The sequence below is a fragment of the Dipodomys spectabilis genome, unplaced genomic scaffold (genome assembly GCF_019054845.1).
Source record: "Dipodomys spectabilis isolate Male_0828 unplaced genomic scaffold, ASM1905484v1 ptg000570l, whole genome shotgun sequence".
Lineage (NCBI taxonomy): Eukaryota > Metazoa > Chordata > Mammalia > Rodentia > Heteromyidae > Dipodomys > Dipodomys spectabilis.
The window spans coordinates 284356-356444 of NW_024871247.1; the positions used below are offsets into that span (position 1 = coordinate 284356).

The following is a 72089-nucleotide window of genomic DNA, read 5'->3' on the forward strand; positions in this document are numbered from 1 at the left end:
TTGCAAAAGCCAGGCTAGGTTCAGAGACCTAGCACTGCAGGATTAGGAGGAAGAATGTACACACTGAACAGGGAAGTGAGCTGCAAAACCACTTCATTTATTCCAGGCATAGCCAGCAATGGGGGGCAAACCTGAAACATTTGTTAGAGGTACACCAGGGTCAGGCTTTTCTCAGACTCTTCAAACAATGACTAATTAACCTTCCTTCCTCAGGTAAAGGGAGCCTCAGGCTATCTTTGGTTACCAATAGAAAGCCAGTTTAATTGGGAGAGGAAAGGAACAGAGTAGAAAAACTCTGCTCTCTGGTCTTAGGGAGTGAGTTTTTGACTCTCCTCTGTCAGATTTGAAGGCCCTTCTATCTCTGCCAGTCCATTCTCCTGCTTTTATTTTCCACATCATTAATGCAAATTCCCAGTCCAAGAAAAGGCAGGGCCCTTTCTCTTCTGTCTCCAAGCACCTGAGTTAGAACCTGGCTCTGCCCTCTTGACTCCGAAGCTCTTGTCTGCCTGAGAAGTGGGACAAAGACACTCTTCCTGCTCTGTGTTTGGGTGAAGGTGATGTTGGTGTCCTGACACACTGCAGAAGGCCTCATGACTGGGAAGTGTTCCTTTCTTTCCTTCTGAGGTCAAAGACCAGATTCATCTATCAACTTTGTTTCTTTGTTTCTTTGTTTCTTTGTTTCTTGGCTTCTTTCTTTCTTCTTTCTTTCTTTCTTTCTTTCTTTCTTTCTTTCTTTCTTTCTTTCTTTCTTTCTTTCTTTCTTTCTTTCTCACTCTCTCTTCCTTCCTTCCTTCCTTCCTTCCTTCCTTCCTTCCTTCCTTCCTTCCCTCCTTCCTTCCTTCCGTCCTTCCTTCCTTTCTTTCTTTCCTTCTTCCCCCTCTCCCTCCCTCCCTCCCTCCGTCCCTTCTTTCTTACTTTCTTTTTTCTTTCTCTCTTTCTTTCTTTCTCTCTCTCTCTCTCTTTCTTTCTCTCTCTCTCTCTCTTTCTTTCTTTCTTTCTTTCTTTCTTTCTTTCTTTCTTTCTTTCTTTCTTCCTTTCTTGCCGTTTCGCTCTTTTGCTCTTTCTTTCCTTCTTTCTCTCTACCTACCTACCTACCTACCTACCTACCTAACTATCTCTTTGCCAGTTGTTGGGTTGAACTCAAGGCCTAGTCACTGCCTCTAGCACACTGCTTCTTGAGCCACAGCACCAATTCTGGCTTTGTCTGTGTACGTGTGCAATTCAAGAACCCAGGGTGTCTTGAATGCTAGGCAAGCACTCTCTCACTAATCCACATTCCCAGCCCCTTCATCTTTTTTAATGGTAGTTTTTACATGAGTATGCTACCATTTTATGTTCTCAAGTTTAATTTTCTGAATAGGAGTTACTTATACGAAACCTGATGTTCTATTCCCCTGCCTGATTATAGACTGTTCCTGCCTTAGCCTCATAATAAAATGTAAATAAAGGCTGCTGAGAGCTTCAGTGTGCATCATATAAGGACACAGGCCTGCAACCCTAGAAGAGAAAAGCTATGGGCCTGAAATGAAGAGAATGATTCAGTATGAGCAACTAGCGTATCTGAAAAATAAACCAGTAAATAAAATCAGAAGCATTGCATAAGTCTGTTTGCACTCGGGGAGGTAATATAAATACACACATAAGTAGGTGGGGCACTGATACATAAACTTGGCCATCTCTTTTTGAAATTTTTTGAAGCCATCCCAGGGATTAAACTCAGGGCCTGATGTGTTCCTGAGTTGTTTTGCACAAGGCTGAGGTTTTACCACCACCACAGCTCCACTTCCAGCTATCTGGTCATTAATTGGACATAAGCAACTCCCAGGATTTCCTGCCTGGTCTGGCTTGCATCTCCTGCTCTGCTTTCTCTCTCAAAGCTGGAGCTCTACCCTCTGGGCCACTGTTCCAATTCTGGTTCTCTGGTGGTTTATTGAAGATAAGAGTCTCACAGACTTTCTTGCTCGGCCAGCTTAAATGACGATCTCCTGAGGAGGCTTCAAGTGGCTTTCCTCAGGGATTCACCGAGGAGCCCTCTCCACACAAACCCTACGTATAAATCTCGAGAGGTACTAGAGAAAAAAGGAAACATGAAGATGCTACTAGTGTGTTCTAGATATTAAGGTTGGAGACTCAAAACACTCATAATTATTAGATCATTTTATAGGGAAAAGGAGCAATGCAGACAGTATGAGGATTGCTCCAGTTTTCAGTCCTCTCATCCTGAGACAGTAAATTCACAGCAGCTCAATGCTAAGTGACAGAACTGGCATGTCCTCTGGATATTTGCTCCCAAATCCTGTGACACTCATTTCTCAATTTTGGCCTCAAACCTGTGACCAGATGGTAAGATGAGGAAAGAAAATAAACATTGGGTACTTTACTTATAAATTCTAACCTTTGGAATGACCCTGTTAAGAAGTTAGATTGTCAAGAGTAAAAAATGAAGAAGAAAAGAAAGAAGGTACCAGTGGCTGCTGACTGTAATCCCAGCTCCTCAGGTGGCTAAGATGTAGAGAATCTTAGTTTGATTCCAGCCAATATAGGAAAGTCCATGGCACAGGTATTTCTAAGAGATCACAGAAAAACCCAAAAGTGAGGCTGTCAAGCTTAATGCACTACCCTTGAGCAAAAGGAGCTCAGGGACAACACCTAAGCTCATAGTTCAACATCAGAACCTGCCCCCTCAAAAAGAGCCTGTACTTCCATGTCTTTGTCTATGTATGGATATATTCCTATAGGTGAAGCTCCCGAGTAACTATGATGAATGGCACCAACCTAGGAAATTTGTATTCAATATAATGAGTTCATAACACAGAGACTTCCTTCAAGACAGTGCATGTTCTGGGGCTCATCTCACTGTTCCCATGTAGCCTGAGGGTTTCTCTGCATCCCAGGCCTGCTGGAAAAAGTCTCTCTCATTGTGTGGACAGGCAGACAAAAGGCTTCACTCTTGTACAGCTAGGTAACAAACAACTCCAACCGGACTAGTTAGTGAGAATGAGTGTAGGTGGGCTCTGAAGGCCAGGAGAAAAAGTCCTCTTTGTACCCCAAGCTATCCCTCTCACCAGTGCTCTGTTTTAACAAGAAGCCTTCATCTGTGCCACCTTCCATGGCAGGCCAAGTTCTGTGCACTTATCCTGCCTTTGTGGACTATATTCCGGTGTTCAGATACAGTGCTCAATATAATTCAGGAGTCCTTCAGGCAGAGAACTAGGGCACTGAACATAATGAAATGTTTCATTGCTGGCAATGATGGGCCTATGATGCCTCTCCTAGGTTTCTGGAAGCTTTGGAAATCCAAACACATGTCTGATATCACAAAGCTTCCTATCATCTAGGGCTGGTGAAGCTCAACAGGTTTTGCAACCTTTGACCTCTCCTAGTTGAAGGCTGGGTGGCTAGGTTTTGGGATTGAACCCAGGGCCTGGGTGCTGACCATGAGCTCAGTGCAGAAGCCCTGTGCTTTACCATTTTGTGTAACAACATCACTTCTGGTCTGTGAATGTGTGTGTATGTGTGTGCGTGCGCGTGTGAATGCTGGTGTGTGTGTATTCATGCACACACATACATGAGTCCTGGAGCTTGGACTCAGGACCTGAGCACTGTACCTAATTTCTCTTGTAGAAAGATATCCCTTTCCCACTTGAGCCACAGAGCCACCTCAGACATTTTCTAGTGATGTGGTCCTAAGAAATCAAGGCCAGGATTTCATATATGTAAAGCACTCTACCCCTAAGGCACATTCCCAGCCCTCTAATTCAGTTTTGTTAGTTTATTTCTGTCTTTTTTATTGTTGTTGTTGTTGTCAGTTGTAAGAGTTGAAGTCTGGGCCTGGGTGTTGTCCCTGAGCTCTTCAGCTCAAGTCTTGCACTCTACCACTTGAGCAAGAGCGCCACTTCAGGTTTTCTGATGGTCCATTGGAGCTAAGTGTCTCAAGGACTTTCCTGCCCAGGCTAGCTTTGAACCATTATCCTCAGATCTCATCCTCCTGAGTAGCTAGGATGACAGGCATGAGCAACAAGCACTCAGCTTCCACTTCAGGTGATTAGTGGTGAATTGGAGATAATAGTCTCATGGGACCTTTCATGTTTGGGATAGTTTAGAACCCAGATCCTCCGATCTCAGCTTCCTGAGAAGGCAGGATGATAGATTTCAGCTACCGACCCCTTGGCCACGACCTTTGCTGGAAGGGTGTCCATGGCTCCACGTTGTGGAGTGCTAGCCATGAGCCCAATAGGTAAGGGTCAGAGCCTAAACCCCACCTTCAAGGTTCATGACCAAGAAAAAACAAAATGAAACAATTGTCTGCAGGAGACAACTCATAGTCTTCAGTAATCCATAATTTTGTCCCTGCCATGGGGGCCTATTGGAGCCCTAATATTCTTGTCTGCATAATCATCGCAGTTGTGGAGCTCTTATAAGGACAAGATGTAAAAATGCACCCGGGGAAGGACACAACACATGGCACTCTTTGCACACAGCATCCTATGAAAGACTCAGCACCCAGCACCCAATGTCGGACTCAGCACACTGCATCTTCTGAAGGACTCAGCACATAGTACCCTGTGCAGGACTCAGAACCGAGTACCCTATGAAGGACTCAGCACATTGCTCTATTCCACAAGGTGTCATTAGAGTTAGGGTGCTTTCATCAGTATCACCATTCTTTCAGGAACATTTCACAAACCACACAATTTCATATCTAATGGTTTAGTAGGGTGTTTTTATTTGGGGAGGGAGGTTACCCCTGGGGGTTGAGCTCAAAGCATTGGGATACTGTTCTAATAACATTTGCTCAAGGCTAGAGCTCTACCACTTGGACCCACATTTTGCAGTGTCTCACAGACTTCTGTCAGGACTGGGTTTTAAAGCCCCCAAGTAGCTAGGATAATAGGCCTAAGCCACGATGCCATGGGTAACCCATGGAGCTGGATTACAGCAGTTTACATGTGGGTAAGTCATGTTAGGTGGCAGCTGTCAGCACCAGACTCCTAGCTTTCTCTATTATGAAATATTTGAAGTTCTGTCCTTCTATAATTACAGTTAGAACATCCTATTTTTTTTTGGCATCAGTCCTGGGGCTTGAGTAAGAGCTTAGACACACTCCCTAAGCGTTTGTGCTTAAAGCTAGCACTCAATTTATTCAAAGGCAACAGAACTCCTGGGTTTTCTGTTTATGTGGCACTGAGGAATCGAACCCAGGGCTTCATGCTTACTAGGTGAGCACTCAACCACTGAGCTCCAGGAGTGAACGAAGTATAAATATTGTTGTATATAAATAGTATATACACAAAAGAGATTGCTGCATATTATTATATTATAGATATTACTACCAATTATTAGGTATTAAATTATATCTCCATTTAATGATGTGTTCCAGTTAACAATTAATAAAGCATTAATTAATAATTACTCAATATCCTATTATTTTATCACATATGTACATATATCCATACATATTTCGTATTTCATAGAATGAGGATGATATATTATTAAATTCTGCATCATGTGCTACTACCAATTATTAGTTATTTAATTATGTCTCCATGTAATATTTGTTTTGTTAATGCTTAATAAAATATTAATTAAACTTAATGCACATCCTATACTTATTGTGTCTAATTTTTATTCTAGAATAATTCACTACTAATTCAATCTGTTTATCATTTATTGTAGAGACAATTCTTCCACCTATGACATTTTTTACCTTTATTACATCCTATTACATAGTATATAGATTTGCACCCTACCTAGTATATAGTATATAGATACTTATATAGTATATAGTATATAGATATGTAGGTATATAGATACCTACATAGTATATAGATTTGTCCTACCTGACACCGAGCACTGTCACAGAAAAGGAAAATTTATGTGTCATGCTCGAGTCCTCCTTCCACGATTACATATTTGGCAATGCTGGGATCTAAACTCAGGGCCTAGAAGGCTCAGTTTATGAATGGGTGACTGTCAGCGCTGCAGCCTCTAGCCAATTCAGCTGCCAGGCAGTGCCCAAGCCCTGAGATGGAGCCCCATATGTTGACTGCAAATTGTGCTTAGTGTAGTTACTCATTTTATTTTTTGTTTTATTCATTAACCATTTATTTTATTGACTGCTATAACACGTGGATTTTTTTTACTATATTTATTACATAGATTATACATTTGTCTATGCATGAAACTTCACACCTGACACCCAGGACTTTCACAGAAAAGGAAACCATGTGTCACCATGGGCTTCTTACTGCATGATTCAATTTTTATAAGTGCTGGCATCGGAACTCACAGCCTACAAGGCCCAATTCATGAATGGGTGAGTGTCAGCATGCCAGCCTGGGGCATATGGAGCTGAAAAGCAATTCCCAGCACCTGAGATCCAGCCCCAAGGATAGACAAAATAACAGATTGACATGTAGGTGATAGTACACAAATACATGTAGATCTTTATAGAGTGTCAGATATTTCTATATATTACTCAGTTATATTGGCTACATTCCTACCAATTCTTGGGTATTTATTATGCCTCCATGTAATTAATATGATTGTTTTCATCCTTAATGAATTATTAATTAAATCAACCATTGTCCCGAAACTATTGTGTCCAGGTAATTAATAGAATTCTTTCAATGTGTCAAAAATGTTCATTAAATCCATTGGCCTCCTAAAATCACTCTCTAATTTTATCATTAGTATCATTCAGGAACAACTAAGTCAACCTTAACATTCATAACCTTCCATCGGTATTCCTATGAATATGAACTAGAATCTTAGGATCTCCCTCTATTGGTAGGGGTCAAGACCCAGCTTCAAACACAGGGCCTATGTTGCTGTGTTGGCCTATGGCTTCCCTGGAAGCCCATCAGTCTTCAGCACTACCAGGTTACTAACACTTTTCAGCCGTGTCATTCAGACCCAGTATGGTCACTTTGAAAAGAAAACAAATGTAAAATCAGCAGCCATCAGCAAGTTGCCGGATTTTTTTTCTGTGTCATTTTATTTATTTTTTCCTGTCAGCCTTTGAAGCCCAGATATCCAGGTTCAGCTGTGGGTCCAGTGGCTGCAACCCAGCCTAGAGTGATCAAAGCTGAGGCAGAGTTGCCATGCCCTGAATTCAAACCCTGTGCTTCACAAAATAAAATTACCTACCTACCTACCTACCTACATATATATATATATATATATATATATATATATATACATATATATATATATACATACATACATACATACATACATACGTACATACATACATTAAAAATATTTTAAAAATTATGAGGCTCCTAGGCTTGGAATTCATGCCTTTTTTCTGCCGGGCCTGCGATTTGAACTCAGAGTCTGGATAAATCTGTAGCACTGTGGGGGAAGGGAAAGCTCACAGTGCTGGAAAACAAAAAAGACAGGCCAGTTCCCAGGAGTTGAATTCAAGCCCTAACACTCAACAAAATAATACTCGTATTCACTTTAAATACATGATTTCTATTTATATGCACATGTTTACTGCATTCATTTTATTTTGTGTTTTATTTAATTATTATATATTTTAGAGAGTAGGATTACATGTATAAATTTTTTGATATCCGATTACATAGGACATAGATTTGCCTATGTATTATACATTATTCCTGAAACCCAGGACTTTCACTTACAAGGAAAACAAGCGGGACAATTGGCTTCTTCCACCAGGATTAAGTTTTTGGCAGTTCTGTGATTTGAACTCCGGGCCTAGAAGGCCCACTTCATGAATGGGTTAATGTTAGTACACCAGTCTGATGCCAGTGGAGTTGTCGGGAAAATTTGAGGACCTGAGATCAAGCCCTAGGAGTGGCCAATATATAAACAGATAGATGTGTAGATTGCAGTGTGTGTGTATGTGTATTTACATATGTATATGCATCTATAAATAAATTTATAGATTATTCCTATAGATAGGAATGAGTAGGTGGCAGTCCCAGGATCGAACTCAGGGCCTAGGTTTCTGGTTTGGGCTCAGGCTTCACTGACAGCACACCATCCTTCTGCTCTGCAAGGTCACATACAATTTTCAAGCCGATTCATTGAGACCCAGGATGGTCACAGTACAAAGGAAACAAAGTAAAACTGTTGTGTAAAACTTCCTGGTTTAGTTTTTCCTCCCCTGTCTTGGTTTTTTTTTTTTTTTTTTGCCAGAGCTGGGAGTTGAACTCAGGTCCTAGGATTCCCGGATAAAAGCTGCACCTCAGCCTAGGGTAACGAAGGCTGAGGCAGAGTTGTGACGACCTGAGTTCAAGCCCTGTGCCTACCCCCGCAAAATGTTAAAGTCCTGGCTAGGAATTTGGGCCATTTTATCAGCCATACCTGGGATTTTAACTCAGGGACTGGATAACTCTATTGTGCTCTGGGTGAAGTGGAAGCTAACCTCCTGGAAGAAAAAAAATTCAGGGTCAATTCCCAGGGCGTGAATTGCAGCCCCAGACCTGGCAAAAATAATATTCATATACATGTATATTATATATCATATATATGTATTTGTATAGATATTACACATTTTACCTAGGACACAATATTTCCACAGAAAGGAAAACAGGTCAACATTGGGTTCTTACTCTACCTATTGCTTTCGGCATTGCTGAGATTTGAACTCTGGGCCTGGAATGCCCAATTCATCAAGGGGTCAGTGTAAGCAAAGCAGCCTCAAACAAATTCACTGCCAGGCAGTTCCCAGGACCTTAATTCTAGCCCCAGGAGTGGCCAATATATAAATAGATAGGTGTGGAAATTGCTACAAATACATATACATCTATATATATATATGTATATTCCACTGTATATATAACTATTTACTTGCACTCTAAATGTTCTTAGAGTTCCTGAGCTATAGAAGAAGGAAAGAAACATCATTGACCCATCCTGGGTTCAAATGAAGTTCACAAGATCCAAGCCCTAGCCCTGTTAGCAGGATGAACTCCAGTGTAACCCTGTATTTGAAGGACAGAAAACAGTTTCAAAAGCCAGGCTAGGTAAGGAGACCAAGGCCTGCAGGATTAGGAGGCAGAATGTACACACTCAACAGGGAAATGAGTTGCAAAACCACTTCATTCATTCCAGGCACAGTCAGCAATGAAGGGAAACCTGAAATATTTGTTAGAGTTACACCAGGGTCAGGCTTTTCTCAGCCTCTTCAAACAATGACTAATTAACCTTCCTTCCTCAGGTGAAGGGAACCTCAGGCTATCTTTAGGTTACCAATAGAGAGCCAGTATAGTGGGGGAGAGGGGAGGAACAGAATAGAAAATCCCTGATCTCTGGTCTTAGGGAGTAGTTTTTTGACTCTCCATCTGTCAGATATGAAGGCTCTTCTTTTAACTTTGCCAGTCTATTCTCCTTCCTTCATTCTCCACATCATTAATGCAAATCCCCAGTTCAAGGAGAGGCACGGTTATTTCTCTTCTGTCTCCAAGCAGCTGAATTAGAGCTTGGCTCTGCCCTCTTGTCTCTGGGGCCTTTGGCTACCTGAAAATTGAGAAAAAGACAGTTTTCCTCCTCTGTGGTTGTGTGAAGGCGATGCTGGTGGTCTGGCACATTGCAGAAGGCCTCGTTACTGGGAATTGGTCCCTTCTTTCCTGCTGATGTCCAAGACCAGATACATCTACCATTTTTCTATCTATCTATCTATCTATCTATCTATCTATCTATCTATCTATCTATCTATCTATCTATCTATCTATCTATCTATCTATCTATCTGTCTGTCTGTCTGTCTGTCTGTCTGTCTGTCTGTCTGTCTGTCTGTCTGTCTGTCTGTCTGTCTGTCTGTCTGTCTGTCTGTCTATCTATGTATCTATGTATCTATGTATGTATGTATCTATCTATCTATCTATCTATCTATCTATCTATCTATCTATCTATCTATCTATCTATCTGTATCTCTCTCTCTCTATCTATCTATGTATCTCTCTCTCTCTATCTATCTATCTAATCTATCTATGCATCTATGTATCTATGTATCTATGTATCTACGTATCTATGTATCTAGGTATCTATGTATCTCTCTCTCTCTCTCTATCTATCTATCTCTCTCTCTCTCTCTCTATCCATCTATCTATCTATTTATCTATCTATCTATCTATCTATCTATCTATCTATCTATCTATCTATCTATCTATCTATCTATCTATCTATCTATCTATCTAATCTATCTATGTATCTATGTATCTATGTTTCTATGTATGTATGTATGTATGTATGTATGTATGTATGTATGTATGTATGTAGGTATGTATGTATGTATGTATGTATGTATGTGTGTATGTATGTATGTATGTATGTATGTATCTATCTATCTATCTATCTATCTATCTATCTATCTATCTATCTATCTATCTATCTATCTATCTATCTATCTATCTATCTATCTATCTATCTATCTATCTATCTATCTATCTATCTACCTACCTATCTATCTATCTGCCTATCTGCCTACCTACCTGCCTAAATAACTACCTACCTACCTACCTACCCACCTACCTACCAACCTACCTACCTACCACCTTAGCTATCTCTTTGACAATTCTTGGGCTGAACTCAAGGCCTGAGCACTGTCTCTAACACTCTACTACTTGAGCCACAGGAACAATTCTGGCCTTTATCTGTGTATGTGCTACTGAGGAATCGAACCCAGGGCTTCTTGCATGCTAGGCAAACACTCTCTCACTAATCCACATTCCCTGCCCCCTCATCTTTTTTCTTAAAGGTAGTTTTACATAAGTATGCTAGCATTTTGCATAACACAGGTTATTCCTATGAACCCTGATCTTCTCTTCCCCTGCCTGATTTGTGAGGGTTCCTGCATTGGCCTCAATAAAATGTAAATAAAGGCTGCTGAGAGCTTTAGTATGCATCATATAAGGACACAGGCCTGGAATCTGGGAAGAGAAAAATGATGAGGTTGAAATGAACAGAATGATGCAGTACGCGCAATGAGTATATCTGAAAAATAAATCAGTAAATAAAAGCAGAAGCATTGCATACAGCCTGTTTGCACTCAGGGAGGTAGTATACACATGTAAGTAGGATATTAATACATAAACTTGGCCTTTGCTTTTTGAAATTTTTTTGGTGGCCATCCCATGGCTTAAACTCAGGGTGTGATACTTTCCTCAGCTATTTTGCTCAAGGCTGAGGCTCTACCACTGCCACAGCTCCATTGCCAGCCATCAGGTCGTTCACTGAACAAAAGCGCCTCCCAGGCTTTCCTGACTGATCTGGCCTGTATCTCTTATTTGGCCTTCTCTTTCAAAGCTGGAGCTCTACCCTCTAGGCCACTGCTCCACTTCTGGTTTTCTGGTGGTTTATTGGAGACAAGAGTCTCACAGACTTTCCTGGTAGGGCTGGCTTTCAATCATGATCTCCTGAGGAGGCTTCAAGTGGTTTTCCTCAGGGATTCACCTAGGAGCCACTCCACACAAATCTTTCATCTAAATCTCGAGAGGTACTAGAAAAAAACGGAAACAGGAAGATGCTTCTAGTGTGTTCTAGATACTTAAGTTTGGAGACACAAAACACTCATAATTATTAGATCACTTTCTAGGCAAAAGGAGCAATGCAGACAGTATGAGGATTGTTCCAGCTTTCGGTCCTCATACCCTGAGACAGTAAATTAAGTGCATCTCAATGCTAAGTGACAGAACTGGTATGTCTAGTGGACATTTTCTCATGAATCTTGTGACACTCAATTCTCACTTTTGGTTTCAAACCTGTGACCAGAGGGGATGATGAGTAGAGAAAATCCTTTTCAGAGAACGTAGCTATAAAGAACATTGGGTAGTTGACTTATAAGTCCAAACCATTGGAATGACCCTATTAAGAAGTCAGATTGTCCAGATTATAAAACAAAGAAGAAAAGAAAGAAGGTGCCAGTGTCTGCTGACTGTAATCCGTGCTCCTCAGGAGGCTAAGATGTAGAGATTCTGAGTTCGAATCCAGCCAGCATAAGAAAGTCCATGGCACTGTTATTTCAAAGAGATCACAGAAAAATCCAGAAGTGGGATTGTGACTCCACCTTAATGCACTACCCTTGAGCAAAAGGAGCTCAGAGACAAGGCCTAGGCTCATAGTTCAACCCTTGGACCTGTCCCCTCAAAAAGAACCTGCACACCTCCATGTCTTTGTGTATGTATAGATACATTCCTATAAGTGAAGCTCCTGAGTAGCTATGATAAATGGCACCCAAGGTAGGAAATTTGTATTCAATACAATGAGTTCATAACACAGAGATTGCTTTTATGACATTACATGTTCCAGGTCTCCCCTCATTGCTCCCAGTGTAGCCTGAGGGTTTCTCTGCATCCCAGGCCAGCTGGGAGAAGTCTCTTTCATTGCCTGGACAGGCACACAAAAGGCCTCACTCCTGTAGAGCTGTGTATCAAACAACTCCATCTGGGCCAATTAGTGAGGAGGAGTGTGGGCGGGCTCTGAAGGTCAGGAGAAAAAGTCCTCTTTGTACAACAAGCTATCTCTCTACCCAGTGCTGTTTTTTGACAGGAAGCCTTCATTTGTGCCAACTCCCATGGCAGGCCAGGTTCTGTGCACTCATCTTGTCTTTGTGAGACTATATTCCAGGGCTCATATACAGTGCTCAATATAATTCAGGAGTATTTCTGGCAGACAACTAGGGCACTGAACCTAATGAAATGTTCCACGGAGGGCAATGATGGGTTTATGATGCCTTTTCTAGTTTTCTGGAAGCTTTGGAAATCCAAGCACATGTTGTATATCACAAAGCTTCCAGTCATCTATGGCTGGTGAAACTCATCTGATTTTGAAACCTTTGACCTCTCCTAGTTGGGCTCTGGATGACTAGGTTTTGGGGTTGAACACAGGGCCTGGGTGCTGGCAATGAGCTCAGAACAGAAGTCTAGTGCTTTACCATTTTGTGTCACAGCTTCACTTCTGCTTTCTCTGTGTGTGTGTGTGTGTGTGTGTGTGTTTGTGTGTGCATATTCTAGGCCTGGCGCTTGAACTCAGGACATGAGCACTGTACCTAGTTTCTCGTCTACAAGGATTGCCCTCTCCTACTTGAACCACAGAGGCACTTTAGGCTTTTTCCTAGTGATGTGGTCCTGAGAAATCATATATGCAAAGCACTCTACCCCTAAGGCACATTCCCAGCCCTCTACTTCAGTTTGTTAGTGTGTATATATATTTTTTTATTATTGTCGGTTGGAGGAGTGGAAAGCTGGGCCTGGGGGCTGTCTCTGAGCTCTTCAGCTCAAATCTTGTTGCTCTACCACTTGAGCCACAGAGCCACTCCTGGTTTTCTTGTGGTTCATTGGAGCTAAGTGTCTCAAGGGCTTTCCTACCCAGGCTAGCGTTGAGCCATGATCCTCAGATCTCATCCTCCTGAGTAGGTAGGATGATCAGCATGAGCCATAAGCACCCAGCTATCACTTCATGTTTCTTAGTGGTGAATTGGATATAATAGTCTCATGGAACCTTTTGTGTCTGAGATAGTTTGGAACCCAGATCCTCAGATCTCAGCTTCCTGAGAAGGCAGGATGACAGACCTGTGCTATAGAACCCTAGGCCGTGACACTCTGTTGCAAGAGGTTCCTTGGCTCCACGTGGTGAAGTGCTATCCATGAGCCCAAGAGGTAAGTGTCAGTGCTTAGGCCCTGAGTTCAAGGTTCATGACTGAGAAAAACAAAACAAAACAAAACAATTGTCTGCAGGAAACAACTCACTAGTCTTCAGTAAAACATAATTTTGCCCCTCCCATGGGGACATATCTGAGTGTCAATATTCTTGTCTGCATAATCATCTCAGTTGTGGAGTTCTTACAAGGACAAGATGAAAGAATACACCCTTTGATGGACAAAACATATAACACTCTTTTTTATTCTGTCGTGAGGCTTGAATTTTTGGCCTGAGCTCTGTCCCTCAGCTCTTCAGCTCAAGGCTAGTGTTCTACCATTTGAGTTACAGCACCACTTCCGGTTTTCTTGTGGTTTATTGGAGATAAGGTTTTCACCGACTTTCCTGCCCGGGCTGGCTTTGAACTGCGATCCTCAGATCTCAGCCTCCTGAGTAGCTAGGATGACATGCATGAGCCACCGGTGCCTGCCTCCACATAACCCTCTTTACAGGGTTCAGCAAAGAGCATCTTGTGAAAGACTCATCATCCAGCACCCAATGCAGGACTCAACACACTGAACTCGGTGAAGGACTCAGCACATATCCTGTGCAGGATTCAGCACCCAGCACCCTGTGAGGGACTCAGAACCCCAGAAAGGACTCATCACATAGCTGTATCCCACAAGCTGTCATTAGTATTAGAGTGCTTTCATCAGCATCACCATTCTTTCAGAAACACATCACAAACTGCACAAAGTTCACATCTAATCATTTAGAGGGGTATTTTTTTGGGGGGGAGTCACCCACAGGGATTGCACTAAAATGTTGGGGGTAATATCCTAAGATCTTTTGCTCAAGGCTAGAGCTCTACCATTTTGAGCCACAGCTCAGATTTTCACAGACATCCTGCCAGGGCTGGGTTTTAAACCCACCAGTGTCAGGTCTCAGCCCCCATGTATCTTGGATGACAGGGGTGAACAAGCCAGCAGAATCTGGTTCCATGGTGCTTGGTTGCAGTGGTATACATCTGGCTATTCAGATTAGATTGCAGTTGTCAGCATCAGACACCCAGCTTGCTCTGTGATGAGGTATTTGAAGTCCTATTCTTATAGAGTTGCAGTCACAACATTCAATCTTTTTTGGTGCCCGTCCTGGGTCTTGAGTAAGACTCTAGACACAGTCCCTAAGATTTTATGCTCAAAGCTAGTGCTCAACTGCTTGAGCGACAGCACAACTTCCGGATTTTTATGTGCATGTGGTAGTGAGGAATCGAATCCAGGGCTTTGTATGTGCTAGCCATCACTATAGCACTGAGCCACAGGAGTGATGTGTATAAACAGATAAATGTGTAGATCGGCATATATATATATGTCTACATATATATGTAGATGTATAAATATATATATATGTATAAAACAAGAGAAAGATAAGTGTATATTATTAAATTACATAAATTATATTATTGCCAATTATTGAAAAATTATTCCTTCCATTTTTAAGTATCATGGTTGAATACATAATAAAGTATTAATTGAAAATTAGTCAATGTAGTGTAGTTGTTGTGTATAATTTTATAGTATACTCATACACTAACTACTAATTTAATTGTTACTTTTATAACATTTGTATGGATGTATTTTGGAATGCGTTTCTTAGAATCTCCCGCCAATCATTAGTGGCAGTCCCAGGATTTGACCTCCAGGCTTAAGTTGAGGTTTCAGCTATGGCTATCATAATAGCCAGCCAAACATCAGCATGTAAGATCATGTACACATTCTGGGCCTTGTCATTTAGACCCAGGATGGTCACAATGCAAAGCAAAAAAATGTAAAACCACCTTCTTGAACTTCTCTGTTTTATCCTTCTCCTTTTTATTTTTTGCTAACGCTGAGATTTGAACTTGGGTCCTAGGATCCCAAGCTCAGCTGTGGCAGAGATGCCAAGACCTGAGTTCAAGCCCCATGTTTGGCCAAAAAACATAATAAAATAAAGCCCTGGATGGAATTTTTTTGGAATTTTTTGGAATTTTTCTGTCTGGCATGGGATTTGAACTCAGGGTCTGGGTAACTCTGTGGCATTGTGGGTGAAGGGGAAGCTCTCGGTCCTTGAAGACAAGAAATTCAGACCAGTTCCCAGGCTCTGAATTGACGCCACAGCACTGGAAAAAATAATATTCATATATGATCACTATTTACATACATGGGTTTAGTAAGTATGACATTTATTACCCTTATTTATTTCTTATTATTACACATATAACATTTCATTTATTACATCCTATCACGAGTATATATTTGCATATGGATTATACATCATACTGAGACCCAGGATTTTTTTTTCAGGAAAAAAATGTGTCAAAAGTGGTTTCTTCCTACATGAATAAATTTTTGGCGATGCTGGGATTTCAACTCACGGCCTATAATGGCTAATCCATAAATGGGGTCACAGTCTTAGCACACCAGCCTCTGGCAATCTGAGCTGCCAGGAAGTTCTAAGGACCTATGATCAAGCCACAGTAGTGCACTATATATATATTGATAGATGTGTAGAAGGCTATGTATATATATATATACATATACACACACATACACACACACATATATATATATACAGAGAGAGAATGTGAGGATATCATTAAATTATATAAATATAGTCACCCATTATTAGTTATTAAATTATGTCTCCATTTAATGAAGTATCATGGTTGAATACTTATAAAAATTTTAATAAAAATTAGTCAATATCCTTCCATTAGGGGAATCATACCATGGTGCTAGAATGGAAGATATAAATCCAATAAATTTTGTGTGGCATTATAAAATAGAATCACGAATTAACTGCAAAATTAATTGTTATTACACATTCCATTAACATTCACATAAATAGGAACTAGTCTTTTAGGATCTCTCTCCATTTGTGGGTGGCAGTCTTGGCATTCGAACTCCAGGATTAGGTAGTTTACTTCCAATGAAAACCATTGGAATAATACTGTGAAGGTTTCAGATGGTCACAATGAAAAAAAGAACAACAAGAAGAAAAGAAAGCCAGCTGTCAGTGGTTCCTGCCTGTAATACTAGCTCCTCAGGAGGCTGAGATGTATAGAATGCCAATTTGAATTCAGCAAAGGCAGGAAAGTCCACGACATTCTTATTTCTAAGAGATCACAGGAAAATATCCCCATGGGTTGGTTCTGTGGCTCAAGGGCAGAGGACTACTCTTGTGCAAGAGGAGATCAGACATAGGGCCTGGGCTCATATTTCAACCTCGGACCTGCCAAAGAAAAAAAAAGAAGGCAATAACTCCATGTCTCTGAGTATGGATGGATGATGCATGGATGTCACAAAGGATTTACAATATAATCATCAGTGTGATGTCACATTGTCATTATGACATCACCTCATTGTGACATCACAAATATGTAATGATATCACACCACTATGATATCACATTGTCATTGTGACATCATATATACATTATGAATGCCAATTATTTGATTTCATTATATTTCAAATGTGGCATGTGGGTTCATATAAAAAACACATTTTGACTTCATAATCATGGTGACATCACAATCCCTTTGTGACATAACATTGCCACTGTGATATCTCTAAACATCTGTGCCAACTCAAACATGTCCTGTCCTCATGTTTTGTGACATGTTGCCACTGTGTTAGGCTCATTGAGAGCTCAATCTATTTTTGACATATTATTTCAGGTATGACATGAAATATTAGCAATATACTGTGACATCATGAACATTGTGACATCACACTACTAGATTTAATGACCATTGTGTCACATTGTCACATCACGAATCTGTTCTGACTTCATCACATTTGTGCCAACAAATGCTTTGGAATCGTCACAAGCCCGTTCTAAATTTATATACTCATTGTGAGTTAATGACAATTGAGGTCTGGAATGCCATTGTCACATCACCAATCTACTGCGACATCACAAAACTAGTTTGAACTCATCTCTATTATGGCATCATCAAATAATTGTGATATAACAACACTATTATGACATTATAATTTGACATCATATTGCAATTGTGATATTACATACTTTCACAAACCTATTATGATCTCATCACATATAAGAAAATTCATGGCCTTTGGGATATCAAGCTCCTTCTGTGAATTGTATCATTGTGAACTTCTAGCAATTCAAATGTGAAATAAGATGTCACATTACAAACTAGTTTGGACATCATTAACTCATTTATTACAAACTAGTTTGGACATCATTAACTCATTTTTATATCAATAATTATATCATTTTTATATCATTAACACTTGAACAAACCAAACCTGTTAGCAACTTTAGCACTTGTAACAAAAAACATGGCCTTTGCATCATCATACTTCATTTGTGTATGTTGTGACTTCAATCTCATATCCTCACCATAAATTAGTGGCAATTAAGATCTGACATGCCATTGTGACATCACAAACCCTTTGTGACATCATTACCAATGTGAAATCCGACTGTTGTTATGACACCATCAGCTCATTGTGACATCACCAAGCTACAGTGACATCATAGCATTATGACATCACATTGCCATTTTGCTGTCATAGACACATTGTGAATGTATATCCTGTGATTTCATTCTTTTTCAAATGTGGCATATCAGTTGATATCAGAAACACATTGTGACCTCATAACCATTGTAACATTACAAACTCTGTGTGACGTCATAACCAGTGTGACATCAAAATGTTGTTATAGCATCTTTAGCTTATGACATTATAGCATTTGCCATTATGACATTATGACATCATAGTCACATTATGAATGCCTAATCATTGTATTTGAAATGTGGGTTGATATCAGAAATTCATTGTGATATCATAACCATTGTCACATCAAAATCCCATTGTGACATCAATTTGGCAATGTGACATCACAATGTCAATGTAAAGCTACTAAGGCATCATGATATCACAATGGTCATGAACTCACAATGGGCTTCTGATATCAACTGACATGCCACATTAAAAATAGAATGAAAAACATAATAGGCAACCACAATGTGTGTATGACATCAGAATGACAATGTGATGTTACAATGCTATGATGTCATTGTAGTTTTACACGTCAAAATGAGCTGATGGTGTCATAATGCCAACATGATGTCACAATTATGATGAAGTCAGAAAGGATTTGTTATGTATCAATGGTATGTCTGTCAGTTGTCATTAGTTCCCCATAAGAATATGGATACAAAAAAGGTTCTCTGATGTCACAGAGGCCATGTGTGTTTTCAAAGGTGGTAAAAGGTCGTAATCTGAATGGCACAATGTGATTCATCATGTCACAATGGAAATGAGATGTCCCATTGTGTTTTTGATGTCACCGTGGTGGGATGAGATCACAACGGTTTTGTGATATCACAATTTGTTTGTAATATCAGAATGATATATCCAATTTCAATTACTTAGAATTCAATATGAGGATACCAGGAGATAGAAGAAGCTTCATAGTATGAGGTCATATTATGAGAAAACCCAATGGGACAGTGATTTCACAAACACAATGTAATGTCTCAATATCTTGTTATAATAATGTTTTGATGTCACAATTGGTGACACCATACTGATGAGGTGGTCGTAATAGATTGGAGATGTCCCAAGGGGTTCATGATGTCACAATGGCATATGGGATCTCAATTGTCATTAACTCACCATGAGTATATGAGTTTGGGAAGGGATTCTGATGTCACTAATGTATATGTAGTCAAAAAGCTGAAGAACTAAAAGATCTGAGATGTCACAAAGTGACACAATGGTTATGATGTCCAGCAGTGTGATATCATTATGTTACACTGGATTTTAGATATCTCATGTCGTATCTGAAATATGAGGTCGAACACAGACTTTCCACTCACAAAGGGCCTAAGACATCACAATAGCATGCCACAAAAGTTGTGAGGAAAGGAGAGGTATTTGATGTCACAGTGAGTTAGTGATATAACAAAGGCAATGTGCTGTGACAAAGAGATTTTGATGTCACAAAAGTTATGAGTTCACAGTGGTTTCCTGATATCAACCCACATGGCACATTTGAAATAGAATGAAATCAAAGAATAGGCATTCACAATGGGTCGATGACATCAAAATGACAAAGTGATGTTAAGACAGCAATGTTTGATAGGATAGGAACTCATTACCTTGCTCATGTAAATGTAATCCCTCTGTACACTGTACTTATAATAAAAAAGACACAGAAGAAAAAAAGAGAAAAATGGTATGGTGTTATTGGGGTTTGGTGATGTCACAATGAGATGATGGTGTTATGATGACAATGTGATTTCACAGTCATAATTATTGCAGAAAGTATTTGTGATGATACAATACTATGTGTGATCACAATTTTCATTAGTTCACTATGAGGATATGGCTACACAAAGGTCTGTGAAGCCACAGAGATTATGTGTTTCTTTAAAGGTGCTAAGAGCTCACAATAGCTTTGTGATGTCACAATGTGATTGTGAAGGCAAAACAGCAATGTGATGTCACAATGGGGTTGTGATGTCACAGTGGTGATGAGGTCACAATGAGTTTGTGTTGTCAATATGAGTTTGTAATATCACCATGACATGTCCAATTTTAATTTCTATTAGTTCACAATGAGGATACAATTTCAAAGAAAGAATCTTAAGCTCCAAAGACCATCTGTTTTTAGTCATAACTTGTGTAATATGCAGCCATTAAGATATTTTAGTCCTTCAGTAGGCTTAGAATCTGTTTTCAAACTCATAATAATTCAGGTAGGACATATGATGTCTATCAGAAATTGACTGACATCATGACCATTGTGACATCATATGGATAGATATTAAGACCATGGTGTCACATTGTGAACTCACAAATCTGTTAGGACTTCAACACATTTGTGCCAACACATGACATTGAAGATAACACGGTCCCTTTGTCAACTCATATCTTCATTGTGAATTAATGACATTTGAGATCCAGCATGCCATTGTGACATTTCCAACCAGTTGTGACACAAACAAGACCACACTAAAGCTACCAGCACGACTATATTTATTTCAGGATTATTTACCATATCTAAGATATGGAACCAACCCAGATGCCCCTCAGTAGATGAATGGATCAAGAAAATGTGGCATATATATATATATACACACGTACATACAATGGAATTCTATGCCTCCATCAGAAAGAATGATATTGCCCCATTTGTTAGGAATTAGAAAGACTTAGAAAAAATTATATTCAGTGAAGTAATCCAGCCCCAAAGAAACATAGGTTCCAGGTTTCCCTTATTTGCAATCACTAGTATTTGTCTGAGTCAAGCAGAAAAGGTCAGATAAGTTGATGTTACTGGAATGAACCCTAAGATAAGTATTCCAATTTTTTTTGTTTATTTTCCTTTCATGCAATTTTTTCTATCATATTTATAAGATGATTTCTATGTTGCTTTGTATGTCCCTCCCCCACAGTATAACCCATACTTTCACTGTATTTGATGTTGGTATAGTTTGTGGAGGGGAAGGGAAAAAAATAACAAATCATTTAACTAGGGATACAGGAGGACCCATTGCAACAATGAGATGTACAAGTCGTTTTGTCGAAAAACAAACTTAAAAACTTTGGTGGGGGGTGGGAGGAGGATTGAGTGGGGAGAGAGGAGGAGTATGGGAAGAGTTTGGAAGGGGAAACGAGGAGGCATTAATGCTTGATAAGATATGTACTCGTTATCTTGCCCATGTAATTGTAACTTTTCTGTACGGTATTCTCACAATAAAAAAAACCACAAGACATTACAAACCCCCTCCCAAAAAAATTGTGACAGCACAAACCTATTATAGTAGAAACACATTATTATCTAATAGCCATTGTGGTAGCACAATACCTTTGTGATCCCACATTTCCATAGTGATATCACTAACCCACTGTGAAATTCCAATCTTCTCACACCCAATCCAGGTATGAAATGTGATACCCGAATCCAGTGTGACATTTAGATCATAGTGACATCACACTGATAGATGTTAAGAGCATTTTGTCACATTCTGACAACACACACCTGTTAGGACTTCATCACTTTTGTGACAACACATGCCTTTGGAGATACCACAGTCCCTTTATGAGCTCATATACTCATTGTGAGTTAATGACAATTGAGATCACATGTGTCATTTTGATATCACCAACCCATTTTGACATCACACACCTCTTGTAAACATCACTAGTGTGGCATCACCAATTGTGATATGAAAACCTTATTAAGTTATCATATTGCAACATCACATTGCCATTATTATATCACTGTTCCATTGTGTTTTCTAAAACCTAGTATGTCTTCATAGCATTTTAGAAAATTCATGGTCTTTTATACTTCATTCTTCTTCTGTGAACTCATATCCTCATTGTGAAATAGTAGCAACTGAAATTGGACATGTGATTTTGAGGTATGACTTCACAAAACTATTTGATTTCATTACCAATTTGACATCCAAACCCATTGAGAACTTTCATTACCATTTGACATCACTATCACATTTTGACATCCCAAACCGATTAAGACCTCTTAGCACATTTGATAAAAACACAGGACCTTTGTGACATCACAGTCGCTTTGTGTAACTATAACCTCATTATGAACTTCCAATTGGTATCAGACATGCCATTGTAATATCACGAACCCTTTGTGGCATCACCAGTGTGACATAACATTTTCATTATGACAGCGTCAACTACTTTTGATATCACAAAAGTACAATGACAAGATAGCATTATGAGATCACATTGTCATTGTGAAGTTACAGATAGATTGTGAATGTTTATTTTTAATTGTTTTTTTTTCCGGTTGTGGGGCTTGAACTCTGGGCTTGGTTGCTGTTCCTGCTCTTCTGCTCTAGGTGAGCACTCTATCGCTTGAGCCACAGCACCACTTCTGGTTTTCTAGTTGTTTTTATTGGAGATGAGTCTTATGAACTTTCCTGCCTGAGCTGGCTTTGAACTGCGATCCTCAGATCTCAGCCTCCTGAGTAGCTAGGATTACAGGTGTGAGCCACCAGTGCAAAGCTATTTCATTCTATTGCAAATTTGACATATGTGTTGATATCAGAAACATAATGTGACATCATAACCATTGTAACATCATAAATCAGCAGTGACATCAAATTGTCATTATGACACCATCAACTCATTGTGACATCACCAAACAACAATGGCATCATAGCAGTATAAATCACAGTGACATTGTTACATCATAGACGTAACATTGTAAAGGCTTATTGTATGAATTCATTCTATTTCAGAAACCCATTTTGACAATATATAACCATTCTGATATCACAATACATTGTGACATCACATTGCCATTGTGATATCATTAATCTGCTGTGCCATCACAAACCAGTCTGTACTTACAAGTTTTGTGCCATGCTGCCCTCGTTATATATTAGGTCCTTGTGAGCTCATAATCTGTTTTCAATCTCATATTTCTGGTATGACATGTGATATCAGAAATCCCCTGTGACATCATATTGCCAGATTTCATGAATATTGTGTCACATTGTGACATCACAAAACTGTTAGAACAGCATTACGTTTGTGACAACACATGCTTTTGGAGACATTACAGTCACTTTTTGAACTCATATATTCATTCCCAATTAATGACAATTGAGATCTGCCATGCCACTCTGACATCATGAACTCATTGTGACATCACAAATTTATTGTGCTCATCACGAGAATGGCATCAACAACTAATTGTGGTATGAAATCATTATTTTGACATTATATTGTGGTATTGCCGTCGTGACATCATTGTTCCATTGTGTTTTTACAAACCTACTATGGCGACATCACATCTTAGAAAATTCATGGTCTTTGAGATTTCAAGCTTTTTTCTGTGAACTCATGTACTTATGACCCCTAAAGCAAGGACACAAGCCATTGAGTCAAATTTAATATAATAAAACAATTTACAATAGAAAGAGGATTGTGATTACCTTATCCTGGACTGGATACCCAGGTCCAAGAGCATCCTTGACCAACAAACCTCAGAACTTCAATGGGCATCACCACCCTTTTTAATTGGTCTGCAAACCACCATCCAAAAAATTATGATCTCCAAAGCTCCAAACCTCAATGGGCAAGGCTTTTTACTTTTCCATTCCTCCCTCCTTCACTACAGAGCTGTCCTTCCTTCCTGGTCTTTCCCTTTATCCCTTCCACCACTTCCTTCTTCTCTTCCACTCTCCTCCACTCTCCACAGGCCTGCCCTACTCTGCCCCCGTGACCACTTGCCAACCTTCTGCTCTCCATCAACTTCCTCTCTTCTCAGATTTTTCTCTTTATTCCATCCTGGTAGCACCAATTTTTATTTCCCCTTCCAATGCTCTGAAAATGCAACCTATATATAGGTTTACCTCTCTTTACTCTAACGGGTCTTCTGCCTAACAGTTTTCAACAATCACTTCCCAAACTGCCCAATGCTCAATAACTCCTTGACAGCTCACCATGTGAGGCTTGACACTTCACCTTTGGCGGCATTCCCCACACTCTCTGGTGGGCCAGACCAAGAATTTACAATGATTATCAGCTCAGACAGATAATTCTGGCCCCACTGGTTATTACATTATCCTCATAGTGAATTAGAAGAAATTGAAATTGTATACGTCATTGTTATATTACAAACTTGATGAGACATCACTAAACCATTGTGACCTAATCACCGTGGTGACATCACAAACTCATTGGGATATCACACTGACATTGTGCTACCATGATCACATTGTGACATCCCAAACCTATTATGACCTCAGAAGCTTTGAAAGAAAGCATGGCCTTTGCGAAATCACAGGCCTTTTGGTATCCATACCCTTATTTTGAGCTAATGACAATTGAGATGAGACATGTCATTTTAACATCGCAAAACCTTTATGACATCATCACCAGTGTAATATCACATTGTCATTATGACAACATCAGCCCATCATGACATCATAAAACAATGACATCATAGCATTATTATATCACATGGTCATTGTGATGCCACAGACACATTGGAATGCCTATTCTGTGATTTCATTCTATTTCAAAAGTGCCAGGTTTGTTGATATCAGAAATACATTGTGACCACATAATGTTTATGACATCACAATACCTTGATGACACCATATTGCAATTATGATATCACTAACCCACTGTGACATCACAAACTTTCTTATTCTCATAAATTTTTGACATGCTTCCAGTGTGATCCCTTTGGCCTCTCTGAGTTCATAAATTGTTTAACTCATGATACTTCAGGTATGACATGTGATATCAGAAATCCACTGTGACATCATGACCACTGTGACACACTGCCAGATATCATGACCATTGAGTCACATTGTGACATCACAAACCTGTTAAGACTCATGACACTTGTGCCAACATATGCCTTTGGATACATCATTAACCCTCCTGAACTTATATATTCATTGTCAATTAGAGATCTGGCATAAGATTTTGACATCACCATCTCATTGGGAAATCACAAACCTATGTGACCTCATCACCTGTATGGCATCACCAACAATTTGTGACTTCAAAACAATACTATCCCATGTAATGGTAACATCACATTACCAATGGGATTTTCACCATTGCATTTTCACCAACCAATTATTTCCTCATAATATTTTACAAAATTTATGGCCTTTCTGACTTGTAGCTCCTTATGTGAACTAGTATCTTCATCGTGATCTAGTAGAATGAAATTGGACATGTAATGGTGATATTACAAATTCATTGTGACACCATTATCCAAGTGTGACCTTATCACCACTGTGACATCACAAACCCATTGTGACATCACATTGCCACAGTGATATCTCGGTCCCCTTGTGACATCCCAAATCTGTTGTGAACTCTTAGCACTTTTGAAAAAGCACATGGTACTTGTGACATCACAGTCCCTTTGGGTAACCATATCCTCATTGTGAACAAAGGACAACTGACATCAGACATGCCATTGTAACATTACAAACACTTTGTCACATCATCTCCAGAGTGAGATCACATTGTTGTTATGATACCATCAAATCATTGTGACATCCCAAAATGACAATGACGTCATAGCATTATGACATCACATTTTCATTGTTAGGTCATAGAGACAATGTGATTGCCTATTCTGTGGTTTCATTATATCTCTAATGTGACATATAGGTTGATTTCAGAAACCCATTGTGACCACATCACCATTGTGATATTACAATCCCTTTGTGACCTCATATTGACATTGTGATATTATTAATGCAATGTAACATCACAAACCTCTCGTCCTCATAAATTTTGTAACAAGTGTCTACCTTGACCTGGGCTAGATGCCCACAGCTAAATGCAGCTTCAACCATGAACCCTCAGACCTCCAAAGAGCAGCCCAACCATTTGTTATCTGGCCTGTAAATAAGCAACCCCAAAAATAATGATCTCCAAAGCTCCAAACTTCAAAGGACAAGGTTTTTTTCTTTCTATACATCCTCCTTCTCTACAGACCTGTCCTACCTTTCAGGTCTTTTCATTTTTTTCCTTTCACCATTCCCTTCTTTTCTTCAGGCTTCTCTACTCTTGACAGGCCTGCCCTGCCCTGTCCAGGTGGCCAGTTGCCATCCTTCACCTCTTGGTCTCCCTCAATTTCCTCTCCCAGGTTTTTACCCTCCTGCAGTCTCTTTACTTCTTTCCTTCCAGGCCTTTCCCTCTTTTCTCTCCCCTTCTGTTGCTCTGAACATGCAGCCTATGTATAGGCTGTACCCTTCCCCCACTGCACTATGTTTCCTGCATAACAGTTTTCAATCATCACTTCCCAAAAGTCCATGCCCAATCACTTCATGGCAGCTCACAATGTGGGGCTTGACAACCTATCTCCTTCAGCAGCATGTGCTGCTCCCTTCAGCTGCATGCACCCGCCTCTCCTGTGGTCCAGACCAGGAGGCCATGATGACTATCTGTTCCCATGGATGATAGGGTCACTGCTGGTTATTAAGTGTATCATGGTGATCTAGGAGAAATTGAAATTGGACAAATTTGTGATATTACAAACTCATGATATAACTAACCCATTGTGACCTCACCAACACTGTGACATCACAAACATATTGTAACATCACATTGCTGTTTTTGACACCAGGATCACATTGTGACATCCCAAACCTATTATGACCTCTTATAACCTTTGAAAAAAATACATAGTTTTGTGACATCACAGTCCCTTTGTGTACCCAAATCCCCACCATGAAATATTGACAATTGAGAATCAAACATGACATTTTAACATCAAAAAGTTTGTGAGATCATCACAATTGTGACATCACATTGTAGTTTTGACACCATCTGCTCATTCTGAAATCACAAAAGTAAAATAATATGATAGAATTATAACTTCACATTGTCATTGTGACATCATAGACACATTATGAATGCCTTTTCTGTGATTTCATTGCATTTCAAATGTGGCCTGTAGGTTGATATCATAAACAAATCTTGAAATCATAACCTTTGTGACATCACAACCCCTTTGTACATCACATTGTCATTGTGATATCACTAACCTACCATGACATCACAAACCTATCCTGTCATCATAAATGTTGTGACATGCTGCAATTTTTTTTAAGCCTTTTTGTCCTCATGATCTGTTGTGGACCTCATTAGATTTCACATATGACGTTTGATATCACAAATTCCCAGTGACATCATGACCATGGTAACATCACACTGCCAGATGTCATAACCATTGCGTCAAATTCTGACATCACAAACCTTTTTGGATTTCAATATATTTGTGACAACACATACTTTTGGAAAAACTACAGTCCTTCTGTGAACTCAGATATTCATTGTAAGTTAAAGACAATTGAGAAACATTATGTCATTTTGACATGCCCCACACATTGTGACATCACCAATCTTTTGTGACCTCATCATCAATGTGGCATCATCAATTGTGACACCAAAATAATATTTTGACATGATGCAGTGAGTTGACATTGCCATGGTGATATTAATGTCCCGTTGTGTATTCACAAACCTAATATGGCCTCATAACATTTTTAAAAATTCATGTCCATTAGGACTTCAAGCTCCTTCTGTGAACTTGTATGCACATTGTGAAAAAGCAATTGAAATTGGACATGTGTTTAAGATATTACAAAATCATCATGACATCAAAAACCTATTGTGAACTCATCACAACTGTGTATCATGAAGCTATCATGGCCCCTAAGTACTTTTGAAAACACACATGACATTTGTGACATTTCAGTCCCTTTGTATACCCATATCCTCATTGTGAACACATGACAATTGTATTCATATATGCCATTGTAACATCACAAACCTTTGTTACCCCATCATCAGAGTGACACCATTATCTCCTTGCAACATCACCAATTTACAATGACCTCATAGCATTATGACATTATATTAATATTGTGATGTCATAGTTACCTTGTAAATGTCTATTCTATTTCATTCTCTTTCAAATGATGTGGCCTGTGGGTTGATATCAGAAAACCATTGTGATCTCATAAATGTATGGCATCACAATCACTTTGTGTTATCACAGTGCCATGGTGGTATCACTAACACACTGACATCACAAACTTGACCTGTCCTCATAAGTCTTGTGATGTTCTGCAATTGTGATGTCTTAGGCCCTTTATGAGTTCGTAATCTATTTTCAACCTTATAATATTTCAGTTACGATATGTGATATCAGAAATCCACTGTGACATCATGATCATTGTGACAACATACTGACAGATATCATAAATATTGTGTCACACTGTGACATCACAATCCTCCTAGGGCTTCATCACATTTGTGACAACACATGCCTTTGGAGATAGCACAGTCTGTTTTGGAACTCATATTCTCTGTGATTTCATGATAAATGAGATCCTTTATGCCATTTGGATATCACCAACCAACTGTGACATCATAGACCTACTCTGACCCCTTACCTGTAGGTCATCATCAATTAATTGTGACATCAATACCTTTTGTGATGCCACAATATGACACTATGATCATTACATCTGTCAGTGTGATGTCACAATGGTCAAGATGTCACAGTGGATTTCTGGTATCTAATGTCATACATGAAATATGAGGTTGAAAACAAATTATGAGGGCAAAAAGTCTGATATCACAATGTCAGCATGTCACAAATGTTAGGAGGAGAGGAGAAGTTTGTGCTGTCACATTGTGCTAGTGACATCACAATGGCACTGTGATGGCACAAAGTGATTATGATGTCAAAATGGTTATTTAGGCACAAAAATGCGTTTCTGATAGCAACTCTCATGCCACATATTAAATACAATGAAATCACAGAATAGGAATTCACAATGTGTCTATGATGTCAAAATGAGAATTGTTGTCATAATATGATTATGTCATTGAGTTTGATTATGTCACAATGAGGTGATGCGCTTATAATGAAAATGTGATGTCATACTGTTGAGAATGTCACAAACACTTTTTGATGTTATAATGGCATGTCTGCTTTCCATTGTCATTAGTTAACAACAAGGATATGGGTACACAAAGGGACTGATGTTGAAAAGGGCATGTGATTTTTCAAAGAAGGTAAGAGATCATAATAGGTTTGAGATGTCACAAGGGAATCATGTTGTCACAATGACAATGTTGTCACCATGGGTTTGTGATGTCGTGGTGGTGATGATGTCAACATGTGTTTGTGATGTCACAACGAATTTGTAATATCACAATCAAATTTCCAATTTCAATTGCTACTAGTTCACAAGGAGGATACTGTAATAATCAGCAGGGCCCCGATAATCTACAGGCTTAGATAACCAGTGTGGCCCCATCTCCTGGCCAGCTGGAGAGGATGAAGTATGCCACCAAAGACGGTGGGGCATTCTGTGGGAGGGGCTGGGGCATTAATCATCACGTGCTGAGCTGTGGAGAAGTAATTTGACTGTGGGCAGTTTGGGATTTGACAGTTGAAAACTGTTAGGCAGTTGGAGTGAAGAAGGGGTACAGACGTTATATAGGCTTCTGGTTCAGAGCAATAGAAGGAGAGAGAAAAGGGGAAAAGTCCTGTAAGGAAGGAAGTGGTTTGATAGCAGAAGGAGAAAGACCTGGGAGGAGAAGAAGTTGAGGGAGGGCAGGAGGTAAAGGATGGCAACTGACGACCCATTCAAAGCAGTTCATGCCTGTGGAGAGTGAAGAGGCCTGAAGAGAAGAAGGAACTGGTAGAAGGGAGAAAGGGAAAGACCTCAAAGGAAGTATAGTTCTGTAGTGGAAAGACAAAAGAAAGGGTAAAAAAGGCTGGCCCTTTGATGTTTGGAGTTTTGGATTTCATAATTTTGGGGGTTGGTGGTTAGGAGAACATTTATGATATTAGATGTGTCTCTATGGATTCTCTTGAACTATAGAGGTCTTAATTTTTGGAGACCCCATCGAGATAATCCATTTGGATGGCATCAGGCCTTGGCCTCAGGGAAAAATCCCCATAGGTGAGAGTGTCAGCACTCAGGGTTGAGAGTCTACCTCAAGTGTTTGTCTCCGGAGGAGAATCATGGACAAAAAGTCATTTAAGGTCCTCTAGGGGTGTGTGGGCAAGCTTGCCAGCCTGATTGGGGCTCCCCTCTGGAGGTCATCTGTTGCTTCCTTGGGAAGCCATCTGGGAACTCCTTGAGAGGTCATGCAGGGCTTCTTTGGGAAGCCATCTGGAACCTCCTTGAGAGGTCATGTAGCCCTTCCTTGGGAAGACATCTGGAACCTCATCAAGAGTACATCTGCAACTTCCTTGAGAAGCCATCTGAGACCTACCCTGGAGGTCATCTGGAGCCTTCTCCTGGGGCCATCTTGCACTTTCTCCAGAGGTCATTTGGGGCTTCCTCAGGAGGTCAGCTGTGACCTCTATAAAAGTAGTGATTGGGAAATAAGGGAAACCATGGACCTAAGTTTCTTTGGGCCTGGCTTATTTCACTTAATATAATTTTTTCCAAGTCTTTCCATTTCCTAACAAATGGGGCAAAGTCATTCTTTTTGGTGGAGGCATAGAATTCCATTGTGTATATATACTACATTTTCTTGATCCATTCATCTACTGAGGGGCATCTGGGTTGGGGCTTCCTTAAGAGGCAATCTAGGACCACCTCCTGAGGTCATCTGGAGCTTCTTTTGGAGGTCATCTCAGGTTACCTTGATAAGAAATATATGGCTGTCTTCGGACATCATCTGGAACTTCCTTGAGAAGTCATATAGGATGTCATCTGTGGCTTTCTCAAGAGGGTTACCTTGAACCTTCTCTGGAGTTCATATGTGGCCTCCTTGAGTGGCCATCTGGGAGCTACTGGTGAGGTAATCTCAGCCTCATTGAGAGGACATCTGGGACCTCCTTTGGAAGTCATCTGACACTTCCTTGGGAAGCCATTTGGAACATCCATGAGAGGTCATCTAGGGCTTCCTAAGGAGGACATATGTGACATCCTCCAGAGGTCATCCGCGACCTCCTCAAGAGGCAATCTGGAATGTCCTCTCTGTCATCTGGGACATCCTATAGAGGTCAACATTGAGAGGTTTGGGGCATGTGGGTTAAGTGTCTGTGGCTATTGTTCTGTGTGTGCATGCTGATAGTTCTGTGTCCTGTATGACCCTCTGTTTACTCCTTTTCTCAGGATGGGAGAACAAGGCCTAAATTTGTCATATCCAAAAAATATTCTCCCCCAGGGTTACAGAATCCCTCAGAGGAAGATGCACTGATGTACTCTTTCTCCTATTCTTTGCCATCAGCACCTCTAATGTTAAGTCCTCCCATGCGAAAATTGGTTACTTGTACCATCCTGAGGTGGTACAGTATGGTATGTTACCCTTATTACCCTTGAGACGGGAACATGGAGGAGATGGTGGGCAGGTCCCCTTTTTAATATATGGTCCCTTTACAACTAGTGACCTGTATTACTGGAAACAGCAAAATCCATCCTTTTCAGAAAAAAACAACAACCAGGGCTCATTACCTCATTAGAGACAGTAATTTTCACACACACGCACAACTGGGATGAGTGCCAGCAAACTTTACAGATGATTTTCACCTGGTAGAAAAGGGAGTGAATACTGCTCAGTAACTTGAATGTGGTCCCTGGACCGGACAGTAGCTCCACTATTGAACCAGACCATTTGGATCAAGTCTTTCCCCAGATTTATCCAAGCTGAGACTAACAGCAATTGAGGTATGGAGGTGCTTACCAATTATTGCCAGGTTTGGTTAGCAGTGATACCGCAGAGGCTGGAAAGCCAGAAAGGTGAGTGAGATGGGAGAGTTCCCCAGTGAGTACCCTAATGCTTTTCTGAAACTTCTCCCAGAAGCCTATAGGACCTATAGGCCTATAGATCTTGAAGCCTTGGAGAATCAAAGAGCCCTAAATATGGCTTTTGTTAGTCAGCCCCATATCTTAGAAGAAAGCTTCAAAAGTTATAAAGTTTTGAGGGAAAGGTGTATTTTGAGTTGGAAGTGGTTGCCCAGTGGGTGTTTGACAACAGAGGTACCCTGGAAAAAAAAAAAGAGTAAGAAGGGAGTTTGAGTTTTGGTAGGAGCACCAGAATAGGGATCAAGAAACCCTTGGCAAAGACAGTACAATTCATTTGCAAATGGCAGTAGGGAACCTCTAGGACTAGATCAGAGTGCTTATTGCAAGAAAAATGGACATTGGAAAAAGGAATGTCCAAGGGGGAGAAAGATTGAAAATGACAGGTTATGTAATCCCATTAACACCTGGAAAATGTGATTATATCTCTGGAGAAACATGCAAAGGAGCTTGAGGCTCTGAATTCCAACTGTGTTCAATTAAAAAACAGCCCTATAAAATTAAGAAGAAATGTGGCAAAGAAAAAATTCACACACTTCTATCTCAAAACACAGTTTATAAAATACTGAATCTCCAATATGTGCTAAACAAAACCCACTAAGAGGTTAAAAGCAAATAGAAGAGTACACTGGAGAAACCAGAGAATTATTGACGTGAAGAAAAGCTTTGAAGATATAAATTACGAACTTGTGAGAGTCAAAAATGAGAAGAAAATCCTCAAAAGGAACCTAGAAAACAGTCAGAATTAAATGAAATTCAAGTACATTAGCCTGGGTGAGCATGAGGCAAGTTAGGGGACCACAGTTCAGAGGCCAACAGAAGCACAAGACAGCAATGCTACCATCCTTGCTAACCACAAGTGAGGCCAAGAAGAGATCCTGATGCTTCATTAAGAAATAGTGGACATGTTCAACCACTTTGGAAAGCAGTATGGAGGTTCCTCAAAAGACTCCACATAGAGCTCCCCAATGACCCAGCAATCCCACTTTTGGGCATTTACCCAAATGATCACAAACAAGGCCACACTAAAGCTACCAGCACAACTATGTTTATTGCAGCATTATTTACCATAGCTAAGACATGGAACCAACCCAGATGCCCCTCAGTAGATGAATGGATCAAGAAGATGTGGTATATATACACAATGGAATTCTATGCCTCCATCAGAAAGAATGACATTGCCCCATTTGTTAGGAAATGGAAAGGCTTGGAAAAAATTATATTAAGTGAAGTAAGCCAGGCCCAAAGAAACATAGGTCCCATGGTTTCCCTTTTTTGCAATATCTAGTATAGGTATGAGTCAAGCGGAAAAAGTCAGATAATGTGATGTTAGGAAAACGAAACCTCAAGTATGTATTTTAATGTTTTTGTTTCTTTCATGCATGTGTTTCTAATGCATTTATAAGATTATTTCATTGTTGCTTTGTATGTCCCTCCCCCACAGTGTAACCCCCGCTTTCACTATATTTGATGTCAGTATAACATGTGGAGGAGATGGGGACAAACAAGTCTTTTAAGGATTCAGTTGGACCTGTTGCAACAATGAGAAGTACAAAATGTCATGTCAAAATCAGCATTACAATGTCGGTGGGGGGGGTATGATTGGGTGGGAGGGAGGGGGGAGGCTGGGAAGGGAGGTGAAGGGTAAACAAAGGAGGAGGCTGCAATGCTTGGTAAGAAATGTATGCATTATCCTGCCCATGTAATTGTAACCCCTCTGTACAGTATGTTCTCAAATAAAATAAAATAAAATTAAAAAAAAAAAAAAAAAAAGAAATAGTGGACATAATAAAAGAGCTGGACCTGATATAAGAATGTATTAGGCTGAAGTACATGTTGATTATAAGCTTTGAAGAGTGTCACCAGATATTCAAAACAACAGAGAAAGAAGATAAGAATAGATATAGAGAAAGACGAGGAAGTGCTATGTCATAGAAGATGAGGCCAAGAAAAGTGAACAGGAAATATCAGGCTCAAGAAAGAGATTGTTACTCTTCAGTAAGAGTTAAAGGACCACATGGTCTGATAAAGAATGCCGGGGAAAGGAAAAGAGCATTGGGAAGAAAAACAGAAGCGCTAAACAAACAGTTGAAAGATCTGTCACAAAAATACGGTGAAGTGGAAAACTAGAAAGAGAAACTACTAGAGTAAAAAGCCAAAAAGACTGCTGAGATCTTCACCATAAATGTAATGCAGAAATATCATGTCCCAATGGAACAGGTGGAGGTGGGAAAATTTACCTCTCAATAGCACCTTTGTGAACTTAAGGAAGGAGCTGAAGAGCAAGCAAAGGGGTTGTGAGAAGGAACAGCAGTTGGCCAGTCAAAGGAACTCTCATGTGACCCTGCCAAAACATTTGCAGGTTAAGGAGCACATTGAGAAGGAGAGTGGGATCATGAAAGCAAGTTTGAGAGAAAAGGAGGAGAATAAAATGGAAGAAGTATCCAAGGTTCAGAGTACTATACAGGAGTTAAAGAAACTAGAGACCCTAAGATACAGAGAAACATCTGAGCTGGTTAGGTAGCTTGGGAGACCACTCTAAAACCAACGGGGTCTCTAGAGCTACTAGTTGTTAACATTAAAGGAAGAAGCAAAAACAGTGGTAATAAGTGTGCAAATTTTGAAACTAAACTTGGGAAAAATGCATACAGGCTTAAGCTGTCAGTTTATATGTATATATTTGCACCAAGGTAAATTGCCCGAGGCTACTGCCTAAGACTGTTCTGAAAACCAGTAGGGCCTCAGCCTACCAATCCTTTGTAATGTGTGTAGGTAATTTCCAACAGGTAAAAGCTGAAAAGCTGGAACATATGGAAAGAATTCATATGTGAGGAACCTCAGATGGTGAATTGGGCAAGTGGACTTCATAGAGGTAAAGCCTGGAAAGTATGGGTATTGGTATCTATTATAATAGTGGACACTTTTTCAGGCTGAGCTGAGGCATGTAATAATTCCTTGATTTGACTTACCCTTAGGTGTGGGGTCTGAAGTTGGCACTGCATTCATGGCCTAAGTTCTCAATTATTAACTAATGCCCTAGGAATAAATTGGAAGTTACAATCCATATATAGACCTCAGAGTTCAAGGCACTAGAAAGAATGAGTATGACCTTAAAGAAACTTTAACTAAATTAAATACAGAGACTGGCCATGGCTACGTAAGTCTCCTTCACTTTGCTCTTCTTCAAGCAAGATGTAGCCATTATGTTAAAGAATTTAATCCCTTTGAAATACTTTAGGATAGACCACCCACTTTGTTCCCTAATCTTGTGAAGGCTATATTAACAGAAATGTCTAACTACAAATTGCTGGCTTTACAACATATTCTTTTATGTACCTATCCTTTGGTAACCAAGGCCCACTTGCCGCCTAAGAAAAATTCCACCTGACAAGGAGGGGCCAAGATGGCAATGGAACAGCAGGGAAACACCACAGCTCTCTCCAACCAAAAACAGTGTTTGGCTTTCAATGCTCTGTTTCACCAAGTGACACCCTCCCACCCCCCAAAAAAATGCAATTGCTCAGAGAGATATAGGAAGTGATAAAAGAAAAGGGAAAAACCTACACAGACAGTAAAGTGGGAAGACCCTTCCCCCACCCCTTGTTGGTGATGGGGCTCTGTGCTGAGCAGCTTAAGTTGTGGGGATTCGTGCCAGGCTGCTTAAGTATCCTGGCTCTGGACCCTCCAAAGACCACACACAGGCAAGCATCCCAAGGCTCCCAGAAGACTCCCAAGGTACAGTGCCAACCCAGAAAATACAAACAGAAATCTCAAATGCAGAGCTGGCATGAAGACTTCCCTCAGTGGCCCTGGCACGGAGCCTCTGCCTGGTTGGTGCAAGCAGCCCAATCCAGTCTGGAACAGCAGCAGCTTTCAGCAGTGGTGAATGACCCTAGACTCACACTGTGGTACTTCTGTCCTGCTGGTGTAAACAGCCTAGCCTAACCTGGAGCAGCAGCAGCAGCAACTGGCAGTGGCAGCAAACCACCAACACTCCGGGCACGATGCCTCTTGGCACTAGCCCACAGGAACAGCCCAGACGAGCCCAGGGCGGCAGCGGTGGCTAAGGTGACTACAGCTGCAGTGAACAACTCCAGACCCCTGGTGGTTTGTGCCTCTCTATACTGACCCACATAAGCAGCCCAGCCAAGCCAGAGGCAGAGCAGTGTCTAACACCTGACTCGTGGTGGAGTGTCTGGCTTGCATATGTGGCCCAGCTGATCCTGGGGCAGTGGCAGCAGCTCAAGCAGTGCATCAGTTGTGGCAGCAGCAGTGGCATCGACAGCGGCTGTGAACAACTACAGACGTACAGTGGGGTGCAGCATCTCTCCATACTGGCTTGCATAAGCTGCTCAGCCCAGCCCATGCTGGCAAAGGTGGTGAACAGCCACAGAATTGAGGCAGGGTGTGGTGCTGAACTACCCAAGAAAATCCTCATGAACATTCTTGCCTGGGATGGCTTTAAAACTGAATACTCAGATGTGAGCCTCCTGAGTAGCTAGAATTACAGGCATTCCCACCAGCAGGGTCTTATTCTTGCAAACTCCCTAACTTTTTCTCAAATAGATCATTTGTTAGTTCATACAAGGAATTTAAGCAAATACAAGAGGATCGACATAGTACCCTGTATTCTATCTGACCATACTGGAATCAAACTGGTTCTCAATAACAAGGCATAAAGTAGATAAAACTTAAACATATGGAAATTAAACAACGTTCTTGGAACAATACATGGGTTACAGAAGAAATTAAAGAAAAAATTAAAAAGTTCCTACAATTCAATGAAAATGAAAATACATCAGAAAGGGACCCAGTGAAAGGAGTCCTGAGGGGCAAATTTATTGCTCTCAGCATGCATATCAAGATCAATAGAAAGCCTACGGATTGGGAGAAGAACTTCACTAGCCATACAACGGACAAGGGTCTCACATTTAAAATATACTTGGAACTCAGAAAATTAAATCCCCCAATAACAAATCCTCAAAGAAACAACTGCCCAATAAATAAGTGAGCTAAAGACTTAAACAGAAACTTCTCTGAAGAAGAAAGATGGATGGCCAATAGACACATGAAGAAATGCTCAACCTCCCTAGCCATAAAAGAAATGCAAATCAAAACAACATTGAGATACCACCTCACCCCAGTTAGAATGGCTAAAATCAAGAACTATAATAATAACAGATGCTGGAGGGGATGTGGACAGAAGGAAACCTTACTTCATTGTTGGTGGGAGTGTAAACTTGTTCAACCAGTTTAGAAGGTAGTATGGAGGTTCCTCAAAAGACTCCACATAGAGCTCCCCTATGCCCCAGCAATCCCAATTCTGGGTGTTTACCCAAATGATCACAAACAAGACCACACTAAAGCTACCAGCACGAGTATGATTATTGCAGCATTATTTACCATAGCTAAGATATGGAACCAACCCAGATGCCCCTCAGTAGATGAATGGATCAAGAAAATATGGTATATATACACAATGGAAGTCTATGCTCCATCAGAAAGAATGACATTGCTCCATTTGTTAGGAAATGGAAACACTTGGAAAAAATTATGTTACGTGAATTAAGCCAGGCCCAAAGAAACATAGGTCCCATGGTTTCCCTTATTTGCAATATCTAGTATATGTCTGAGTCAAGCAGAAAAGGTCAGATAAGGTGATGTTAGGGAAATGAACCCTAAGATATGTATTCAAATGTTTTTTTTTTCTTTCATGCGATTGTTTCTAACACATTTATAAGAATATTTCTTTGTTGCTTTGTATGTCCCTTCCCCACAGTATAACCCCTGCTTTTACTGTATTTGATGTCGGTATAATTTGTGGAGGGGAAGGGGAAAAACAAATTATTTAAGTAAGGATACAGGTGGACCCATTGCAACAATGAGATATACAAGTTGTTATGTCGAAAACTAACTTTACAACTTTGGTGGGGGAAGAGGGGGAGCAGGGGGGATTGGGTGGGGGTTCAGGGGGAGGATGGTAAGGGATGTGAAGGGGAAACAAAGGAGGAGGCTACAATGCTTGATAAGAAATGTACTCATCGTCTTGCCCATGTAATTGTAACCCCTCAGTACAGTATTTTCACAATAAAAATAAATTAAAAAATTAAAAAAAAGAAAACATAGACCAAGTAAACAATGTTATGATGCAACTAAAACTGCTAGAGGAGCAAGAAAAATTGAACCTAAAGTTGCTAGACAGAAAAAGATAACTGAAATAAGAGCTGAAATTAATGAGATACAAAGAAAATTATTAATAAAATTAATAAAACAAAAAGCTGTTTAAAAAAATATCAATAAAGCTGACAGACCACTGGCAAGAGTAATGAACAAAAGAGAGGAGACCCAAATCAATAATATCAGAGATACCACAGGAAAAATTACAACAATCATCCACTCAAAGCACTAGCTTTGAGCATAAAAGCTTAGGGACTGTGTCTAGACTCTTACTCAAGACCCAGGAATGACACCAAATAAAGATAGAATATTTTTACTGCAACTATATAATGATAGCACTGCAAATACCTCATCATAGAGCAAGCCAGGAGTCTGTTGCTGACAGCTGCCATCTAACCTGACTTAGCCAGAGGTAAATGGCTCCACAGAACCAGATGCCACTGGCTCATTAACCCCTGTCATCCAAGGTACGTGGGGACGGAGATCTGACCCTGATGGGTTTAAAATCCAGCCCTGGCAGGAAGTCAGCAAAACTCTGAGCTGTGGCTCAAAGTGGTAGAGCTCTAGCCTTGAGCAAAAGATCGTAGGACAGTACCCCCAAACTTTCAATACAATCCCTGTGGCTGACTCCACCTCCTCCAAAAAAACCCCACCCCTCAAAATCATTAGATGTGAACTTCGTATGGTTTGTGATGTGATTCTGAAAGAATGGTGATACTGATGAAAGCACTCTAATTCTAATGACAGTGTGTGGGATACAGCTATTTGATGAGTCCTTTATGATGTGTTGTGTGCTGAGTCCTTTACACTGTGCATTTTTTTCATCTGGTTCTTATAAGAGTTCCACAAGTAAGATGATTGTGCAGATGAGAAATTTGAGGCTCAGATATATCCCCATATCAAGGCCAAAATTATGTATTTCCTAACTCTAGTGAGTTGTCTCCTACAGACAATTGTTTGGGTTTATTTTTCTCAGTCATGAACTTTGAACTCAGGGCCTAGCCACTGACCCTTCCCTGTTGGGCTCATCGCTAGCTCCCTATCATGTGGAGCCAAGAACCCCCTTGCAACAGAGTGTTACAGTCTAGGATCTGCAGCTTAGGTCTGTCATCCTGCCTACTGAGGAAGCTGAGACCTGACGATCTGGGTTCCAAACTATCCCAGACACAAAAGGTCCTAAGAGACTACTGTCTCCTATTCACCACTTAGAAACACGAAATGGAAGCTGGGCGCCAGTGATTTGCACCTGTCATCCTAGCTACTCAGGAGCCTGAGAGCTGATGATCACAGCCCAAAACCAGGCTGGGCAGGAAATTCCTTGAAAGGTTTCTCTCCACTGAACTACCAAAAACCTGCAGGGGTGCTGTATCTCAAGTGATAGATCACTTGGCTTTAGCTGAAGAGCTCAAGGACAGCACCCAGGCCTAGACATCAATTCCTCCAACTTCCAAGAGAAGAAAGAAATAAACCTGAATTTGAGGGCTGGGAATGTGTCTTAGGGGTAGAGTGCTTTGCATGTATGAATCCCTGGGTTTGATTCCTTAGTTCCACATCACTAGAAAAAAGTCTGAAGTGCCTGTGTGGTTTAAGTGGTAGAGTGCTATCCTTGTACTGGAGAAACTCAGGTACAGTGTTCAGGTCTTGATTTCAAGCTCCAGGACAAGTGTATGCACACACACACACACACACACACACACACACACACACACACACACACACACACACACAGATACCAGAAGTGAAGCTCTGAAACCAACTGTTAAAGCACTGAGCTCCAGTTCTGAGGTCATGCTCAGCACCCAGGCCCTGTGTTCAACCCTGAAACCTAGCCATCCAGAGCCTAACTAGGAGAGGTCAAAGGTTTCAAAACCTGATGAGCTTCACCAGCCCTAAATGACAGGAAGCATTGTGATATTAAACATGTGCTTAGATTTAGCAAGCTTCCAGAAACCTAGGAATACACCATTGCAAATAATGAAGCATTTTATTAGGTTAAGCTCCCTTGTTGTCTACCAGAAGGACGCTTGAATTAATTGTAGCAGGTTATTTCAGCACTGGAATATAGTCTAACAAAAAGACAGGATGAGTGCAGGGAACTTGGCCTGCCATGGGAGGTGGCACAAATGAAGGCTTCCTGTGAAAACAGCACTGGGGAGAAGAGATGGCTTGGGGTACAAAGAGGCCTTTTTCTCCTGGCCTTCAGAGCCCGACCACACTCCTCCTCACTAATCGGCCTTGATGGAGTTGCTTGTTACACAACTGTACAAGAGTGAGGCCTTTTGTCTGCCTGTTCCAACAATGAGGCAGAGTTCCTTCAGCAGTCCCTGGTGCCGAGAAAACCTCAGGATACAATGGGAACAGTGAGGGGAGCCCCGGAACATGCACTGTCTTGAAAGCACTGTCTCTGCTATGAAATCATTCTATTCAAAGCAAATTTCCTAGCTGGGTGCCTTTCATCTTAGGGACTCTGGACCTTCACCGATAAAAATACATCCATACATATATGGGGAGACATGGAGTCACTTGATTTTTTTGTTTGTTTCTTTTTAGGCAGGTCCGGGGGTTGTATTAGGAGCCTAGCCACTGTGCCTGAGCTCCTTTTGCTCAAGGGTAGAGCTCTGCCCTTGAGCCACAGCTCCATTCATGGAGATTTTTTATTCCTTTGATAACTTCGAATAAGAGTGCTGTGGACTTCCTGTCCAGGCTGAATTCAAACTGGCATTCTCTACCTCACAGATTCCTGAAGAGCTAGGATTAAAGGCAGGAGTAAATAACACCTGGCTTTCGTTTATTCTTGTTCTTTTTTTCATTGTGACAAACTGAAATCTTCACAGTGTCATGCTAATGGTTTGCATTTCGAAGTAAACTACCCAGGCCTGGAATTTGATTGCCAGGACTGCCACCTACAAATGGAGGGAGATCTTGAGAAAATCTTTCCTATTCATGTGAATGCTTAATGGATTGTTATAAAAGTAACAAATAAATTTGCAATTAGTTCATGATTCTCTTATAGAATGCCACATGAAAAATATTTTATTATGTCTTCCATTCTAGCTACTTTGTATGATTCTCCCAATTAAAAAATACTGACTACTTTTACATTAATGCTACTTCATTAAATGGAGGCATAATTTAATAATAATTCATAAAATGTATAATTTTATATCCTCACATTTTCTCTCTCATATATATTGCAAACTACACATCTATCTATCTATCTATCTATCTATTATCTATCTATCTATCTCTCACTCTCTCTCTCTGTCTGTCTATATATCTATATCCACATCTTTATCTATATCTATCAGCCATTACTATGGCTTGTTCCACAGAACTGGCTGGCAGCTCAGTTTGCCAAAGGCTTTTGTAGTACAACTGACCCTTTCATGAATTGGGCATCGTGAGCTGTGAATTAAAATCTCAGCATTGCCAGAAGTTTATATGTGGAGTCAGAAGACAATTTTGACACATGTTTTTCCTTCTCTGTGAAAGTCCTGGGTCTCAGTATGATCTATAATCCTTATGCAAATACATCCATGTGATAAAATGTAATAAATGAAATAAATATTATATATGTAATAATACTAAATAAAATAAAAAACAAGGGTAATAAATATCATATGGAATAAACCCATGTACGTAAATAGATCTCATATACGAATATTTTTTTTTCAGTGCTGGGGCTTGAATTCGGGCCCTGGAAACTGGGCTGAAATTCTTGTCTTCAACGACGGTAAGCTTACTCTCCCCAACAGTGACACAGAGTTACCCAGACCTTGAGTTCAAATCCCAGGCCTGCAAGAAAAATGGTGCAAATTCCAAGCCAGGGCCTTGATTTTTTTGGCCAGGACTGGGGCTTGAACTCAGCTTGTGACAACTCTGCGTCAGCTTCGATCATCCTAGGCTGGGGTGCAGCCTCTGGACACACAGCCCATCCTGAGATCCTACGACCAGAGTTCAAATCTTTGGACTGGCAAAAAAGGAGAAGTGCTGGGAAAGAAACTCAGTAATAGAGTGATTGCCTTGCATGCATAAAGCCCAGGGTTCGATTCCTCAACACCACATAAGCAGAAAAAAGCCAGAAGTAGCGCTATGGCTTAAGTGGTAGAGTGATAGCCTTGAGCTGAAGAGTTGAGGTACAACACCAGAGCCAGAGTTCTGGCCCCTAAACCGAAAAAAAAGAAAAAAAATGCAGAGGGGGAAAAAAAGAAGTACAAAACTGGGAAGTTCCAGAAGGTGGTATTACATTGTTTTATCCTTTGCATTGCAACCATCCTGGGTCTAAATGACACGGCCCAGATAGTGTACATGACCTTGCACTGCTGAAGTTTGGTGGGCTATCAGGGAAGCCATAGCCCAAACCAACAACCTAGGCCTGGGGTGCGAATCCCAGGACTGCCACCTATGAATGGAAGGAGATCCTAAGAAACACATTCTGATATACATCCATACGAATGGAATGTTGTAAAGTAATAATTACATTAGTAGTTAGTTTATGATTATATTATAAAATTATACACAATAATTATAGTACATTGACTAATTTTCAATTAATACTTTGTTATGTATTTAACCGTAATATTTAAATAAGTGAAGGAATAACTTATCAATAATTGGTAGTAATATAGTATATAAAATTAGATAATATACAGACATCTGTGTCTTGTTTTATACATATATATATATGTGCTTACATACATATATATATATATATATATATATATATATATATATATGTAACAATCTACATATGTATTTCTACATTTGTCATTCCTGGGCTCAGTGGTAGAGGGTTTGCCCCATATATATGAAGCCTTGGGTTCAATTCTACACTATCACATGCACAGAAAAATCTGGAAGTCTCATGGCTGCTTGTTTTAAAACCAATACACATTAAAACTTTTAAAATCATATGGAATTTATTCTTAATGCAAGAATTACAATCACAATTCACCACACAACAGAGCACCCAAAATTATGCAAAAAACACTATTTTCCCCCAAATCCCAATATCTCCAAAGACTTGAATTGTTGGGGACGTTAACACACCACTTTCCCCACTAGATAGATAAACTCAGAAAAACTCAACAGAGAAAATGGAGATCTAAAAAACTGCATAGATCAACTAGATTTAACAGACATCTATGGAATATTCCACCCAGCAGCATCAGAATATACGTTTTTCTCAGCAGCACAAGGAATATTTTCCAAAATAAACCACACTTTAGGCCACAAAGCAAACTTGTCCAAATTCAGAAACATTGAAGTTATACCTTGCATTCTCTCACACCACAAGGGAATAAAATTAGAACTCAACACCAAAAGCCACCAAAGAAAATCCTGTAACACATGGAGGCTGAACAACACACTGCTGATTCACGAGTGGGTCATGGAAGAGATGAGAAAGGAAATTCAAATGTTCATGATATTCAACAACAATGAACATGCAAATTACCAGCTTCTCTGGGTCACAGCAAAGGCAATACTCAGGGGCAAGTTTATAGCTCTGAGTTCCTACATCAACAATTTGCAGAGATCTGAAACCAACAATTTAATGAGACATCTGAGCTTTCTTGAAAAAGAGGAGCAAGATAAACCCCAATCCAGTAGATGGAAAGAAATAATTAAAATTAAATCAGAATTAAATGAATTAGAATCCAAAAATATAGAAAGAATCAACAAACCAAAGAGTTGATTCTTCAAAAAAAATTAATAAAATTGACAGACCCTTAGCAAACCTTATCAGAAAAAGAAGAGAACGCACCCAAATAAATAAACGCAGTGATAAGAATGGAAACATCACCACAGAAACAACCAAGATACAGAACATTATAAGGGAATACTTCTCAAAATTTTATGCTAATAAGTTTGAAAACTTGGCAGAAATGGGACTTTTCCTAGCAAATACTGACATGCCAAAAATGAACCAAGATAAGTTAAACCATTTTAACAGGCCCATATCAAGGATTGACATAGAAACAGCAATAAGAGACTTCCCATCTAAGAAAAGCCCAGGACCAGATGGTTTTTTAGTGGAATTCTACAAGGCCCTCAAAACAGAGCCGACACCAATATTTCTCCAACTCTTAAATAAAATTGAAAGAGAAAGTTCATTACTGAACTCATTCTATGAAGCTATGATAACCCTCATCCAAAAACCAGGCAGGGATTCATTAAAGAGAGAGGACTGTAGACCCATTACTTTGATGAACATTGATGCAAAACTTCTCAACAAAATTTTGGCCAGTCGTCTTAAACAATGCATCCAGAAAATCATACACCACGATCAAACAGGATTCATTTCAGGGATGCAAAGCTGGGTCAATATTCGCAAATCAATTAATATAATTCATCACATAAGCAAGAGCAAGGATAAGAACCACATGATTATCTAAATATATGCAAAAAAAAGCATTTGACAAGATCCAGCACCCCTTTATGATGAAGGTTCTGGAAAAATTAGGAATCCATGGAACATTCCTCAATACAATAATGGCTATATATGACAAACCTACAGCCAGCATTATACTTAATGGTGAAAAACTAAAGTCATTTCCTCTTAACTCAGGAACAAGACAAGGATGTCCACTATCACCACTTCTCTTCAATCTAGTATTAGAATTCTTATCTACAGCAATAAGACAAGATGCAAACATAAAGGTGATCCAAATAGGGAAAAAAGAAATAAAACTCTTCCTCTTTGCAGATGACATGATCTTGTATTTAACGAATCCCATAGACTCCACTCCCAATTTACTCAAGTTGATTTAAAACTTTGGCAAAGTAGCAGGGTATAAAATTAACCCCCAAAATCAATGGTTTTTCTGTATGCCAACAATGAGTAAAGTGTTGCTGAAATTAGGAAAGCAACTCCATTTGTAATAGCCCCACAAAAAAATAAAATACCTAGGAATTAACTTAACCAAAGAAGTGAAGGACCTCAATGATGAAAACTTTAAAAACGAAAAAGGAAATCAAAACAGAACTTAGAAGTGGCAAAAACTCCCATGCTCCTGGATTGGAAAGATCAACATCGTGAAAATGGCAATACTTCCCAAGGCTATCTACAAATTCAATGCAACACCTATCGAAATTCCCATCTCATTCTTCAAAGAAATAGAAGAGGCAATCCAAAAAGTCATATGGAACAATAAAAGAACCCGAATAGCTAAAACTATCCTCAACAGAAAGAACAGTGCTGGAGGAATATCAATACCAAATTTCAAACTAGACTATAAAGCCATAGTAATCAAAACAGCTTGCTACTGGCACAAGAACAGACCTCAGAAGCAATGAAATAGAATTGAAAACCCAGAAATGAACCTACAGACCTATAGCCATTTAATCTTCAATAAAGGGGCTAAAAAAATAGAATGGAAGAAAGACAGCCTCTTCAGTAAATGGTGCTGGCTTGGTTAACTACTTGTAGAAAACTAAAGCTAGATGCTTATATATCACGCTGCATGAGAATCAAGTCCAAATGGATCAAAGACATCAGAGTCAAAGCAGACACTGAAAACATTACAGGATGTAATAGGAGAAACCCTTTGTCTCCTTGGCACAGGCTGAAATTTTCTTAATAGAGACCCAGAAAGACAACAAATTAAAGAAAGGTTGGATAAAATGGGATTGCATGAAATTGTAGAGCTTCTGCATGGCAAAGGACATAGCTTGCAAGATCAATAGAAAGCCCACGGATTGGGGAAAGATCTTCACTAGCCATACAACAACGGACAAGGGTCTCATATTTAAAACATACCTGGAACTCAAAAAATTAAATCCCCCAACAACAAATCTTCAAAGAAACAATTGCCCAATAAATAAGTGGGCTAAATACTTAAAGAGAAACTTCTCTGAAGAGGAATGAAAAAGGGCCAATACATACTTTAAGAAATGCTCAACCTCCCTAGCCATAAAAGAAATGCAAATCAAAACAACATTGAGATACCACCTCCTCCCAGGTAGAATGGCTATAATCAAGAACTCTAATAACAACAGATGCTGGAGGAGATGTGGACAGAAGTAAACCCTACTGCACTGTTGGTGGGAGTGTAAACTTGTTCAACCTCTTTGCAAAGGAGTATGGAAGTTCCTCAAAAGACTCCACATAGAGCTCACCTATGACCCAGCAATCCAACTTTTGGGCATTTACACAAATGTTCACAAACAAGACCACACTAAAGGTACCAGCACGACATGTTTATTGCAGCATTATTTACCATAGCTAAGATATGGAATCAACCCTGATGCCCCTCAGTAGATGAATGGATCAAGAAAATGCGACACACACACACACACACACACACACACACACACACAATGGAATTCTATGCGTCCATCATAAAGAATGACATTGCCCCATTTGTTAGTACATGGAAAGACTTGGAAAAAATTATATTAAGTGAAGTAAGCCAGGCCCAAAGAAATATAGGTCCCATGGTTTTCCTTATTTCCAATAAATAGTATATGCCTGAATCAAGCAGAAAAGCTCAGATAAATTTATGTTAGGGAAATGAACCCTAAATATGTACTCAAATGCTGTTTTCTTTCATGCGATTGTTTCTAACACATTTATAAGATGATATCTTTGTTGCTTTGTATGTCCCTCCCCCATTGTATAACCCCTGCTTTCACTGTATTTGATGTTAGTATAATTTGTGGAGGGTAAGGGAAAAAACGAATCGTTTAAATAGGGATACAGGTGGAAATATTGCAACAATGAGATGTACAAGTCGTTATGTCGAAAACGAACTTTACAACTTTGGTTGTAAAGTTTGTGGGGGGTGATTGGAGGCTTGAATGGGGGGATAGGGGAAGGATGGGATGGGAAGGGGAAACAAAGGAGGATGTTACAATGCTTGATAAGAAATGTACTCATTATCTTGCCCATGTAATTGTAACTCCTTTGTACAGTATTTTCACAATAAAAACAAATAATAATCTAGAAAAAAAATAATTACAATCACCATTACTCTGCCAAGATCTAGGCTTAACACCTTTATAACTTTTAAAAACATCCTAATTGTAGAACATCATTGAAAGCAAGTTACATTATACAAATAAACTTTTTAACCCTCTTTTGAAGGCCATTTTAATTTTAATTTTAACACATACAAGGGGCAGTTTTAGCAATACTAATCAGATCATCACATCACTCATTTTAACCATGTTTTCAGGGTCTATCTGCAGGGAAAAGGGACAGAACAAAGATGGGCAACTCAGCCCCTCCTATGGAATGTGCCTGCACCCAATCTGACTCTTTAAGGTTAGATGAACTGCGTTTGTGCCAGCTTGCCCTCTTTTACCATGTGTGGACTCCTCCCAGGGCCAGTCCCACCATCTATGAAGCACCCCCCCCCAGGTCGGTCCCACCACGCATGACCAGCTTAACTACACTTCTGCCTATTCAGCCTCACCCCTAAATATAGATCTTAGGTAGTCTTCTAAATTTTCCCTTTTTTGGGGGGTAGGGAGGTTTGAATAAAATACAGTTTTAGACAGACAGAACATGTCATGTTTTGTAACAGTGCTAAATTGACCTTTCCATTTAAATTTTTAATATTTATCCTGAAATTTTAGCCAAGGGAACTAAATCCCAAACTGCCAAAGCATTTAAAAATATTAAAATTTAAAATAACAGATTTTCTAATTTTTATGTTAAAGAATCCTTAAAAAGCCATTTAAAACAGTGTGAAAGTTTTTTAAATTTTTAGTAATGTCTAAACCTCTTAACCTTTTACATTTTAAACTTAAATTCACCCAATTTTTACAGCATGTTGACAATTTTTATCTTGAACATGTTTACAAACACATAGAAAACACACAGATCTTAAAGCGTGCATAAATCAAAATCAGTTTTACATAGATTTTTTCAAAGTTTTTTTAACAAAAATTTAAGACAGTATTTTTTTAAACTAAGTACCTTTGTTAAGCTTCATTTTCCCAGGGCTCGCTTGTTTAGCAAGGCAATTCATCAACGGATCTTTTGAATCCCACCTGTTGGAGAAGGGCTGGTTGAAGGGGTCACCTAAAACTAAACTGGCCTGAATTTTATCCAATTTTAGACAAGAGCACTTTACAAATTGTTACATTGTCAGGACTCTCTGAAAAATCCAAACCAGGTACATAGCCTTCCACACTCTCTGCTCAGGCAGCCTCCACAAGGAGAAAATTCAGCCCAAGACCTGAAAGGAACCAGACTAGTCCAGCAACCTTACATATCTCACAGTGACGCGAGCCTAGCAGGTCTGTGGCTGAGCCCAGCCAGAGGCTAGAACTTTTATTTCCTCAGAGATGTTCAAATAAATAACAAAAATATAAATAAACACAAAAACCAAGAATCCACACTTAAAACAGGTACCAATTCTAAAACAGAACTAGACAATAGCCAAAAGCTGAGTTGGGGACTAGTGGGCCCTCAGTTCATTCCGACTAGAACTGCGCCATTCTCAATCAGCAAGCTGAATTCAGAATCTGTTGAGTGAGCTGGCCACCCTCACCCAGAATTTCCCCACCTCAAAAATAGAACAGAAACGACACCAAAGTAAACAAGACAGACAAGTGGGGACAAAGACAAAATCAGATCTCCATGAATTGGGCAACATCTTACCACCAGAGGATTTCTTTTTTTCTTTTTTTTTTTTTAGATTCCTGCAAATGTTGATCCAGAGGCCTTCCAAGGTGGAGGAGAATTCTCAGTCATCTTGGGGCAAGGGAAAAAAGACCCTGGAAGCCATCCCCTCAGACTGACAGTCTCCTCCCCATACTCAGACCCTCTGGGCCAAGGCCCGAGGCTAAGATCTTGCTGGTGGCACTTGGTGGTCAGTGGCAGATTCATCTGGCTTAGAGTTTTCCCTGCAGGCCCCTTTCAAAGTTATTGCTAGATCCTGCAGGTTCTCCCTTCCCCCACTGCCTCCTCTTCTAGAGAATAAGTCAACCTTTGATGTCATCCTAAAATTCCAAAAGTATTAAAACGGGAGAGCGGCTGAGGTGAAAGGAGCGTCTGGCCACCCCATTCGGGGGGCTCCAGGATGCCCGCTGATCCGAAAATGAAAGTTAAATGAACAAGGAAAGGAATTAAAATGGCAACTACAAATGAGACAAAGAGAGCATGCATGTTGATCTCGAGCTCGAATCCACCTTTAAGCCACGGTTGTGGAGGCCAGACGAGTTCCTGTCCCATAGGATGGTGGAGGCCAATGAGTCCCTACCCGGGAGGTGGATAATCTACCCTTAACCCAGAGTAGCAGAGGCCGGACAAGTCATGGTCCAAAAGATGACAGAGTGAAGCGAGACTCCACTGGGGAAGGCTTCCCCAAGGGCCCAGGGAATTTCTTCAACTCGCCTGCTGGCTACCTTGTAGCACATCTACCAACGTTTCTTGCCAGCTCTAAAACCCTACTTGCAAATCAAACACATAACACGCAACATAAAGCAGCTGCACCCCCTCTTACCGGCTAGCTGGATGACTCGCTGATCAGGTATCTGTGTGGCTTATGGGGGGGCTATCCCGGACAAGCTCCCACATAAAGTGCTCAGATTTCGGACGCCCCCTCTCAGACCACCAGAGACCATGATCAATGCAAACAGCAAAGAGTCATTTATTGCAAGCTGGAGCTTGGTCCTATGTGTACTTGGTAACTGGTGATGCTAAGAGGCCCCAAGCATAAAATTGACACAGCTTTTATAGTATCAAACAAACAAGTTTAGGGGGTTTCCACACAAGCAAGTTCACAAGTTCAGGGGGTTTATGTCCACCCTGATCACACTTCCCTTTTTCAGCTGGAACACCTGGGCAACTGTTCTGTTCTTTAAAGGTGGGCAGGGTTGGTGGCAACCTGCGGTTTTTCTGAGAACTATTTTTCTCTTTGGCAGCACAGCTCTCTTTGGGGGTTACTTTGAGGGCAGCACAGCTCAGGGGGCTTGAACTTAAAATGGAATTACTTTAGCTCTTCAGTTAGGTCCTGAGTTCAAACACCAGGAATGGTGTATGCACGCACACACACACACACACACACACACACACACACACCACATGGAGGCACCTTTGCCAATAATATATCATTCCATTATGTTCAGCTCCCTAATTGTCTGCCAGAAGGACTCTTGAATTAATTGTAGCAGTTTGTTTCAACACGGAAATATAGTCTTACAAAGACAGGATGAGTGCAGGGAACTTGGCCTGCCACAGAAGGTGGCATAAATGAAGGTTTCCTATCAAAACAGACCACTGGGGAGAGAGAGAGCTTGGGGTACAAACAGGCCTTTTTCTCCTGACCTTCAGAACCTGCGCACATTCATCCTCATTAATTTGCCCGGATGAATTGTTTGTTATGCAGCTTTACAGAAGTGAAACTTTTTGTCTGCCTGTTCCAACAATGAAGCCGACTTCCTCCGGCAGCCTGGGGTATGGAGACCCCTCAGGCTACACTGGGAACACTGAGGGAGCCCCGAAACATGGATTGTCTTGAAAGCACTCTGTGCTATGAAATCATTCTATTCAAAGCAAATTTCCTAGCTGGGTGCCGTTCTTCATAGCAACTCTGGATCTTCACTGACACAAATGCATGCATACATACACAGACACATGGAGTTACTGGCTCTTTTTTTTTGTGGCAGGTCCTGGGCTTGAATTGTGAGCCTAGACATTTTCCCTGAGCTCCTTTTGCTCAAGGAAACATTTTATTGTGTCTTAAACCATGATTACCCTAGGCTGTGGTGCAACTTTTACACCCACAGATGATCCAGGGATCCTAGGACCAGAGTTCAACTCCCAGCACTGGCAAAAATACATTAAACCAACAAAAATGGAGGAGGAAAAACCAGGAAATGTTACACAACAGTTTTTTCTTTTGTTTCCTTAGCACTGTGACCCTCCTGAGTCTCAATGACTTGGCTTGAAAATTGTATGTGACCTTGCATGGATGATGGCTGAGGGGCTGTCAGTGAAGCCTGAGCCAAACCAGACACCTAGGCCCTGAGATCGATCCTAGGACTGCCACCTACACACAGCTGAAGATCCTAGGAAACTCATTCCTATCTATAGGAACATTAATAGAATATTTGAAATTTATTAATTGAATTACTAACTAGCTAGTCATTCCAGTATAAGATTGTATGCAATAAATATAGGTCATTGATTAATTAATACTTTGTTAATTCTTCTACCATGATAATTGGAAGCATAATTTTATACCAAATAATTGGTAGTAATAGAATATATAAAAATAAGGTACAGACAACACTCTTTATATTGGGTTATACATTAGATTCTACATAAATGTCTATCTGTCTCTCTCTGTATATATTTATAGATGCATATACATATGTAAATACACACACACATGCACGCACACACACAAACAAACACACACACACACTGCAATCTAAACATCTACCTGTTTATATATTGGCCATTCCTAGGGCTTGATCTCAGGTTCTCAAATTGGCCTGCCAACTTCACTTGCATCAGACTGGTGTGCTAACATTTAACCATTCATGAAGTGGGCCTGCTAGGCCCTGAGTTCAAGTCAGAGAATTGCCAAAAACTTAATCCTGTTCGAAAAGCCAATTGTTCCACTTGTTTTCTGTATCGATGAAAGTCCTGGGTCTCAGGAATGATGTAGAATACATAGGCAAAGCTATGTCTTATGTAATAGGATGCAAAATGTTATATGTGTAATCATGCTCACTCTCAAATACATAAGAAATAAAACACAAAATAAAATGAATACACTAACTGCAATATGCAATAAACATGTGTATGTAAGTATGAATCATGTATTTCAAATATATACGAATATTATTTTTTCAAGTGCTAGGATTTGAATTCAGGCCCTGGGAACAGGCCTGACTTTCTTGTCTTCCAGCCCGGTGATCTTTCCATCCCCCACAGTGCTACAGATTTACCCACATCCTGAGTTCAAATCCCAGGCCTGGCAAAAACAATGGCCTGAATTCCAGGCTAAGGAGCCTCATAATATTTTAAATATTAAAATATTTTAAATATGTATGTATGCATGTATTTTTATTTTCTCAAGCACAGGGCTTGATCTCAGGTAGTGGCAATTTTGCCTCAGCATTGATCACTCTAGGCTGGGGTGCAACCACTGGACCCAAAGCCAAACCTGGGTTCCTGGGCCTCAAATGCTGACAGGAAAACAATAATAAATAATGCGACACAGAAAAATAAAAACTGGCAACTTACCAGATTTACATTTGTTTTCTTTGCAAAGTGACCATTCTGGGACTGAATGACACGGCTGCAAAATGTTGGTAACCTGGCATTGCTGAAGGCTGGTGGGCCACCAGGGAAGCCTTAGGCCAACACAGCAACATAGGCCATGTGTTTGAAGCACAGTCCTGACCCCTACCAATGGAGGGAGATACTAAGAGTCTCGTTCCTATTCATAGGATTACCGATGGAAGATTATGAATGGCAAAGTTGAATTAGTTGTTTCTGAATACTACTATACAATTACATGGAGTGATTTTAGGTGACCAATGGATTTTAATGAATATTTTTGACACATTCAAAGAATAGTATTAATTACATGGATGCAATAGTTTTGGGACAGTTGTTGCTTTATTAATAATTCATTAAGGATGAAAACAAGAATACTAATTACATGGAGGCATAATAAATACCCAAGAATTGGTAGGAATGCAGTCTATATACAGGAATAATGTATAGACATCACTGGCACTCTATAAAGATCTATATTTACTTGTGTACTACCATCTGCATGTCAATCTGTTCTTATTTTGTCAACCCCTGGGGCTCAATCTCAGGTGCTAGAAATGCTTGTTAGCTCAATATGCCCCAGGCTGGCGTGCTGACACTCACCCATTCATGAATTGGGACTTATAGGCTTTGAGTTCTAATGCCAGCACTCACAAAAATTGAATCGTGGAGTAAGAATCCCATGGTGACACATGTTTTCTGATTCTTTGAAAGTCCTGGGTGTAAGGTATGAAGTTTCATACATAGGCAAATCTATATCTTATGTAATATATGGAGTAAATATTTCATGTGTAATAACAGCCAATAAAATAAATAGTAAATAAATTAATAAAAAAAATAAAATGAATAACTACACTAAGTGCAATATGTGGTCAACATATGGGGCTCGATCTCAGGGCCTGGGAACTGCCTGGCCGATGAATTGGCTAGAGGCTTCTGTGCTGACAGTCACCCATTCATGAATTGAGCCTTCTAGGCCCTGAATTTAGATCCCAGTACTGCCAAAAATGTAATCGAGGAGGAAGAAGCCGAGCGTGACACATGTTTTCTTTTCTTTTAAAGTGCTCAGTGACAGGATGTATAATTCAGATGCAAATATATATGCTAGTAATAGGATGCCATAAATGTAAAAAATGTCATTGGTGGAAGAATTGTCACTACAATAAATGAAAAACAGATTGAATTAGTAGTGAATCATTCTAGGATAAAATCAGACACACTAATTATAGGACATGGATTAAGTTTAATATTTTGTTAAGCATTAATAGAAAGAAAATTGCTTGGAAACATAAATACCTAATAATTGGTAGTAACACATGATGCATAATTTAATTATATAGACATCTGTCGCATTCTATAAAATATGTAATTAATGTACAGATGTATGTACTTATAATTTTAATTAATGCTTTATTAATTGTTAACTGAGACAAATGATTAAATGGAGACATAACTTAATACCTAAAAATTGGTAGTAATATTATCTACAAATTAATAATGTACAGACATCTTTTGTGTATAGAAAATTATACACAGCAACCTCTATCTATTTATAACTCTTTCACTCCTGGGGCTTGTTGGTTAAGTGCTTGACTAGTAAGCACGAAACCCTGGGTTTGAACCCTCAGTGTCACATAAAAAGTAAATCTAGAAGTTCTGCTGTCTTTCAATCAACTGAGTGCTAGCCTTGAGCACAAACACTTAGGGACAGTGTCAAAGCCCTTACTCAAGTCCCAGGACTGCCAAAAGATAAAAAAAAAAAGGTAGAATATACTCACTGCAACTATAGAAGGATAGGACATCAAATACCTCATCACAGAGAAAGCTATGAGTCTGGTGCTGACAGCTGTCACCTAACCTGACTTAGCCAGATGTAACCTGCTGTAACCCAGCTCCATGGGTTACCCCCATCATTTTGGCTTACCCTGGCTTACCCCAGACATCTTGGCTGCTTGGGGGCTTTAAATCCTGGCAGGAAGTCTGCTAGAATCTTTGAAATATGGCTTGAAATGGTAGAGCACTAGCCTTGAGCAAATGTTATTAGAATAGTATCCCCGTGTTTTGAGCTCAAGCGGCATAAAACCTCCCCCAAAATAAAAACACCCCACTAAACCAATAGATATGAAATGATCCTCGAAGAATGTGAAACCACCTTAATTCTAATTATAGCTTGTGGAACAGAGCTTTGTGCTGAGTCCTCCATAGGGTGATCTGTGCTGAGTCCTGCACATGCCATGGTGCTATATGCTGAGTCCTTCACAAGGTGAAGTGTGCTGAGTCCTGCATTGGGTGCTGGGTGCTGAGACTCTCACAAGATGCTGTGTGCTGAGTCATGCAAAGAATGCCATGTGCAGTGTCTTTCACAGGGTACATTCTTTCAACTTGTCCTTGTAAGAGCTCCATAACTGAGATGATTATGCAGACAAGAATATTGAGGCTCAGATAGGTCCCCATGGCAGGAACAAAATTATCTATTACTGAAGACTAGTGAGTTGTCTCCTGCGGACAATTGTTTTGTTTTGTATTTTCTCAGTCATGAACCTTGAACTAGGGGCCTAGGCACTGACCCTTACCTCTTCGGCTCATGGCTAGCACTCCACCATGTGGAGCCAAGGAGCCCCTTGCACCAGAAGCCATGGCCTAGGGGTCTATAGCTGAAGTCTGTCATCCTTCCTTCTCAGGATGCTGAGATCTGAGGATCTGGGTTCCAAACTATCCCAGGCAAAAAGGTACCATGAGACTATCTCCAATTCGCCACTAAGAAACCTGAAGTGGAAGCTGAGTGCTTGACGCTCATGTTTGTCATCCTAGCTACTCAGGAGGATGAGATCTGAGGTTCATGGTTCAAAGCTAGCCTGGGCAGGAAAGTCCTTGAGACACTTTGCTCCAATGGACCACCAGAAAAGCTGAAATGGAGCTTTGGCTCAAGTAGTAGAGCACAAGACTTGAGCTGAATAGCTCAAGGACAGCACCCATGCCTAGATATCAACTACTACAACAATAAAAAATGATAGAAAGAAACTAACAAACCTGAAATAGAGGGCTGGGAATGTGCCTTAGGGGTAGAGTGCTTTGCATATATGAAACTCTGGGTTTGATTTCTCAGGACCACATCAATAAAAAAAAAAAAAAAAAGCCTGAAGTGGTTCTGTGGCTCAAGTAAGAGAGGACTATCTTTGTACAAGAGAATCTAGGTACAGTGCTCAGGTCCTGAGTTCAACTTCCAAGAATGGTGAATGGGCCCACATGCATGCGCACGCGCGTATACACACACACACACACACACACACACACACACACACACAGATTATGAGTGATGCTGTTACACAAAATGGTAAGGTACCAGGCTTCTTCACTGAGATCATGGTCAACAGCTTAGCCCAGTGTCCCCAAGAGCTAGCCACCCAGGGCCCAACTAGGAGAGGTCAAAAGTTTCAAAACCTGATGAGATTCACCAGCCCTAGAAGACAGGAAGCTTTGTGATGTCAGATATGTGCTTGGATTTCCCAAGCTTGCAAAAACCTAGGAAATGCATCGTAGGCCCAACATTGCCGTCAATGAAACATTTCATGAGCTTCAGTGCCCTAGTTGTCTGCCAGAAGGACTTTTAAGTTACATTGAGAACTGTATCTGAACACTGGTATATAGTCTCACAAAGGCAGGATAAGTTCACAGTATTTGGCCTGCCATGGGAGGTGGCACAAATGAAAGCTTCCTGTCAAAACAGAGCACTGTGGAGAGAGATAGTTGCGAGTACATAGTTACCTTTCTCTCCTGACCTTCGGAGCCCGCCTGCACTCCTTCTCACTATCTGACCCGGATGCAGTTGTTTGTTACACAACAGTACAGGAATGAGGCCTTTTTTCTGCCTGTCCAGGAAATGAGATTTCGTCCACAAGGCCTGGGATGCAGAGAAACCCACAGGTTTACTGGGACCAGAGAAGGGAGCCCTGGAACATGCAGTGTCATGAAAGCAGTCTCTGTTATGAAATCATTTTATTGAATACAAATTTCCTAGCTTGGTGCCGTTCATCATAGCTACTCTGGAGCTTCACCTATAGGAATATGTCCATACATACACAAAGATATGCAGGTACAGGCTCCTTGATGGGGCAGTTCCTGGGGTTGAACTATGAGTCTAGGCATTGTCCCTGAGCTCCTTTTGCTCAAGGATAGTGCATTAACCTTGAATCACAGCCCCACTTTGGTTTTTTCTGTGATCTCTTAGAAATAACAGTGTCATGGACTTTCCTATGCTGGCTGGATTCAAACTAAGATTCTCTACATCTCAGCCTCCTAAGGAGCTGGGATTACAGTCAGCAGCCATTGGTACCTTCTTTCTTCTTCATTTTTTAATCTGGACAATCTGACTTCTTAACAGGGTCATTCCAATGTCTTGAATTTATAAGTTAACTACCCAATGATCTTTATGGCTGTTTTCACTGAGAAGGATTTTCTCGCCTCATCTTCCCCTCTGGTCACAGGTTTGAATCCAAAAGTGAGAAATGAGTGTCACAGGAATTGGGAGAAAATATCCGCAGGACATGCCAGTTGTGTCACTTAGCATTGAGTTGCAGTGAATTTACTGTCTCAGGATGAGAGGACTGAAAGCTGCAATGATTCTCATAATGTCTGCATTGTTCCTTTTGCCAATAAAATGATCTAATAATTATGAGTGTTTTGTGTCTCCAATCTTAAGTATCTAGAACACCCTAGAAGCATCTTCATGTATCTCTTTTCCTCTAGTGCCTCTTGAGATTTACAATAAGGTTTTGTGTGGAGCAGCTTCTCTGTGTATCCTTGAGAAAAGCTGCTTGAAGCCTCTTCAGGAAATCGCCATTCAAAGTCAGCCTGAGCAGGAAGTCTGTGAGACTCTTATCTCAAATAAACCACCAGAAAACTAGAAGTGGAGCAGTGGTCCAGAGGGAAGAGTTCCAGCTTTGAGAGAGAAAGCCAAGCAGGAAACACAGGCTAGAACTGGCAGGAAAGCCTGGGAGGTGCTTATGTCCAATTAATGACCAGATGGCTGGAGGTGGAGCTGTGGTGGTGGTAACACCTCAGCCTTGGGAAAAACTGCCAAGGAACGCATCGGGCCCTGAGTTTCAGCCCTGGGATGACCACAAAAAATTTTCAAAAGAGAAGGCCAAGTTTATTTATCAATGCCCTACCTACTAATGTGTGTATATTACCTCCATGAGTACAAACAGACTGTATGCAATGCTTTTTCTTTTATTTACTCATTCATTTTTTTCAAATATGCTCCTAGTGCATACTGCACCATTTTCTTCATTTCACACCCATGGCTTTTCTCTTCCAGGTTTCCAGTCCTGTGTCATTATATGATGCACACAGCAGCTCTTAGCAGCCTTTATTTACATTAATTATGAGGCCAATGCAGGACCAGTCACAAATCAGGCAGGGGAAAAGAATATCAGGTTTTGTAGAAGTAACCAGTATTCAGAAAACTAACCTAGGGGACTTAAAATGGTAGCATACTTATGTTTAAAAACTACCATTAAGGAAAATATGAAGGGGCTGGGAATGTGGATTAGTGAGAGAGTGCTTGCCTAGCATGCAAGAAGTCCTGGGTACGATTCCTCGGTATCACATACAGAGAAAAAGCCAGAATTAGTGCTGTGGCTTAAGCAGTAGAGTGCTACAGACAGTGCCCAGACCTTGAGTTCAAGCCAAAAACTGGCAAAGAGATACCTAAATAGGTAGGTAGGTAGATCAGATAGATAGATAGATGATAGATAGATAGATAGATAGATAGATAGATAGATAGATAGATAGATAGATAGATAGATAGATAGATAGATAGAAAGTTGATAGATAAATCTGGTCTTGGATATCAGGAGGAAAGAAGGGAACACTTCCCATTCATGAGGCCTTCTGCAGTGTACTAGGCCACCAGCATCACCTTCACACAATTACAGAGCAGGAACACTGTCTCTTTCCCACTTCTAAGGTAGCCAAAGGTCCCAGAGCCACGAGGGCAGAGCTAGGTTCTAATTCAGGGGCTTGGAGACAGAAGAGAAACAGCCCTGCCTCTAGTTGGTCTGGGGATTTGCATTAAGTGGAGAATGAAGTAAGGAGAATAGACTGGCAGAGGTAGAAGAAGGGCTTCAAATCTGACAGATGGAGAGTCAAAAACCAACTCCCTTAGACGAGAGAGCAGGGTTTTTCTACTCTGTTCCTCCCCTCTCTCCCACTAAACTGGCTCTCTATTGGTAACCTAAAGATAGCCTGAGGCTCCCTTCATCTGAGGAAGGAAGGTTAATTAGTCATTGTTTGAAGAGGCTGAGAAAAGCCTGACCCTGGTGTAACTCTAACAAATATTTCAAGTTTCCCTTCATTGCTGGTTGTTCCTGGAATGAATGAAGTGGTTTTGCAGCTCACTTCCCTGTTTAGTGTGTACATTCTGCCTCCTAATCCTGCAGGCCTAGGTCTCTGCACCTAGCCTGGCTTTTGCAACTGTTTTCTGTCCTTCAGATACAGTGTTACACTGGAGTTCATCCTGCTAACAGGGCTAGAGCTTGGATCCTGAGAACTTCATTTGAACCCCAGATGGGTCATTGATATTTCTTTCCTTCTTCTAAAGCTCAGGAACTCTAAGAACATTTAGAGTGCAAGTAAATTCTCATCACCAAGGGAAACACAAGAAGCTCTTGAACATCTGACCTTTCAGAAGTGGAAGTCAGAGTGTCATAGACTTCCCTGCCCTGATTGGCTTCACCCTGTGTTCCTGAGACCTCAACCTCTGGAGCTAGGGTGATGGGCATGAGCTACTGGTGCTCTGGTAGGTTCAGAACTGTAATGACATTGACAATGGAAGTCAAATGCTTATCGCAAAGTGTTTGGCGAGCATATTATGCCTTTCAACAATGGACCGTTCAGAACCCTGTAGGACACATGGTTACAATGCTGGAGTCTGAGAGGCTGGGTATATGGATCTGCTACACTTGAACCTGGAGCTCTAACTCCAATTCTGGTGTACATCAGTGTTCATTTTCCAGAGAATGTTCTCCTAATTAGTAATTAGGAAAAGTACTTTGATAAACCCTCATTTTTTTTTTCCAGGTGTATTTCTCGAACTCAAGCCTGGGCACTATCCCTGATCCCTTCAGCTCAAGGCTAACACTCTATCACCTTAGCCACAGCACCACATGGGGTCTTTTGGTGGTTCACTGGAGATAAGAGTCTAACAGGCTTTTCCTTGCCTAGGTTGTCTTTGAACTTTGGTCTTCAGCTCTCAGTCTACTGAGAAACTAGGGTTCCAGGTGTGAGCCACTGTCATCTGGCCTATTGTTTTAGACACTTCTGGGGCTTTATCTTAGGGCCTGGGTACTGTCCCTGAGCTTCTTTTTCTCAAGTCTAGCCATTTGAGCCACTCCACAGCTTCTGGCTTTTTCTGAGTATGTGGCACTGAGGATTCAAACCCAGTCATTCATACATGTTGAGCAAGCTCTTTATCACTAAGCCACATTTCTAAGCCACCCTCCCAATTTTATCCCTCACCTGCTTATCCTCAAGAAAAGGTTTCTGACTATAAACGTTCTAAAGAAATCCCAATGGGAAGATGTCCAAAGATAAGACAAAGCTCATACTTGGGGCAGACTCTAAACATGTGAAGACTGTGACAAATGCTTCCATTTAATTATGTACTGTGTTTCAACACTTAATAAAATATTAATGAAAAATGAGTCCATATCCTAAATTATTGTTTAATATTATAATATATGTGCAAAATGTAAAAAACAATATGTATATAATAATACTAAATACAATAATCAATAAATGAATCAAAGAAAAATAAAATACAAAATCAATAATAAAAATCATAATATGAAATTAACATATATATGTAAATATATATCATATATTACATATGTATAGAAATATTTTTTCTCTTGCAGGACCTTCATTCAGGACATGGCAATTCTAGCCTGAATTTCTTTTCCTCAAGGACAGTGAGCTCTGCCTTCACCCATGCTGCAAAGAGTTACCTAGATGGTGAGCTCAAATCCTAGCAATGGCAGAAATACTGGCCCCAGTTCCAAGATAGTGACTTAATTTTTATTAATGGAAGCAGTTATGTTTTTTCAGTTCCATACTGAACATTTAAAAAAAAAGCAGTGTAGAATTTTGTACAGCTATTCAGACATCCTTCCCTGAGTGCTTCTTTGAGAATTACATTGTTTCCCTTTTTTAAATACGTTTTTTATTGTAAAAATGTTGTACAGATAGGTTACAGTTACAGGAGCAAGGTAATGAGTACATTTTCTAATGAGCATTGTTGACTCCTGCTTTGTTTTCCCCATACTATCCTTTCCTTCCCATCTCCATAACTACCTCCCCCTGCCAAGGTCAGTGACTTAGTTTTCCATTTTTGGTTGGCACAGGCTTTGAACTCATGTAGTGGCAACTCTTCCCTCACATTGCTAAAGATTTACCAAGACCCTGATTCTAAATCCCAGGCTAGGAAAGAAAACTGGCAGAAATTACAAACCAGGGAGCTTTATTTTTTAAAATTTAGTTAAATGATTAATTAATTAATTAATTTTTGGCCAAACATGGGGCTTGAACTCAGGTCGTGGAAACTCTGCCTCAGCTTGGATCTCCCTAGGCTGGGGTGCAGTCTCCAGACCCATAGCCGATCCTGAGATCCTAGGCCCAGAGGGATTTTAGGAAGAAAAAAAAGCTGGAAAGCACAAAAAGTGGCGAGGTGCAGAGTGCTGGCGTTTTACTTGTTTTTTTCTTTGCATGTTGACCATCATAGGTCTGAATGATATGGCTGCAAAGTATACTTGACCTGTCATTGCTGATGGCTGGTGGGATATCAAGGAAGCCATAGGCCAACCTGTCAACATGGCCCTGGATTCAAATCCCAGTCCTGACACCAATGGCAGGAGATTACAAGAGAGTCATTCCTATTCATAGGAATACTGACTGAAAGTGTAGTTCATGCACCGGTCTAGTCTAAAATTGGATGCAATAATCGTAGAATACTGATTGATCTTAATTAATAGTTTATTAAGCATGAAAAGAATAATATTCCTTCAATGGCGGTATAATAAATATCTAAGATTTGGTAGGAAAGTTGTAGGTGCCATTTAATCATAGATAGACAGCCCTGACACTCTTTACCAATATATAATTATTTGTATACCACCATCTGCCTATCCATGTATCACTGTTTTGGCCAAACCTGGGGGTTGATCTGGGAACCACCTGACAGCCTTATTGGCTAGAGGCTGCCATGCTCAAACTCACTCATTCTTGAATTGAGCCTGCTAGGCACTGAGTTCAGATCCTAGCACTGCCAGGCTTGATGGAGAACACATCTAAAATCTAGATGCTTTGTGATGGGATGTAAACAATGTAATAAATGGTACATGTATCATCAGAGTCAATAAAATAAATGGTAAATAAATGAGTAAAACAAGAAATAAAATGAATAACCACAGCAAACACAATATGGACTGAACATCTCTACGGAATTACAAATCCTAACTTTATAATGTATGTAAGATGAACTTTTCCAGGTCTGAGGCTTGAAGTCAGCCCTCCCCCTACAAGGAGGGATTTGTGGGAGACCCTGAGATACTATTTTGTGAACCTATGAGGAGTCATGGAAAGCAATCGATCTCATCCCTGAATGAGTAGTTCCTGCATGATGCGAGTAGGAAATGATAGGCAAGACTCATGGAGTATTGATTATTTGTAGAGAAGAGCTGATGAAGCATGATAATTATCATCACAGTCATGAAATGGAGGCATCCAGAAAGATCCAAGAAACGGTAGTCACACAGAATGGATTCCATTACAAGTCACCATCTCTCCTACTCTACACAAATATGTACTTATTTGCATACTACCTTCAGCTTATGAGTGGGTGACTATTATCCTCCCCAGTTTCCCCCTGCCGGGGGCCTCAATCTCAGGTCCTGGGAATGGCCTAGGTCCTTCGTGGCTCACAGGCTGGTGTGCTCATGTGGACCCATTCACCAGTTGGGCCTGCTAGGTCCCGAGTTCAGATCCCAGGCCTGCCGAAAGATTCATCTTGATGTCAAAAGCCAATCGTTGCACCTGTTTTTCTTTCCTGTGCAAGTCATGGGTCTCAGCTAGGATGGAGAATAAATGGGCCACCTTGTGGCTATGGGAATAAATTGTTATCCATGTCAGTGAAGGTATACTTGTCATTATATACTCAAGAAAATACACAATATATCCACGAATAGCATGCAAAATAAAGAGAATAACTACACTCAATGCACGATGAAGTCCACACACAGATGTGAATATACGTCCCTTGTTTCAATGATGCATTGAGGACTATTGAGGCCTCCCTGGGGCTCGAACTCAGTTCCAGGGAATGACACAGCTCCTTAGTGGCTCACAGTCTGGTGTGAGCATGTGAACCCATTGGGAAGTTGGGCCTCGTAGGCTCTGAGTTCGAATCCCAGCACTGCCAAAAGTTCACCCTGATGTGAGAGGCCAGTTGTTGCATCTGTTTTCCTAGGCTGTGCAAGTTCTGTGTCTCAGCTAGGATGGAGAATGTATAGGCAAGTCAATACTCATGGGAATAGGTTGTCATCCAGTTCACCAAAGTTATATCTGTCATCCTATACTCAAGAAAATACACAATACATCAATGAATAAGACACAAAATAAAGAGAATGACTACACCGAACACAAGATGCCGCCCACCAATGTTTAGAAACATAGATCCTCTGTTTAATTATGAATTTATGGCTATATTGGCCCCCACCAGGGCTGGATCTCAGATCCTGGGAATGGCCTAGCTCCTTAGTGGCTCACAGGCTGGTGTTCTCAACATGTCCCTTTCACTGATTGGGCCTGCTGGCCCTTGAGTTCAAATCCCAGCACTGACAAAATATTCAACCTGATGTGAGAATCCAATTGATCCACCTTTTTTCCTGTCCTGCGAAAGTCCTGGGTCTCAGCACAGATGGAGAATGCTATAGAGGCAACTGTATAGCCATGGAAATAGGTTGTCATCCATGTCAGCACAGTTATATCTGTCACCATACTCAATAAAATACACAATACATCCATGAATAAGACACAAATTAAAAAGAATAACTACAATGAACTCAAGATGCATACCTCTCCTGTAGGTAAAGAGAGATCTTATGTTTAAAAAAGGTGGGCTTATTATTTTGTCCAGTGCTGAGCCTTCAAATCAGGCCCTGGACCATGACTGACATTCTAGTCTTCAAGGATGGCGAGCATCAATTCTCCCACAGTGCAAAAGAGCTACCCAGACCTGAGTTCAAATCCCAGCACTGACAAAAGATTCATTCTGATGTCAGAAGCCAGTTGTTGCACACGTTTTCCTCTCCTGTGAAAGAAGAGGATGGAGAATGCATAGGCAACCCTATAACCATGGGAACAGGTTGTCGTCCATGTCAGCACAGTTATACCTGTCACCATTCTTAGTAAAATAAACAATACCTCCATGAATTAGAGACAAAATAAGGAGAAGTGGACCAAACACAAGATGTTGTCCACACATGTATGTCAATGTTGATCCTATGCTTAAATTATGAACTTAGGAAATTATGAACTTATACTGGACCACCCTGGGGATCAATGTCAGATCCTGGGAATGACCTAGCTCCTTGGTTGCTCACAGGTTGGTGTGTTCACCTTGATTTATTGGCCAATTGTTCCTTCTAGGACCTGAGTGCAGATCCCAGCAATATAAACAAGTGGATCGTTGAGTAAGAAGCTGAATGCGAAACTTGTTTTCCTTTTCTCTGAGAATTCTAGGTGTCAAGCATGATGGAGTACATTTCTACAAACCTAGTGCTCTGTGATAGGATGTCATCAATGTAATAAACAAAATGGGTTTCATATAGTAAAATCAATGGTAAATAAATGAATAAAACAAAAAATATAAGGAACAACCACACCAAACATGTATGGACTGAACATCTATAGGTAAGTATAAATCCTATCTTTACAATGTATATAAATAGTATGTTTTCCAGGGATGGGGCTTGAATTCAGGACTAGTGAACAGGCTTGACTTTCTTTTCTTCAAGTACGGTGATCTTCCCCTTCATCCACATTGCTGCAGATTTACCCTGATCCTTAGTTCAAATCCAACACCTGGCAGAATAAATAGCTGGAATTGCAAGCCAGGGAGCTAATTTTTTTAAAACTTTTTCTCAGCACGGGGTATGAACTCAGGTCGTGGTAACTCTGCCTCAGCTTCGATCACCCTAGGCTGGGGTGCAGCCACTGGACTCACAGCTGTTCCTGGGATCCTCGACCCCCAGGCCTTTCAGGGAAAACAATGTACAGAAAAACTGTGGCCTTTTTAGGTTTTCTTCCTTTGCACGTGACCCTCCTGAGTCTGAATTACACTGTTGCAAAGAGTACTTCACCTTGCATTGCTGAAGGCTGGCAGACTATTGGGGAAGCTTTAGGCCCACGTGGCAATATAGGCCCTGACCATCCAATGGCAGGAGATACTAAGAAATAGGTTTCCAACCATAGGAATAACAATGGAATGTTGTCAGTGTCACAGAATGAGTTGTTCATGAATAGTGCTCCTATAAAATTAGACAGCATGATTTCAGAAGGCTGATTGATTTTATTTAATATATATGAAACATTAAAAGATTATTATTACTTACAGGAACACAATAATTTCAGGACACTGATTTCTTTTAAGAAAGAAAACAATTACATTACTTACATGGACACATAATAAATACCCAAGAATTGGTAGCAATGTAGTCTATATAACTAAATAATATATAGACATCTCTGGTACTCTATAAAGATATATATTTATTTGCTTACTGCCATCTGCATGTCAATCTGTTCCTATTTTGTTAACTCCTGGGCTCAATCTCAAGTCCTGTGAACAGTCTGTCAGCTCAATTTGCCCCAGGAGGGCATGCTGACACTCACCCATTCATGAATTTGGCCTTGTAGGCCATGAGTTCAGATGCCAGTAAGAAGCTGATGGTAACACATGTTTTCCTTTTCTGTGAATGTCCTGGGTGTCAGGTATGAAGTGGAATATATATGCAGACCTATATCCTTATGTAATCAATGTTCTATGTGCCATAATAGTCAATAAAATAAATGGTAAATACATGAACAAAACAAAAAAATAAAATAACTCCACTGAGTGCAATATAGTCAACATATGTATGTAAATATAAATCATATATGTAAATTGTACATGAATAGAATGTTTTCTAGTGCCGAGGATCGATATCAGGTCTAAGGAACAGACTTGAATTACTTGACTTGAATTTCAAGGAGGCAAACTTCCACTTCCCACACAGTGCAACATAGTTACCAGACCATGAGTTCAAATCCCAGTCCTGGCAGAAAAATAATGGAACCTTTATAGTATGTGTGGCCCAATTCTTAGGTATTTCATTATGTCACCATTTTATGAATTTGATTGTTTAAATGCTTAATAAAGTATTAACTAAAATTGATTAGTGTCCTATAATATAATTGTGTATAATTTTATCATAGAAGCATTCAAGAACTGCCCATTCAATCATGACATACATAATATTCCATTGGGTATCATATAGATAGGAATAAGTTTCTTAGGATCTCCTGCCATTTGGAGGTGGCAGGATCAGGATTCAAACTGTGGGCCCCAGCTCCCACCACTTCACCACGAGAATTGGGTACTCACCAGTCTGTCCAAGAACATCAGCAAGACCAATGATTAGGCAGGCACCAGTGGCTCTCAGCAGTCCTCCTTGATACTTACAAGACTGTGAAAGGAGGATCATGGTCAAAGTCACCCAAGCCAAGAAAGTCCTTGAGACCCCTTTCCAACTTCAGTGCCAACATATCAAGTGTGGAGGGCCAGGCTTGAGCAAAAGCAGCTCACAGACTGTGTCCAGATCTTGAGTTCATGGTCCAGGACTGGCAACAAACAGGCATACACAACAATCTGTGCAGCCATCCAGCTAAAGCATGTTACCCTTTTGTCCCCAACTGCATTGGACAGAGTTCCCTGGGGAAAAGGCTAGGGGAGCCGCTGTCATCTTGCTCTGCCCATACTGCTTGCATCACTGGATTCCAGCCACACCCCCATTCTTTCATGTTCCTTTCTGACCAATGGGATACAAGAATGGTGACCACGCCCACATTCCATGATGCTGGGGAGCACCAGGATTCCCTCTGTTTGTTTACAACACTACCAGAAGTTGAGGAAGGTAGAGGTGGTTGAGTGATCAGCAAGAGACTCGAGGAGAGTTTGGAGTATAGTAGGAAATTGATGCTCCCACCAGCGCCCCAGCTCCCTCCCCGCTTCTTGCGGTGCTGGGATTCAAACCTCTCTGCCCCTGGTCTTCTGCTCTGTGCCCATGTGTCCACAATGCCACCTCCATCACTGCTCTTCCCACCTGGAACAGCTGCCAACAGCTTCTCTGAGCAGCACAGGTGAGTGGCTGACCCAACACTACCCCTGCCGCTGGTCAGACACTCTGCTGGGGTCCCCATGACCCCCTGCTTGTTTCCTCTCCCTGGCTCTGAGGAGCCACCTTTCTGTCTTGGACATTTCTGAGAAAGAGACTCAATACTCAGGCTGTGCTGGATCGGGATCCTCCTATCTGGGACAGGTATGCTCCACCAAGCATGGTCCTCTCTAGTTGGGATGGTAGACATGTAGTGCCATGCTCAGTTATTGGTTTAGATAGATTATCCCAAACTTTTAGTCCATGCCAGCAGATTCTTGACCACAGTTGAAGTTCTGGATAGTGCCAAAACCATCAGACCTCAGTCTCCTCAGAGGGCAGTTGTGAGGAAACAAGGGATTTATACAGAGGGTTCTGTGGAGCATGGCTAGGCAGAGAGGGAGCATACCTCAGATAAGGGTATCAGCAATTCTGTGAGCATATGACAGGAAGATACCCGGAAAGGGCTCAGGTGGGGTCTGTTATTAATTGTGCAACAGGTGTGGGATTATGAAACAAAACATGGCTCTCATCATTACCCTATCCCCATGAGGAAGGGTATCCTTCACTCTGTTGACTTTTGCAGCTGAGAAACAGATGCATGGAGAAGCTGGGTGACCTACTTATGACCTCAAGGTCACAGGAAGCTCAGCCTAACTTCTCTACCATGCTCCTTGGGACAATGGGTGCTATTCAGTCCACTTCATGTGAGAATCCACTTCTTGTTAGTTGTGGGTCTTGAACTCTAGGCCTGGGCGCCGTTCCTGAGCTCTTCAGCTCAAGGCTAGTGCTCTACCACTTGAGCGCACTTCCGGTTTTCTGGTGGTTGTTTGAAGATAAGAGTCTCACAGACGTTTCTGCCCGGACTGGCTATGAACCGTGATCCTCATATCTCAGCCTCCTGTGTAGCTAGAATTAGAGTTCTGAGCCACTGGCACCCAACTTAAGCATAATTCTGATTTTCTTTCTTCGTCTCTCGCATAGTAACTGGTTGAATGTTTTCTGGATGAGGTGGCCCAGTGTCCCTATGTGCCTGGAACCCAAGGTAGCCTTCTCATTCAGGAGGTGGGCTGTGGGTCAGGAGCTGTCTAGCTCAGACTATTGAAACAGTTCCATGACGTAAGCCCCTCTGTGCCCTGGGTAGACCATGACGGTTATTCATTTTCCATCTAACCTTCCTGAACTTATTGTATTGTATTGTTTTTACATCATTTCTAGCACCTGTCCAAAATTATGATATAGTTATGGAATGAAAATATAATGCCATCTTAAGAAAGTCATTTAGGGCTTTGTGAATGTGGCTTCATGGTGAGGTGATTGCCTAGCATGCATGAAACCCTGGGTTCAATTCCCCATTACCACATAAACAAAAAGACACTGGAAGTGGTGCTGTGCCTCAAGTTGTAGAATGCTAGCCTTGAGCAAAAAAAGAAAGACAGAAAGACAGAAAGAAAGGAAAAGAGAGAAAGAAAGAAAGAAAGAAAGAAAGAAAGAAAGAAAGCAAGAAAGCAAGAAAGAAAGAAAGAAAGAAAGAAAGAAAGAAAGAAAGAAAGAAAGAAAGAAAGAAAGAAAGAAAGAAAGAAAGAAAGAAAGAAAGCAAGAAAGAAAGAAAGAAAGCAAGAAAGAAAGAAAGAAAGCAAGAAAGAAAGAAAGAAAGAAAGAAAGAAAGCAAGAAAGAAAAAGGGAGAAAGAAAGAAAGAAAAAGAGAGAAAGAAAGAAAGAAAGAAAGGAAGGAAGGAAGGAAGGAAGGAAGAAAGCCCTGGGTTTCCCTTATTTGCAATAGTGTATGTCTGAGTCAAGCAGAAAAGATCAGATAAGTTGCTGTTAGGGAAATGAACCCTAAGATATGTATTTAAATGTTTTTTTTTCCTGTGATTCTTTCTAACACATTTATAAAATTATTTCTTTGTTGTTTTGTATGCCCCTCACCCAGAGTATAACCCTTGCTTTCACTGTAATTGATAATGTTATAATTTGTGGAGGGGAAGGGAAAAAACACGTCATTTAAATAGGGATAGAGGTGGACCCATTGCATCAATGAGATATGCAAGTCGTTATGTCAAAAACGAACTTTACAACTTTGGTGGGGGGGTTGGGAAGGAGGATTGGGTCTGGGGGCAGGTGGAGGATGGGAGGGGGTCAGAAGGGGAACCAAAGGAGGAGGATACAATGCTTGATAAGAAATGTACTCATCTTGCCCCTGTAATTGTAACCATTCTGTACAGTATTTTCACAATATAAAAAGAAAAAATTAGTAAATGCAAAATAAAGAATCCCTACTTTGAATATATAATTGCTCCTTCCAAACTGAAACCTGACAATAGTCCCTAATTCATGTATTTTACTTATAATACTGTGCTGAAAAAAAAGTTTTGGTCATTAGGTCACAGCAATTAATGCCAGTAATGTGCTTAGATGTCAGGTGAAGATTAATTCTGGAAATTCAAAGATTCCAGGATTTTGTGTGGTCACTGCTAATCACAAAGAGAAGGGTAATCTAAGTGACATTTGGAAACCTTTATGGTCAATGACTGCAACAAAAAGGCAGAGGCTAATTAACAGTTGTGACACAAGAGAAAAAATAACTCCAGATGGAAGGAATAAATGATAGTAACTAGGGTATACCAGAAATTGTTCTAGAAAACAATTTTGGTTATTGAAGAACTAGTTTTCAACTAGGGTTATTCCTCATTGCCTTTAGCATTCTAAATCTCTTAGGCTAGTTCTTAATCTTTGTGTGATAAATGTATCTCTCTCTATGCTGTTCTTTCATACTCGATATCCTTTGCTTTCTAAAAATCTGTCTTTCTATATTTTCCTATGAACATTTCCTGATACTAAATACACCTATACAGACGGTAGAGGATGCTAATGGAGGGATCCCATAGCTAATGAGTCATATTATGAGGACATATTATTGCTACCTCAATTTTTCTGAAAAGCTGCAATGGCATCATTTGGTTCAAATTTCCATTGCTTGTCTACATAGTGTCATTCAGAGCACATAAATGCAAATATGAGCCAGGTGCTGGTGGTTCACGCCTGTAATACTAGCTACTCAGGATGTTGAGACCAGAGGATTGTGGTTGAAAGCCAGCCTGGTCAGGAAAGCCTATGAGACCCTTATCTTCAATTAAGCACAGGAAACCCGGAAGTGGTGCTGCAGAAAAAGTAGTAGAGCACTCAACTTGACCTGAAGAGCTGAGGGACAGCACCCAGGATCAGAGTTCAAGCCCCATGATAAACAAAGTGAAATATGACTTTGTTTCCCCCAAAGGAATGACAAGATTAATAATCTTCCCAAGCATTAAAATAAATTCCAAAATGATTCAGTGCACCTACTTTTGCTGAATTATTTACTTTATGGCTTCTTTGCTGGACATATTCTCTACTTTTAAAAATAGTCAAATATTACCTTTACAAAAAATTTCATCAAATATTAGTTGTTTCAAAAGAGAAGTCTATTCAGTTGATGTCACTTAGCTTTCTTACTATCTTAGTTCAAAGCTAACCCAGGCAGGTTAGTCTGTCAAACTCATTTCTAATTAAACACCAAAAAAGCACAAGTAGAGTTTTGGCTCAAGCAGTTGAGTACTAGCTTTGGGGATAGGTGGGCAAGAAAGAAAATTGTTCAGGGACAGGGTCCAGCATCTGGGTTCAAGCCCCAGAACCAGCACAAACTAAACAAACAAGCAAACAAAATAACCCAGATATTTCTTTGGGACTCTCCTTAAAGGAGTACTCATTTGACAAGAGGTTCCTTTTGGTGATCATACTCACTGGATCCTGCTTTTTTGGAATCCGTATTGCTCTGGAGAACTCAGGACCAGACTAAAGGAATTGATAACTGACTCCTGCAAATAGAGATTCCTCTCAGGGGTGAAATAACCATCCATAAGGCACTTTAAACCTCCGTGTCTTTGTTTCTTTGCAGTAGAACACTTTTAAAACAACATTATTTCCTTTTGTTCTATGATGGCTTTCAAATGGCACATTATTTCTTTTTGTAATACTCTCAACTAGAACTTTACAGAAAAGTTTTATATGAGTAAAGAACATACTCGAAAAAGTCCAAGACAGAGTTTTCTTCAAGCCTTGGGATTCTTTTCTTGTACAGTAAAAACGAAAGCACAAGTTAACTTGAACTTTGTCATTCTTCTATTTTCCATTCCTCTCCTGGGATCAGTTTTCACATCCAGTTACCGTTACTTCCAGTAACAATCGATGGTGTTGTTTGAGGTATAATAAATGTTTTCTGGCTTCACTGAAATAACACAAGGACACCTTTGGACATGAGGTAACACGTGTTTCAGAAAAAACTTAGTAAAGAGAAAATATGAAATTTATATTGCTTATAAATATATTATCCATGAGTATATTGAGTTCAAACTTTTTATGGTCTCTGTAAATTAAAGTGAATTGTAAATGGGAAGAAGGTTCTCAGATCATTCTTTTTGTGAGTGTATGTACAGCACATTATTTCCCAAGTGTATATGAGTTAACAGTAAGGGAAACTATAGCAATAATAGGAGAAAGAGACGTTCTGTGTTAAAGTATATGGGTTCAGTACACTATAGAAGACTCTACAAATAAGACAGCATTGAAACAATAAAGCCAAGTCCAGTGTGTAGATTTATGGGAGTGATATAGAGAAAGCATTACTCCTAGGTGGAACACGAGTATGAGGCCACTCCTCTTCTAATCACACTTGCTAATGACACAACTCTGTAGAAAGTAGAATGGAAGTATAATTCTGGTTCCAATGCACGTCAGATATAAGAGCATGGACTTAACTGGAAAAAAATCCATCTTGAGAGAACAGGGCTTATACTAACAATGAACTGCTGGCTAAGATGATATTTCTTTTTCTTTCCTTATATATTTATTGTTGTTGGTGGTGGTCTTGGCACTTGAACTCTGGGCCTGGGCACTGTTCCTCTGCTATTCAGCTCAAGGCTAATGCTCCACCACTTGATCCACAGTGCCACTTCCAGTTTTCTTGTAGTTAATTGCAGAAAAGTGTCTCCGGAACTTTCTTACCCTGACTGGCTTTGAACCCCAAACCTCAGATCTCACCACCACTCAGCTTACGATCACATTTCTAACAGTGTACATTCAGGATATGTAATGGGTATATTAATCTGTCTTTATTTGAATTCTTAAGTTAAAAACCTGGGCTACAGCATAGACTTTACACTCACAAAAATGTTTATAGC

The 72089-nt window shown here is 40.3% G+C and overlaps 1 long non-coding RNA gene across 3 annotated transcripts; it reads right to left on the reverse strand.

Moving 5' to 3' along the window:
• Positions 1-15743: 15743 nt before the first annotated feature.
• On the reverse strand, positions 15744-49818 carry LOC122100217. Of its 3 annotated transcripts, none has more exons than XR_006146135.1 (4): positions 49617-49818; positions 48086-48159; positions 31639-31713; positions 15744-15768 (listed from the first exon to the last, which is right to left on the reverse strand). It is a non-coding gene; the product is annotated as an uncharacterized LOC122100217 (long non-coding RNA). The 3 variants fall into 3 exon arrangements; XR_006146133.1 differs by lacking the exon at positions 15744-15768 and adding an exon at positions 16746-16880; XR_006146134.1 differs by lacking the exon at positions 15744-15768 and adding an exon at positions 26494-26645.
• Positions 49819-72089: the final 22271 nt, after the last annotated feature.